General features: G+C 36.0%; 4 protein-coding genes and 1 pseudogene across 7 annotated transcripts; 3 read left to right on the top strand and 2 right to left on the bottom strand.

Moving 5' to 3' along the window:
- Positions 1 to 3,126: 3,126 nt before the first annotated feature.
- Positions 3,127 to 10,351, top strand: LOC128028842 (short transient receptor potential channel 2-like). Its single transcript, XM_052616170.1, has 13 exons — positions 3,127 to 3,141; positions 4,115 to 4,807; positions 5,112 to 5,315; positions 6,160 to 6,324; positions 6,439 to 6,613; positions 6,768 to 6,968; positions 7,554 to 7,716; positions 7,806 to 7,898; positions 7,981 to 8,173; positions 8,352 to 8,479; positions 8,605 to 8,674; positions 8,757 to 8,889; positions 10,002 to 10,351. The coding sequence occupies exons 1-13, from the start codon at positions 3,127 to 3,129 to the stop codon at positions 10,349 to 10,351; spliced, it is 2,583 nt and encodes an 860-aa protein (XP_052472130.1).
- A 5,193-nt stretch (positions 10,352 to 15,544) lies between these two features.
- Positions 15,545 to 18,829, bottom strand: LOC128028841 (protein sel-1 homolog 3-like; annotated as a pseudogene).
- Positions 18,830 to 19,940: 1,111 nt separating this feature from the next.
- On the bottom strand, positions 19,941 to 54,693 carry LOC128029009 (stromal interaction molecule 1). Of its 4 annotated transcripts, none has more exons than XM_052616445.1 (14): positions 54,423 to 54,693; positions 52,816 to 52,946; positions 45,447 to 45,577; positions 42,004 to 42,118; positions 38,975 to 39,086; positions 37,737 to 37,852; positions 32,866 to 33,043; positions 28,180 to 28,357; positions 26,787 to 26,954; positions 26,412 to 26,512; positions 26,052 to 26,281; positions 25,177 to 25,257; positions 24,008 to 24,392; positions 19,941 to 22,400 (listed from the first exon to the last, which is right to left on the bottom strand). In XM_052616445.1, exons 2-14 carry the CDS (start codon positions 52,934 to 52,936, stop codon positions 21,884 to 21,886), a joined length of 2,433 nt encoding a protein of 810 aa, XP_052472405.1. In that variant the 5' UTR covers positions 52,937 to 52,946; positions 54,423 to 54,693; the 3' UTR covers positions 19,941 to 21,883. The 4 variants fall into 4 exon arrangements, with proteins under 4 accessions (XP_052472405.1, XP_052472407.1, XP_052472406.1 ...); XM_052616447.1 differs by having other exon boundaries at positions 24,329 to 24,392; positions 54,423 to 54,690; XM_052616446.1 differs by lacking the exon at positions 25,177 to 25,257 and having other exon boundaries at positions 54,423 to 54,692.
- Positions 54,694 to 56,593: 1,900 nt separating this feature from the next.
- LOC128028588 (rho-related GTP-binding protein RhoG) lies at positions 56,594 to 59,608 on the top strand. The gene is made up of 2 exons (XM_052615852.1): positions 56,594 to 56,719; positions 58,916 to 59,608. Exon 2 carries the CDS (start codon positions 58,943 to 58,945, stop codon positions 59,516 to 59,518), a length of 576 nt encoding a protein of 191 aa, XP_052471812.1. The 5' UTR covers positions 56,594 to 56,719; positions 58,916 to 58,942; the 3' UTR covers positions 59,519 to 59,608.
- Positions 59,609 to 63,932: 4,324 nt separating this feature from the next.
- chrna10a (cholinergic receptor, nicotinic, alpha 10a) lies at positions 63,933 to 70,232 on the top strand. The gene is made up of 5 exons (XM_052617262.1): positions 63,933 to 63,993; positions 65,251 to 65,396; positions 65,623 to 65,777; positions 67,206 to 67,738; positions 68,711 to 70,232. The coding sequence occupies exons 1-5, from the start codon at positions 63,933 to 63,935 to the stop codon at positions 69,403 to 69,405; spliced, it is 1,590 nt and encodes a 529-aa protein (XP_052473222.1). The 3' UTR covers positions 69,406 to 70,232.
- Positions 70,233 to 72,089: the final 1,857 nt, after the last annotated feature.

The following is a 72,089-nucleotide window of genomic DNA, read 5'->3' as shown; positions in this document are numbered from 1 at the left end:
AAGAGAGTAAAAGAGGAGGAGAGAGATTGTTTTGATAATGCAGATTGTCATAAGAGAGCTGCATTCCTGGTAATCCAATAGAAGTGAAGTAAAAGCTTCTGTCATTTCAACAGACTAAATGAAAGCAATCTGATTAGGTGGCCCTGCATCTGCACAGCTTCCTTCAGACTCATTGTTTCGGATTTGTACCGGCCTGTCTCACTCTCAAATTAACTTGCCTTTAAATGTATTTAATGTTTGGCTTGAAAACTTACACAAGTCCAACTTCGAGCAGCCTGGTGAAGGAGAGCCATGCAATTGATACAGCAATTTCATGGGTTTGCTGCAGCAACATCAAGGTCATGGGTTTGATTCCCTGGGAACACAAAAAGTCATCAAATCTATACCTAGAATGTGTATACCTAGAACATACATACAAAACGGCTCAAAAGTTTGAGGTCAGTCATTTCTTTTATTTTTTCATATTTTCAAAAGAGCATTTTATGCTGAGCAAGGCTCAAGGTATTGAAAAATACAGTAAAAAACAGTATTATTGTTCAATATTATTACAGTTTAACCCTCTAGGCCTCTTAGGTCAAAACAGACCGAACAAAATATGAATTAAGATTTTATTGTGCCATTGGAATAGGATGACACTGGGTGACTTTTGCCATAATAGCTATGTGAACACACAAAACAATGTTAGACATGGATATGATAAAGGGTTGGAAAATCAAAAAGTAACACTTGGTACCTTCGCTCAGGTACCACTAAGGTACCAAGTGTGACCCAAAAACAAAGAGGCTCACAGGGTTAACCACATCAACTCTGGAGACCGACCGGTGGGTCCAATATTGCATATGCCTAATTCTCAAAAAAAAAAAATCAAATAACAGCTGAAGTGGTTAACATACCCGACAATCTTTTGTAACATTATAAATGTCTTTATACTGCACTTTTTGATTAATTTAATGTATCCTTACTAAATAAAAGTGTAAATTGCTTTTTAAAAAATATGGTTTTGGGTACTTTGCTAGTGTCAATATTTAGAATCAAAACTCATATGAAGTGCATGAGAAGGTATAATATACTAAAACACTGGGTAAAATATACTGTACCAGATATACCAAATAACATTCCACCACATTATTCTACAGTTCTCCACTTTCCCTTTCCTCAAGCTGCAAAGTTAATCAGAAACTAAGCAATTATCCCCAATTGAACAACAACAAAACTCCTTAATCAATCTCACAGACCATGAAAAAGTAAAAGTCATGGTTTCCACGTCTCATATCCTATACGCATATGTCATCATTACCTTCCAAGTAAGACTGATGGTAGAGCAAAGCAAGTAAATGTAAATCAATTAATTACAGCAGCAATTGCATTAAACCACTGTATCCTAAAAAGAAAACCATTGGAATAACTCTTAAAAAAAAAAAGTGGAAAGCAGTCCTATAAATCCTGTTTACTCATAGCGTTCAAACTAATATGATCGAAAGTAATAATTTGCGGATTACGGCAAGTGCATGTTTTTGATATTATCAGCAGATTTAAACATCAAGTGGATTGTCCAGCCGTCAGAGGCTGATGAATGACCACTCATTAGAATTGCAAAGGCGTAGCGGGCCGGCGCTGTCAGCTGCTACAGCGGACAGAGTTTGACAGGGCCACCAGACTCCATCGGGGTAATTAATTTGCCACATTCTAAAGGATGTAGGGTGTACTTCTCGAAATTAGGCCGGTAAAAGAAGTGGCTAAGGGTCATGATCAATTGATTATCATGACGACTGAGATGGAGGCAACATGGCTGCTTAATGATTAATGCTTTTGTTTGTGTGGTTTCAGAGAAACCTTTCCCATGCTAATCAAGTCCAGATAAGTTTCAGCTTCAACCAAGTTTGACAAGCTACAAGCAATGCCAACACATTTACTGTGGAAGCAGAGAATATGCTGTCTTTTACCATATATTGGAATATAGTAAATAGAACATTTCATGGTGCAGATTGTTTTTTAAGCATGACAAGAATCATTAAAGGAATTGTTCATTCCAAAATAAAGATTTGCTCAAAATTAACTCACCTCCAGGCCATTCCAGATGTAGATGAGTTTGTACATTGGAACAGATTTGGAAAAAATACTGGCTCACCAATGGAACCTCTCCCTGCAGTGAATGGGTGCCGTCAGGATGATAGCCCAAACATCTGATAAAAACATCACAATAATCCACAAGCAATTCACATGACTTGATCAATTTCTTGTGAAATGAAAAGCTGAACGCTTGTAAGAAACAAATAATTTAGGCATTTGAACTTTAAAAAAATTGCTTCTGGCCAAAACACCAGTCTATAATTCACAATAATGTTTACTCCAGTGAAAAACTTGTTGTTCTGTCACATCAAAATTTGTGACAACAACACATTTGTTTAAAAATATTTGCCTTATTCAGAAGAGATTAAAACAATATTATGGATAGAATACTTGTATTTGGCTGGAAGGTACAGATTAAAACAGTTAAAAACATCTTATTGATGGATTTGTTTCTTACAAATATGCAGCTGTTCAATTTACAAGACATTAATTGATGGACTGGAGTCATGTGAATTACTTTTAGATAACTGTATGTTTTTCTCAGCTGTTTAAACTCTCATTCTTATGGCACCCATTCACCCATTGGTGAGCAAGTGATGTTTTAATAAATTTCTCCACATCTGATACAGTGAACAAACAATCTCATCTCGGATGGCCTGAGGGTGAGTAAATTTTTGGCAAAATGTTCATTTTTCTATAGATTTAACGTTATTAATGTAGCTTAAAATAGCTTAGCAAGCATCAAAAGTTGTATTCTACAAGCAGAAATTAAATTGTAATTATCCAAATGAAATGCAACAGTACTGTGTGCTAATGAGTGTTCTCCTCAGGGAGCATCTCTGTTATTGGTGCTGAGTGGGTGGTACAGGCTAATTCCCAGAGCAAGATGAGACATCAGTAGACAAAAACAAATTCACTAAACAGGTCTAGGAGGTGACAACCAGATTGTTCCTTTCTGGATTCATCTCTCAAGCTGACATGAGAAAGCTGCTCGCTATTTTGGTCTGACGTCTTTCTCAAAAGAAGTTTACTAATTCGGGGTGCTCCACTAAGAACATGGAAAACCTTACGGTGAGTTTCAGATTTTTTGATTTTGAAAGCAAGGCATTAAACGCAATAAGCTTCAAAAGAACTGGGTATCTTTAGGCACAACTCAAAGCGGAGAGTCTAAAAGGCCAATACCTGTGGTAAAAATTATGGTAACTGATGGAATTGAGTGTGTTATTGCCGTTATAAAACCACAGCAATATGGTAAAAGATTGCACTATAAGTAAGTTTAAGTTAATGATTGGCAACCAACATAAAAGCTTACACATTAATCGGATGTGACTTTGAATAGAATCAGAAATTTAGAGTTGGAAATATGCGGTTTAGAAATATTATTATCCAACCGGTGAATTTTGTTGATAATTTACTTCATTTAGGTATATTTACATGACTGTTCAAAATGTGAGGTTGGTATGATATATATATATATATGTTTTTGAAAGAATTGTCTCATGCTCACCAAGTTTACATTTATTTGCCCCAAAATATAATTTACTCACATTAATATTGTGAAATGTTATAACAATTAAAATTTTTTGTAAATAATTTAATATTTTAAATAATGTTATATTTTTCTTCATATATTATTCTTATATGCCAATTTGGTGCTTAATAAGCATTTATTGATATCTATGTTAAAAACAATTTAACTTTATTTCGGGATTTATTATTTATATATATATATATATATATATATATATATATATATATATATATATATATATATATATATATATATATATATATAATGTATTTACTTTCACTTTTGAAGAATTTTAATGCATTTTTGCGGAATAAAAGTATTAATTTCTTAAAAAAACAAACAAAAAAAAAACTTTTGAACAGCAGTGTAATTGTAAAAAAAAAAAGTGTCACCAATGTCAATAAGATGGGAGAAATAAATGTAAATATCCAATATTGCACCAGAATATTTTTCTGGTTTGCTTCTTGAAGTTATTTCATCCTCTAATCTTCTGTGTACTGTCTCTGCGAGCAGCCAGACAACTGGCGTGAGATCGTGAACAAAAAGCTTCACTTTCCACCGGAGCTGATCCCTGCCATCCAAGAGGGCAACACAGCCTGGGTGGACAGTCTCCTCTCCCTTGGTGATGGGATCATCCGTCAGCTTGATGAGTCTGAGGATCGGTTATGGAGGGAAGCACTGAACCTCTCCATCCGACTGGGCAGCGAAGACATCATGACCTCCCTTCTGCTGGGTGTCAAGTTTGACTTCCGTCAGATCCATGAGGCTCTGCTGGTGGCCGTTGACACCAACCAGCCCAAATACGTCAAACATCTCCTGGACCGCCTGGATCAGGAGAAAGGCAACAAGATGGACGTTCGTTCTTTCAGCATGGCCATTTTCGACCACTCCATTGACGATTCTCAATTCGCGCCAGGAGTGACGCCACTAACGTTGGCCTGTCAGAAGGACCTGTATGAGATAGTAACTATGCTGACTCAGAGAGGCCATGATATTCCTCTGCCTCACACCATCTCATGCACATGCCTGGAGTGCCGTAACGCCAGGCAATACGACTTGCTCAAGTTCTCCCTTTCCCGTATTAATACATACAGAGGCATTGCCAGCCGTGCATATCTGTCCATAACCTCAGAAGATGCCATGATCAGGGCTTTCCACCTCAGCCGAGAACTGCGCAAACTCTCTAAGAAAGAACCAGAGTTCAAGGTGAGCTCAGAAAAAAATCATTTATTTATAGAAAACATCACAAATAACAAAAATGTATTTAAAAAAAGGATGTACTAGAGTAAATTGTCTGTTCTGTTTTCCCATAAACTATTAAGAATATGAAGTGCTGGTTAGTAACAAATTACATGTAATCTGGATTACATGATCAGATTCCCAAAACTTTAAGAGTGTTTTTGTATTGTCAGTATACTTATAATACATTATCTTCATAGTTATCAGTGATATGTTTTATATGTAAACACATTTAATAACTGATTTTTATCATCACTTTCTTGATGTTTAGCCTCAGTACCTGGCGTTGGAACAAGTGTGTCAGGAGTTCGCGGTGGAGCTGCTGGGAATGTGCCGGAACCAGAGCGAGGTCTCCACCATCCTCAGTAGCGCTGAGGATGACAGCGAGGATGAAGGACTTAATGAACAGACGTTTGAGGAAGGTATCCCCAACCTTGCTCGTCTTCGACTGGCGGTCAACTACAATCAAAAACAGGTACATCATCTTGGTTTAATAGTAGCAAATGATAAATGTGTTAAAACAATATCACTATCTATATTAAGTATTTTCCAGAAAAAATTGTAAATAAAAAAGTATCAATATTAAAGGTATAGTTCATCCAAAAATGTATAACAGTTATATTAAAAGATGTCCTAGCTCTTCCAAGCTTTACAATGGCTGTGAATGGGTGTTATTTTTCAATGGTCCAAAAGAAATCCAACAAAGCACATCCATCCATCATAAAAGTGTCCCACATGGCTCCAGGGGGTGAATAAAGGCTTCTTTAAGTGAATATTAATATTTAAAACTTTATAAACAGTGGAGTTCAGTTCAGTCAAAATAAAAACACTAAAATGCTTGTTAATTTGAGATTTTTATTTTTATTATCATTTTCTTTAACAGTTATTATTTATATAGTTTAAGTTTTAGTAATTTGGTTGAGGTTTTGTTATTTTTTTTTATTGAAATTTTTTTTTAATACTTAGTTTTTATTCTTTTTTATTTCAGCTTTAGTTTCAGTACATCAAGTATGTGAGAATAACTATATATAACAAAATGTTTAAGTAAGTTTTACATTTAATTGAATTTAATTTCAGTTAATGTTTATTTTATTAAACTTTTTATAATTTTGCCTAACTATAACAACCCTGGTTGAGGTAACACACCGTGTAAACTTCCACTGCCCACACAGACTGATGGATTTGAGGAGAAGCACAGGGCATTTGTTCATCATCTTTCAAAAGCACAGAGTCGTTTGACCCCTGCGCTCATGCCGTATGGGACGGCTGATTGATTGACAGTTGGCTGAGAGGCCTGACTGTTTGTTTTCCTCGTCTAGTTCGTGACTCATCCCATCTGCCAGCAAGTGCTCTCCTCCATTTGGTGCGGTAGCCTGTCCGGCTGGAGGGGAAGTCGAACTGCTTGGAAACTGCTGGTGTCTTTGGGGATCTTCATTGGCATGCCATTTCTCTGCCTGGTTTACTGGATCGCCCCTAAGTCCAAGGTATATTTGAGTGATAACAGATAAATAACATCATAATGCACTTTAGCAAATACAGGTGTAAAACATTTCAAATATTTATTAATTTATATGGCAAACCCTACTTTGTTCCGCCAGCTGGGTAAACTGCTGAAGGTCCCTGTGATTAAGTTCCTGTTACACTCGGCATCATACATGTGGTTCCTCATCACCCTCTTGACAGAGTCAATTTTCATGGAGATGTACCGAAGTGATTTTGCCTCCCGAAAGCAGAACATTCTCCATAGCTCTCTCCACATGGTATGGGTTGCGGGTAGGTGACGCTGCCAAATAAAAAATCCATAGGAAAACCACTTAATAGTCATTTAAATCTCTGAGCCTAGCCATTCATTCTTTGATTTATTTAGAGAAAGAGAGCGAGAATAAATGTAATTATCATTGAGTTTTTAATCTTTCTGCATTGACAGGTTTCTTCTGGTTTGAGTGTAAGGAAGTTTGGATCGAGGGTTTGAAGAGTTACTTCCTGGATGTATGGAACATTGTGGATATGATGGTTCTGAGCATGTATCTGGCGTCCTTCACCCTGCGCATCCTCATCATGCTCAAGGGATATTTCCTATGTCAGGACTCCAGCACTCAAGAACTGTGTGACTATTTCACCAATACAGGTGACATCTCACATATAGGCTGTATTTTCATCTTTTAACTCGCCATCCATATATTATCCTAAGTTACAGTACTATTTAGCAGTAATAATAACAATAAAATATTCATATACATAATGATATAATAATATTTTTCCTGCATCAACCCTTTTTAAAATATGATTCTAATTATACATTGAATGATAATAATAAACTATTATTAATAATAAAAAATAATGTTATTTTAACTGTAATTTTTGTAAATGAAATTATTTATAAAAATATAGATGACATTCTTATTAAAAAATAAAAATTATATATATATATATATATGTATATATATATATATATATATATATATATATATATATATATATATATATATATATATATATATATATATATATATATATACACATACACACATACACGTATTGTATTATTATTAATAAAATAAAATAAAAATGCAATTAATTAATATGATATAGAGGGCATTTGAAATGTAATTGTATTTTTGATCACATAGTAGTACTAGTAGCTGCAGTAATATTATTAGTATTTACTAGTAGTAAAATCACTATTGTATAATTGTATCATGTTACTGAATAGTGCGAGAGAACTGGAACCAGGAGGATCCTCAGTTGATAGCAGAGACTCTGTTCGCCGTGACCAGCATGCTGAGTTTCACACGTCTTGCCTATATTCTGCCGGCCCATGAATCCCTGGGAACCCTGCAGATATCCATGGGAAGAATGATCGATGATATGATGAGGTCAGATCTTGCTGTTTGATCTCTGCGACTGGTCGTCCAGGAGAACCCCATTAAAAAAATGTTCATCAAATGTTTTACTTTCATTACAGATTCATGTTCATCCTTATGATTATTGGAACAGCATTTTTGTGCGGAATAAACAACATATACGTCCCATATGTTGCTTCTCCACATCTTGGCAGGTGATTAATAACTGGTTTACATTGGTTTGAAATCGCCCAGGAGATGCAATTTTAATCTGTTTGTCCATTGTGTTCATTTTAGATTGAATGATACATTTAACTTCCTCTTCTGGACCATGTTTGGAATGGCAAACCAGGAATACGTAGACATGCCTGATTACGCTCTGGCGGAGTTTGTGGGGAGGATCTTTTATGGAATATTCACACTGCTCATCGTCATAGTGCTACTCAACATGCTTATTGCCATGATCTCCAATTCGTTTCAAAGGATCGAGGTGTGAAGCTTCAAAGATCATTAAAGAAGATTTAATATCTCAACATTGTAAATAATAGAATATTAGAGAACATTTGTGGACCAGTGTGATGTTATTTTTTCCTTCGTGAGCATAAGAGTCCGTGCACTTTCAAAAATATTACATTTTTAAATACATAAAAACTGTTTCTTCCTCTCAGGATGACGCAGATGTGGAGTGGAAGTTTGCTCGTTCTAAGCTCTACCTCAGTTACTTCAGGGAGGGTCTCACTATGCCAGTTCCCTTTAATATCATCCCATCTCCAAAGGCTCTCTTCTATACCTTGAGGTAAGATAACCTGACAAGCAATACTAGGAACTACCAAACCTCCATTATCTCTTATGCAAGACTATATGAACTGATGATCATATATCACCAGATGTAACCTTCCTGTTCCTCCCTGTTCTGTGTAGAAGGATCTGCCAAAAGATCTGCTGTTGCTGTAACAAGAAAGCTCCAGAATATCCTCCCATCACATCTTTGGTGAGGGGTTTCTATCTGTAGATCCTCCATAATTCTTGGTTCATTTTGGCTGATGAGGTGTTTCTCACATTTTTTGTTTTAGTCTAGCAATGCCCTGAATAGCAGCGGAGGTCAAGGTGAGGGCAGAGTGCCATACCGCCTGCAGGTGACCAAAGCTCTAGTGCACCGCTACATCGAAGCTGCACTCAGAGAGTTTGAAGAGAGCAAGCGTAAAGGTAGGTCATCAAGAAATGATCCAAAAAGCATGCAGTATATATATATATATATATATATATATATATATATATATAAGCATGCAGTATATCATTTATAAAGCCATTATAGTGACACATTTGTAGTTAAACATTATGTTGAACTACGTACCTAAAAATGAGCTGTTCAGGATGCCGTAGATATGTGCTGGTATCCACAAGGTTGTAGGTTCAGGATCAATCCCCAGAAAAGTTAATCCTTTTAGAAAGACACTTCACCATAAGCTTCTCCAGAGGGATTTTCCTTTTAATTAAACAATAAAATATGTTGACTGCAAATGAAAAAGTGTATGAAAAAATGAATACTTGCTTGTTTTAAGACACTTTCTTATGAGCATTTTGGGATCAGCTTCAGTGCTTGGAATGGCATACTATCATAATCTTTAATATACTCGTTATTCTGCCTACTGTTTAAAGTAATATGTGTAACAATAAGGATTTTGTACAGTAAATGTAAACACCTCAAATAGCAGTATACTACATCGTCACATGATTTCAATATATGCAGCACAGTAAGTGACATGCATTTTCACTGCCATTCAAAAGTCGGGGTTAGATTATTATTTTTAAGAAATTATTTTATTCACAATAAATTGATTAGAAGTGACAAAAATCTCTATTTAACATTATAAATTTCTTTATGATTCCAAATGCTGCCATTTTGTTTACATTATAGTTAATGGATTCAAATGCATTATGAAGTGCATTAACCCATTTCAAATAACAATCCATAGCTTTTCATTACAAAAATAAAACACATTTTTATATATGACAGAAAAGAGCTAATTTAAACAGTAAATTTCACAATTTGACTTTTTACTGTATTTTTATCAAATAAATAGATATAAAAATATACGAACCACAAACCTTTGAAAGTCAGTGTATCTTAGAAATAATAAAAAATAGCATCTTTAATCCAATTTTGTGTAAAAATGTCTCAAAATGTCCAGTCTTAGCAAATAACGAGAGAATTCTGATAATTATTATTAATTTTTTTTTATCCAGTATGTATGATAGTATGCTGTCAGAAAATTGCCAATGTTTTTGTTGCTAACTGCTGGTGTTGTGATGTTCAGATGTTGGGAACAGAATCACTGAGCTGAATACAGTTGTCGGCCGACTGCACTCCGACATGCAGGAGTTCCACCAGAAGCTGCAGTGGCGCCGCAAAAGCGAACCGGACCAAGCCAACATCCTGGGCAAATACATCATGGGCGCGAGGAACAATTTCCGTGACTTTGATAGAAATGAGGCTAAGGGGTACGAAAACACAGGTCTGCCTATCAGTATGCATCCTGCTGAGGAGGAGGAGGATGAGGAGGAGGAAGGAGAGATCAAAGCAGGAGGGATCGCCTCAGAGGAGAGGGAGGAGCCCGTCCCAGGAGAAGAAACTTCTTTTGAGACTGCTAGCACTCCTGATGTGTGAGAAACATACACTGCAGTGTCGCAGTGCACAGAACATTCCCTGAAAAATACCTAGTCACAAGCTTCTAGATGCATTCATAGCACTTTAAATCACTGATAAATACATTTTGACATACTGTAGTTGTTTAATATGTGATTTGTATCATAACTAATATCTAAATTACGATGTCTCATACAAAAATTTATATCCATTAATTTTTTTTACATGATACCTTAAACGTATTTGCCCATTGCCCTGTTTAATTTTCACAATGAATGTGAAAGATAATAACCTTAAATGAAAATGACCACACATACACAAAAATTATATAATATTATATATATATATATATATATATATATATATATATATATATATATATATATATATTTTTTTTTTTTTTTTTTTACAAAATGACATAAAAATTAAGAAAGCACATGATATTTTTGATAAAGTACATCGCTGTGTTATATTATTAACAAGGAAAGGGGAAAGGAAAATGAAAAGAAAAAAGAAACGGATAGCATATTTTGTGTTTTTTTTTTTTTAAACAAGTCTAATATTTTGAAAAATTCTTACAAATATAAATGTTTTTAATATGAATATATTTTAAAAATGTAATTTATTTCTGAATTTAAACGTTTTAGCAGCCATTTCTCCTGTATTCAGTGTCACATGATCAGTGCTTTAAGTGGCCCAAAAGAGGTGCAGGTACTCTATTATAGCCAAAAAAAAAAAAAAAACAAAAAAAAAATATTTTCTGTTTTTATTTGTTTTGTTTTTGTTTTTGATGATTCCCCTCATCCCCTGAGGTAACAACAACTATATGAAGGGGTTTTATATACAGCAGTCAACAGGCGACCTTAATAATAAATAATTTTATTAGTTTGTGGATTTGCTTGAGCTAGAAAGAACTACTGAACATAAATAAAATGTGCAAAAGGATTTTGAATAACTCCCGAAATGACTCAAATGATTCGTGAACCCGCTACGAACTCTCGAATTGATTCAAATGATTTGCGCTCCCCAAACTGACTCAAATGATTCGCGATCCCGTTCCGAACTCCCAAACTGACTCAAATGATTCGCGAACCCGCTCCGAACTCTCGAATTGAATCAAATGATCCGCGAAGCCGCTCCGAACTCCCGAACTGATTCAAATGATTTGCGATTCCCAAATTGACTCAAATGATTCGCGATCCCGCTCCGAACTCCCAAACTGACTCAAATGATTCGCGAACCCGCTACGAACTCCCGAACTGACTCAAATGATTCGCGAACCCGCTACGAACTCCCGACCTGACTCAAATGATTCACGAACCCGCTCCGATTCCTCGAACTGATTCAAATGATCCGCGAAGCCGCTCCGAACTCCCGAACTGATTCAAATGATTTGCGATCTCCAAACTGACTCAAATGATTCGCGATCCCGCTCCGAACTCCCAAACTGACTCAAACGATTCGCGATCCCCAAATTGACTCAAATGATTCGCGAACCCGCTACTAACTCCCGAACTGACTCAAATGATTCGAGAACCCGCTACGAACTCCCGAACTGACTCAAATGATTCGCGATCCCGCTTCGAACTCCCAAACTGGTTCAAATGATTCACGCTCCATACTCCGAACCTGGAAGAAGCTCTGAAAAGCGGCAGCGCAGGCAAATGATTAAAACCTCTATTAAAACAGATGTCCAAATGAACTTACCAGTAGCCTACGCTAAAATCCCGTTCTGGGCGCACAGAGAGGTGGCAGTACGCTCAAGAGCTATATTTGGAAGTGGCGGTACTGAGTACTGGTGTACCGGCCCATTTAAAGCACTGCACTGCAAATCATTCTAATATACAGAAATCATATCAAATATGAATAGAATCAAATCAAATAGAACAGCTTTATTTGAAATATAAATATTTTGTAAATGTCTTTACTGTCAGTTTTAATCATATACATTCACTAAATAATTCATATTAAATATTAATTTCAAAATCGAACTGATCCTACACTTTTTAACAAACTATTCTTCAAAACAACTATTAACTATTAGATATATTAAATAAACTAATATCTTACCCAAACATAATGTTTGAAAAGTCACATCACATCAAATGTCCGATACAAATCCAATATAATATTAAATGTAAAAAAAAAAAAAAAAAAAAAAAAAAAAAAAAGAATAAAAAAAAAGATCTAATATATTTTTAAAAACCTCTGGAAAAGTTAATTATAACTACTGTGCAAAAAATATATAATAATAATAATGAAGTTAACATTTAGTTATGGATTAAAAACATATTTGAAAGGCTATCTTTTCACTTACTTTGACTTAGACTTGTAAGCCCTATTTTGTAGCAAAAGTGCCAAATATCTCACACTCCTCTGGTGCCTTTTAAAGTCATAAACATCATCTAAGTTCAGCAATTATATATAAAAGCCAGCCAGGGAGAAAGACCGCTCAGAGGCAATTTAACGGTGATTGAGGACATTAAAACATGTTTCTTTAGCTATTACATTGATTGAACGGTGGGCAGAGTCTAACATATTCCCTGAACAATTTAGAAAAACTATTTAATAAAATATCTTTACATGAGGTATATTGTAAGTTAGAATGCATAAATCATGACGAGGCACCAGAATGGAGGTTTCACAGAAAACATCACATTATTTGAATGTAAACGCAGTAAGATTCCTGTCCCCTGATGATTGGACACTTGACACTGTGGTGCACTCCCTCTCTCTGAGGACTAGTCTGCTTTTGGTGTTGTTTTAATTAAGCGTGAGCAACGGTGTGTGTTCCCGGGGCCCCGGTGTGGCCCTGGGCACATCACAGCCTGCTTCACACCTGCTGTTTGCATCAGTCTGCAAAGAAGCCTGGAGAGTCCTTGCACTTTTTCATTAGACACAGACAGAGTGGCCCCGCTGGGACACCATACCTCCAAGAGAGGGAAAAAATGAGTTTGTCTTCTTGAGACACAAGAAGTAGTACAGCCAGAACTCTCAGAAGAAATTACACGTCAGAAACAAGAACAAGAAAGATCAAAAGGAATTATAATTAAAATATTAATTTATTCAGAAGAACTTTTTTTTTTTTTTTTTTTTTAAATGCTGATGATTTAGGTGACAAAAATTTAAGAGAAAGGTATCTTAAAATGTTATATTTTTAAATGTACTTGTAGAAAAAGGATCAAAATTAATTCACATTATGCCCACTAGAAATGCTATGGTAGTCAGAGACTTCCATCAACTGATTTGTTACCAACGTTCTTCAAAATACCTTCTTTTATGTTCACTAGGAGAACTCATACAGGTGTGGAACAACTTGAAGGTGAATCAATGACAGGATTTTGGGTGAACTATCCCTTCCACCTGAATATAAACTGAATGCATATTGCTTTAATTAAACATAATTGTGTAGTTAAATGTTAGACTGTGCCTTTATTACAACACAGTTTCAAGTTATACTGCATTTTGTATCTCTCTATAGTACAAAAATGAGGGTTAAAACATTATTTCTATTAAAAACAGTAAACAAAGGCTTAACGTGGAGGAAAACCATATGCAATAATGGGACTTGTTTAAAAATAATTAAGTTACTGTATTTTCCGCACTATAAGGTGCACTCAAAAGCCTTTAATTTTCAAAAAAAACGACAGTGTGCCTTATAATCCGTTGATAAAATGATATAAAATGTTGACATTCCCTTTAGCACAGCTTCATCTAGTGGATGCATAACGCAAACCCAGTCAAACGTTTGACTGCAGTATCTTCTATTCCAATGTATGCGCCTTATAATCCGGTGCACCCTATATATGAAAACAGTTTTAAAATAGGCCATTCATTGAAGGTGCGCCTTATAATCCGGTGTGCCTTATAGTGCGGAAAATACGGTATGTAGTAGTTAAAGTTGTGTGGTATATTTCTCTAGGATTCCTCCCCTTGGGTCTGGCTGGAAGCAGATGTTTGGTGGAGTGGTGTTGTGTTGTCCTCCATTTAATTAGTCCGAATTCAAAAGACTTCTGCCGAAACTGTGGCAATGAGCTACAGGAACACGAAAATCATCTACTTGTAAAAATGAGTCCCTCATCATTAGACAGTCTCAGAGACAAATCATTATTATGTTAACACAGTAACCAAAGGGGCTTCCCCCAGAGATGCTCATGCAATTATACACTATTAAACAAATGTAACAACAAGGAGTTCATTTAGGCTGTTCTTCTTTTCTTTTTTTGTTGTTGACTGACTTGCTTGGTTACAGTATGTTTTCGGTCCAGACATCCAAAAGTCAATATTTTGGCTTTAATTACAAAAATTTACTGACCTTTATGGCAGTATCCTGGTGTAGTTGTAAAGATTGCAGGTGTGTGCTGAACAGTGCCAATGTACAGAGAAGGTAGGCTTCAGTGCTATTAGTCTCTCAACATCTACGGAAAATGTGGAGAAAAAGGGCCATATTGTAATATGCTGTTAGGACAGTACAACGGAGTCTTCTGTAGTGGATAATGGCAGTCTGAATGTTTCATGATTGTGGTGTTGTCTTACCTTTGGTAAAGGGTGCTGAGAAGCGTCTGTCTGTCTGTAAAGTGAAGGTGGAGCAAACTGAGCTCAGAAAGCACACTGAACGGCAGAGACTCTCTGTTTAGGACAAGGCCAAGATTATACCAACCAACAATTATACCAACAATTCATTGAAAAAACAATAACAAACCAAACAAAACAACTCTTAAATAATAATAATAATAATAATAATAATAATAATAATAATAATAATAATAATAATAATAATAATAAAAGACAATAAATGAAAATCCTATTAGAACAAATACAAATTGGGCATTAAAACAAATGAATAAATAAACAAATTTTGGCTGTTAAAATAAAATATTGCTTGTAGAAAAATCCCAAATCAAACAGAAATACTTGTTAGAACAAATAAAAACAAACAAACAGCTTGTTAAAAGAAACATTTTTTTTTAGAGCAAACAAAACGGAACTTCTTGGAACAGATTATCAACATGCATAGTTTTTAAAAAGAAACAAATATCACTTGTCAGAAAAACAACAAACAAACAAAAAATAACAAAGACATAAACAATACTTCTTAGAACAAATACAGCCTCTTAAAATAATTTATAATATAATATTATTAATAAATAAACAAATAAACAAACATGCCTTTTCGAACAAACAAATTATTTTATTTTATTTTTTTCCCACAAATAATGACTTGAGATTAATAATTGATTAAATAATCACAATTGCTGATCATTCAAGGTTAAACTTCAGTCCGTTTGCTGTCACTGGTACCTGTGGTTTGTTCGAGTGCTGCTCGCTTGTACATCTCTGCTGCATCAGAAACCTCTTTTCTGCCCAAAGCCCGTTCACCATAGAACCGATCTCCCATTCTGATCAAAGCTGAGAGGAAACATATCCATCACCACATGCAGAGACTCCAGCTTAAGCAGCAGGGAGCTTGAGAAAGAGCACACATGTACTGACGCAGGACACTGAGTCCAACCTCAGGTGTCCTTCACCACGAGCATTTCAGTTCACAATAAAGATATACAGTATGACTGCCACCGTATCCCACACTAAATTACATTCATTTTATATTCTACTGCAGCAGATGTAGCAGATGCAGATAAAAATACAATTAATAACTCTTCCCACTAAATTCATTAAAATATAGACTTACATTTTATATTTGTTATAACTTTTTTTAAGGGATAAACAAAATACATTTTTACTGTCATTTTAATTCATTTTTTATTCTTAGATTTGTTCAAATTACCATAAGGAGCCTGATCTTGAGCCTGTATCGACATGTTATAATATCTTAACAGGCACAAGAGTCACCAGCGCTGGATCCAAAGAGTCCTGCAGTATAAAGATAGAAAATATCTATCAAAGACATCGAGTGAACATGCTTATCTGAATCTAAAGCAAGAGTTTAGAAGAGACTCACTGAGTTGAGTTCACACAGGTATGCCACATTAAACTGAGCAGCTACAAATCCACTCTCTGCAGCACTCAGACAATAAACCAAAGACATAATACTGCAACAATGAGAGAGAGAGAGAGAGAGAGAGGACGAAATAAACAATAGAAAGTGGCCTTTGCAACATCCTTTTACAATGTAAATGAAATCTAAAAGGACATTTATGTTGTAATTTAATAATGTGAGAATTATACATTAATATAACTCTGTGGCCACTCAAACAGTCTCCTTTGAAATCGGCATTCAGTCCGTTTCTCAAGACGATTCCCAGATATCCATTCTGTTCAGATGCCCATTTAACCCAACTAAAGTTCAAAGACCAAAAAAAAAAAAAAAAAAAACATATATTCCCAAAACATCCAATAACAAAATGTCAGTAAGAAACAGCTTTGAGCCACAGAAGATTGAATCGTCTACTCTAGGGGATTATGGGTAGCAGAGGCATCATGCCCATTTACATTAAGTGAACACGTGCATAGTGTTTTCAGCCAATTATAAGTTGCGCAATGCTTGTGAAGGGTTAATAAAGCTTGGTTTTATATCTAAATGTACAAATATATATAATATTAATTATATATATTATGTTGAGTTACATACAGAACAGCCTCTGCCGGGCGTCTGGCAATTTGGCTGGAAAACCCATGAATCCAAATATAACCCAATTCAATGCCACCATTTAAGTGTCCTCTCTGGGCTAATAGTATTAAATGCCCTAAACTATTGAACAAGCAAAGTCATAGTTAAATAAACTCTTTATTAGGTTAATAAGAGTTAACAGCACATAAGCATGTTGAGCAGAGTGTTTACCTGGTCGGCAGGTTGTCCAGGATAGAGGCCCGGAGAGTAGAAAAACTCCCAGATTCATGGCAGCTTCAGGGTGATCTTTGGCATCAGCTTCTTCCCACAGACCTTCTTGTAATCGTTCTCATACTGCTCGTAGTACCAGCCCAGAGCAGTGACCAATGGACCCCTGCAGGATGTAAAAATCACTTACAGGTCGTGGATTATGTGGAAAACATGTTGTAAAAAATTTGTTGTAAGAGGCATACGCTCTTTTGTGTCAGCCGCGCAACAAGGATACATTTTCTGGCTGACATAGAAAAGGGTACGCCACTTGAGTTCAGCTCATATTCTCCAAAATAGCACTTCAGGGATGCGGAGAGACACAAAGGAGACAAATTGTTGGATAAAGTCATTATTTTTGTTTTCTTCACATACAAAAAGTATTCTCATCACTTCATAACATAACGGTTGAACCACTGATGGCAGATGAACTACTGTATTCAGGTGATGTCTTTTATACTTTTCTGGACCTTGACAGTGTATTTTACTTGGCAGTGACAGTAACAAGCCTCCCGGTTTTCATCCAAAAAATCTTAAATTCTGTTCCGAAGACGAACAAAGCTTTTATGGGTTTGGAACGACATGGGGGTAAGTGATTAATGACAACATTTCCATTTTGGGGTGGAGTAACCCTTTAAAGCCAAAATAATTCAAGATATGACGAAATTAACAAAAATAAACAATAAACAATCATAAACACACTGAGGACTGAACTGGAGGTTTTCAATCTCTGAAAATCCCCAAATATGTCCATCCACATATGAGAAATCTAGTCATAAAAATGTAAAAGGCAACTTTATTTGTAAATACATTTATTATATAAAACAAAAATATTTTTAAAATATTTAGTTCCAATTATGTTAAATAATTATTTTTATTGTTTACTTTTTAAAATATATATAATTTTTTTTTTATTTGTTTAATCTTATTTATATCTTCCCTTAAAAAAAAGTTCAACAAAACCCTCAGCACAATTTCCAGCCTTTAAACACAGTTTTAAAACCCCTGGTTTTAAACAAATATTTATGCAACACTTGCTAGATGTACTTGATCAATTGCTTTCTCCGGGAATTTCACAGCTCTCTGAACATCTTTTGGAACTCCTTGGCCCTGTTAATACAAGATAATATGATCTTTAATTAATGAGTTTGAGCTCCTCGAACCTCCATTGACTTCAAATGCTTTGCAAGACTGCCCTCTGCTGGCCGAAACAGATATTCTTTACCATGGCACAATGAAACCTCAGATAGCATTATTATTTTCAGTGATATTCTCAAGCAAATCTGTGTCCCATTTGGCACAAAGCTGGTGTTGTTTAAAGGGTCGACGAGTAAAAGTCGAGGGGAACTGTCACACTGGTTCCTGGAAACCTGTCCAGTCCAATTAGACTCCGGTCCGATCTAACCACTCAATAGACCCAATCAGGTCGGTACACAAGTCAGTCAGGAAAACTCACGGTCACCACTCGAGATCTGGAATGTCCCGGCTCGCAGGTCCAGTACTTGTGGAAAACTGAGGTAGATCCAGTATTGAAAGAAACCAGAACCTGAATGTGCACGACTGAATTTAACTGTACTTAACGCGTAAAGGGTGCATCAAGGACCGTTGCAGCGCAGGTTTTCATGTGATCAAATGACAAAGCAGGTACCCGAGCACGCAAACATGCCCGAAATGACACCCTGTTTGAGCTGCAGGTCTAAGTGTTTAAGCAAACAGGACGGAGGACTTCCACCCTCTAAAGCATATATTGCAAAGCTCATAAATCTTTACTCTCAGGTTATGCGCTGTATAAGATACTGGACAACTGTAATTAGCACTGGAATGTACAAGTGAGGCTTCAAGTCCATGTGTAATATTAATAAACACCCAATGCATTTTTAAATTATGCTATAACTGTGCCCAGTACAGATATGCCAATGAATGTTGTGAATTTCAGAATTAGCTCCATTTCAAATAATTAGCCACACCCACAGGAAGTTTAACTGGAATAACAGCACAGCACGTGACATTGAGGGGAATTCAGTAGGAAACAGCATTCTGGGTAATAAAGTAAAACAGTAAACACGTTCCCCTATCCGTATAAGTACATAAATAATGTACATATTTACATACAGTACAGACCAAAAGTTTGGACACACCTTCTCATTCAAAGAGTTTTCTTTATTTTCATGACTATGAAATTTGTAGATTCACACTGAAGGCATCAAAAGTATGAATTAACACATGTGGAATTATATATGTAACAAAAAGTTTATATAAGTAACAACTGAAAATATGTCATATTCTAGGTTCTTCAAAGTAGCCACCTTTTGCTTTGATTACTGCTTTGCACACTCTTGGCATTCTCTTGATGAGCTTCAAGAGGTAGTCACCTGAAATGGTCTTCCAACAGTCTTGAAGGAGTTCCCCGAGAGATGCTTAGCACTTGTTGGCACTTTTGCCTTCACTCTGCGGTCCAGCTCACCCCTAAACCATCTCGATTGGGTTCAGGTCCGGTGACTGTGGAGGCCAGGTCATCTGGCGCAGCACCCCATCACTCTCCTTCTTGCTCAAATAGCCCTTGATGCCTTCAGTGTGACTCTACAATTTTCATAGTCATCAAAATAAAGAAAACTCTTTGAATGAGAAGGTGTGTCCAAACTTTTGGTCTGTAACTGTATGTGACATTGCAAACAGATCTGTTTGGCTGTCAACCAGATAAATAGATATTTAGAAGTTTGGGGGTCTACAGTATATATCAACATGGAAAACTATATGGAATAATGAAAATCTCAGTCATTTTAAAACCAATTTTATTGCTTCATGCAGGAGTGCCATAAAATTATAAGACTACAAATTTGAACATTACAGAAGATGCAAAATTCTATTTTTTTTTTTTACTTTGTGTCTCCACCTCTCTGTACAGTATAGGCATAAATAGCTCAAACTGAGAACTGAACTGGAATATCTAAATGGGGAACAGTCTAAAACATTTCCCATCTCTCCCGTCCATGTTTGAGAACATGCATTAACACTGTGAAGTGCAGTTCAACTGGACCAGACTGACGCGCGCACACGGACATACTCACAGACAAAAGAGCTTCTTCGTGCAAAAGAGGCACAGATGAAACTAATACATCTGCACAGTTGTATGCCTGTTAAAGACTGATTGGTTTACATACATTTGGATGTGGTATGTACCCTCTTTCACAAAAGAAATGATAGAAGAAACAGGTGATGATTCATGCAGCGCTGCTTTGGTTTGCCTGTGGATAAAAACTATAAAAATGCCTAGTGACATCCCTCACCAAGTTTAATGATTCTTGACATCCTATATTTTCAAAAAAAAATGTGCTTGTCATTTTCAGTGATCTGGGTTAAAAAACATGCATCTTAGTGAACATCATGTTAACCCACAAGAAGAGCAGAGACTGTTCTCCACTTCCTCTGAAAATGCACAGTGGTAAAATCCATCTACCCGAAAATCTGACCATTTAAAGGCAAGTCACTCCATTATAACAGTAATTGCATGTGGCTTGGCACCAGAAATCAAGTATTCAACTTTGTGGGTCAAAGAAATATGAACAAATTCAGCAAAAAAAAAAAAAAAAAAAAAGGACTATTTTACCTCTATAGATAACCTAATTAAGATAAGATCATATCTAAGATCAGTGGTCTGATAAAACAGAAATATAACCTTCGGGAAATGTATAACATTTTCTGGCTTTAGTTTGGCACTTTAAATAAAAAGATGGAAAGATCTGCTAAAACTGTAATTACTCCTTGTAATTTGAGCCAATTAAGGTATCCATTCACCATACATTTTCTTTATATTCTTTTTTTAAAGACATATTGTCTTTGGTACTTGGATTTTGGATGATGTCTTTAGAAACAGTCAGCAAACAGGGCATAGTTAAGAGTAAATGCTCAAAAAAACAAATGTGAATGTTCATAAAGCTCCTTGTATTTTCTAAATGATTTGGAACGATCGGCAATGATCAGTTAATTCTAATCGCGTAATTCTTCAACATACTAGAAATCCCTGAAGCCTTACAGATACGTTCAGTGTCTTGGTTTGTGTAAAGGTTTTAGTGTGTATTCCAGCGTATACTAATTATCTTTACAAAACCGACACATCAACATTCAGAAATAGTGCAACATATTTTAGGGGAGTTTCACACTGATAGTTCAGCCCTTTTACAGTTACTCTGACCATTGACAAACACTTATCAAAGAGTACCATTTAACACTAAGCTGACAATTCATTTTAACTTGAAAGACAAAGGAGTGTGCTGATAGAAATGAGAGAACCAGGCTGTTTCGTGTTTTAAGCAAAGGGGAACAAGAACCAGGCAAACATCTAGGAGCATTCAAAGTTCAATCAAACAAAGGCGAAGACATGCAAACTGATACGGATTATACAAGGAAAGAAAAGTCCATCAGAGGGGAGATTCCTTTGAAAGTCTGGCACGGTCTCCTGCTGAATAAATAATGCATTACATTCTCAAAAAAAATAGTCCATCCCATTCCCACTGATGTGTCATTCCCACCCTCCCCCAAAATCATGCTTGTTCCTAAGTGTTCCTCTGAAAAAGCAAACATTTCTATAAAGACCTCGGAAACGTGTCTGGTGGTGCCGTAACTTCTGACCAGAAAAAAAATAAAAATCAAAACATGTATATTAAGAACACGACAAAAAGGACTGTAAGAGAAAAACAAAACGGCTGTCCACAGTTGTCTTATTTCTTCTGTTTTTTAAAGATCTTGAAGGTAGGTCTCTTGCGACTGGCAACAGAGTCAGTGTCTTCACATATGGAGACACTGTCCTCCTCTAGGGGGCTTTTTTTCGAGGAGATCTGTGGTATGCGGTTTCCAGCCTTCTCCCCAGTCAGTCCAGTGGGGGACGGGGTATCGGATTCAGTGGAGTTTGGGCTTAAGGAGCGTGAGGATTCCGACATAGACATCGCTGCTTGTGAGACTTGGATCTCGCTCATACTGACGGATTTCTCTATGCCATATACCTTCTTCATTAATATGGGACTTTCAGAAACTCCTTCAGGAGATGCACCCCCATCAGGAACTCTGTTGCCTCCGTTATGGGTTTGGGAGTGAGCTCCCTCTTCAGAGCATGAATGGGGGCCATGCAGAAGTGAAGTGGGCTTCACAGGGAAGCCTTTGGAACTGTAGGATAGGCGTAGCTGCTCGCCAGTCTGGGATATACACAAGGAGGAATCAGAGTCTGAGCGATTCAAGTCCCTGTGAATGAAAATAGTGAAATTAACAAAAAAAATTAGTGAGATATTAGACTAATCATAAACAGTCGAGACATCTTGCTGGTTATATGTAATGGCACTTTTCCACTGCATAGTACTGCTCGGCTCGGCACGGCTTGACTCTGTTAGCGTTTCGACTGAAGTTCAGTATCAATTTATAGTGGGCAGGATTAGAAATGTTGTTAAAGTTGCATTGCCTCTACAGCCATGATTCCTGAAAATGTTTATTCATTCCGTGTCATCCCATCAAGCTCTCGCTCAATCCGCTCCTCGGCTATCAACAAGAGGGACATCTGTACTTCCTCAACAAACCACAAAACAGCCATTATTTTGTTGTTTAAAAAAGGTGCACTCATTCTTTTTAATCTAGCGTGTCACGTGTCAGCGTGATCTGCAGGGTTTACATGTCACATTTTGGTAATGGTATGGCTTGCTTGTAACCTCAGACGAGGTGGTACTGAAAAAAGTACTGTACACAGTGGAAAGCCCCCCACCCCCAAAGCGAGCCGTGCCATGCCGTGCAGTGGGAAAGCACAATAAGATAACACTGCATTTACTGCTACCCAAGCCCCTTAGGATGAAGCCCGCAATAATGGCAACATTTCCAACCTGAAAGTGGTCTAAACTGAAGCACAGCATGCCAAGGCTTAACTACCCAGCACTAGAAAAGTACTGCTCCTGCTTTCAAGCAAATGTATGCATGTTGGACCTAAACTCTACAAGAAGGTAGCCATCCAGCAACAGGATTTGGACAGCCCAGACAGGGTTGTGGCTAGAAGGGATACAGCTAAGGCTGGAATGATGCAAAATATCACCATAAAATAACAAATTAAATTTGCAACCTATCACACTGTTTTACTAACATCTACACCTACCAAATAAAGTTATTATTTTCGTTCAGCATGACAAAAAATTGTTGCAATATTGATGAGTGCATCCCCAGTAAGCCCTTGTGCCCATAGCTTTATCCCTTTAGCCCAAACCCTGACATGGAGAAACCAAACATTAAGGGTGTCCAGTCCTGCTTCTGGAAGGCCACTTTCCTGCAGAATTTAGCACCAATCCCAAATAAGCACACGTGAACAAGCTAATCAATATCTTCAACACTTTTAGAAACTTCCAGGCAAGTGCACAAAGGTAAGTTCAAGCTAACTAAGACTCTTCAAGTCCAAATCCAGACCCAGTTTAACTCAAGTTGAAACTTATGTCTGCAGGACCCTGGCCCTCCAGGACTGGAGTGGAAGAGCCCTGAGCTACACTCTGCAGAATGTGACCCACCCCTGCACAACATGATCAATCAGGCATGCAGGTGTGAGAATTAGTTCAAAGCAGGGAACAAACATTGCAAGAACACATTAACCAACAAGATGGAATGTTGCAGGAAGTTAAAATGGCCCAACCAAGTTAAAAGCCGCATTGTCATGAACTGTAGTGAGTATAGACAATTACAACAACAAACCCCACGTAAGTAGTGGTTCACTAGAAAGTGTGAAATGTGTAGTAAAAGAGGCCTGTTAAATGTTTTGGACCAAGTCCCAGGATCATGCCAAGTGAAAAGCACAAATCAAGCACAACAGAATGAAGTGATACCCATAGCTGTCGCAATGGCGGGAGCGCTCTGGGCTTGCATCATAGGGGAGGTCTGGGATGGTGTCCATAGGCTGGAAATGTGAAGAGTGATAGTGGGATGCATGAGGGGCAGTAGTGATAGAAGAGCAGTGGGGAGCGTGGGATGAGACAGCCGAGAAGATAGCAGGATGAGACACTGCTGAGGAAAGAGGAGGCAGTCCCAGAAAGTCAAAGTGCCCAAAAGATTGGCTGCGTGCCTGGCGTATCGCTGTCCTAGACCTGGACGAGTACAAGCTACCCTCCCCTTCCTGACCACCAAGTGAGAGACAACTCTCTACCAACCTCTGCGAACCCAGGGCCAGCTGCGGGTCAATGTGCCGTTGCCGGAGTGACATCATACTGGGAGCTGTTGGGGCACAAAACAATAAGGTCACTTATTGAAATGACTCTAATGACTCAAAGCATGCAGACACTGTAATAACATTGGGTGATGGGTGGCAAGCTGGAAAAGGTGAAACAAGAAGGTGTTAAGGCGGAAAAATGTACAGTCTGAGTGGCTTTTTTCAAAAATAGACACAATAATGAAGTTGTGGTCAAGTTTGGACCCTAACCATCCCTTTAATGCATTCCTTCATTATTGCATTTCCTGTTTCTATCCATCAGGAATTGATTGGATCGTGCAAAACAAAAGGGACTGGTGATGTCAGTTTATACGGAAATATATATATATATATATATATATATATATATATATATAGGTGATTGCTATATTTTGATTAAATATCTTTATACTTCTACTTTATACTTAACTCTAATTGTTTATGACTAGACCAAGAATGTGTGCTACGGAAGTAAAACGTGTCTATTTTACTTTTCAGACTCAAAGATTAAGATGCACAAAATGTAAAACAGTATCATGTAAAGATCAAATTGCAAGTCTGAACTTAGTGATATGTTATAAACAGATTAGAAAACAAAAGCTAAGAGAGGTCATGCATTTGAGAGTAAACCATTTCACGGCTGTGGACAAGAACAAGATTGAGGTGTGTAGACAGTGTTTCTTTCGGTCCAGTTTCTCTTTGTAGTAGCTAGGGTTATGAGCAGCATTTCGCTTTAAAGAAGAGAGGTACAGGAAAACAAGAGGAAGTAAGAGGAGTGGCTGGGGTGAAGGGCATGGTAGTTTAGCCCACCAGAGTACTTCCAAAATGACTGGCAATCCGAATTCAATGACCAGAGATCACTTGCTCGGCGGCCCATTAGCCACGCTGCATCTGGAGGGGGTAAGGGCAAGGGTAGGGGTGCAACTGTTAATAACAGTACTACTAACACAAGAACATTTTGGGAGTGATTTGCTCAATCAGTTAAAATACTTAAAGGATTTGTATAAATCCTTGAGCAAACAAGTTCTAATATGAAAAAAGCTATGAAAATTAACTATTTGTTAAAACAGCAAAAAATATATATTGTGCAAAAAGACAGATAAGCAATACAAATGTCAAGATTAATACATTTTGCACAGTAAACACCAATTTTATTTTATGTTTTGTACCTGGGAAAACAACTATTTTCTTTGAGCTTGTTTGATAACATTATTTCACACATTACAGTTATTACAATCCACAACAACAACTTCAGACTTCGACTTAAGACCTCTAATCTTAACTTGCACGTGGACCGGTTTGTTCTGGCCTACTCCGTTACCCTCCATCATATATAATATGATAAACTAAAAAAAATAAACAAGTGTGCATAGTTGCTTTATCAAAATCATATGACAGCAATGTGTGGTGCAGATCTTGAAGTACTCCACTCTGTGTAATACAGATCTGTAGATGGGGAAAAAATTCTCCTGCAGAAAGCATATTATAAGATTTGTTTTTTTGCAAACATGCTTGGTGCACACAACCATTTCTGACAGAGCTTGCACACAGACAGACAACAAAAATCAATTCAATCTAAATAGCTCAAAACTAGGGATATTTAGATTTGGTCCAAAGACCACAAGGTCTTTGCTGGCCTTTGGCTGAAAGGGGCTTATCCCCATCACTGTCCAGCAAGTCCTTACATTGGAGCGTTCCTGGTGCCACTATGTCCTCGTCCATGTCATCCATGTCTTCAGACATGAAGTGCTGGGGTGTGCCGCGGCCGCCCATGAAGCTGGGGTCCAGGTTGAGAGAAGAGGCCAGAGAAGGCAGGCCTGGGTTATTGACCAGCGAGAAGCCTGTTAAGATCTCAATCTGCTGCCAACGATGGAGTCTCTCTCTCAGAGCTGCGGTTACCTCACCCAGAGCTTGCCTTGACAGAAAGACATTAAAGGCAATATGTGTTAAAAAGTAAAAAAAAAAATTTTTTTACATTTTATTATTATGTCGTTTTATTTTTAAATTAGCATTCAGAAATATTGAGAAATGTTACTGTGACTTACTTGGCTGTAAGTATTTTGTGATCCACGTCATCCAGTGAAGAACTATGTGCCACATGGAACGTACCAAATAAAGTATTTCTCTTCTTCTTAATCTTTTCTGCCTAAAAAAAGGGTGTATTTTTTTTTTATTATTATATTAGAGTATTATTATATAGAGTTTAGAATCCTAGTCAAACCTTACATTACAAAAAAGTATTAAAATATACACTTATTTGGCTATTATCATTAATAGCATTCTATTATCATCTTAGACCTAGTAAAGTTTCATCATCTAGGGTTGTCCTACAACAAAGCTGCAGTGTAATTAATAAATCTAAATGTGTTTACCATTGTTCCATCTCAGCTAAATGAATGACTGTGGCAGATGCTGCTTACCCCCTCTTTGGCCACCTGCAGCTGTCTCTCTGCGTTCTGTTTTTTGATGTTGTAGTACTGCACCTCCACCTCATGAGTGAGCTGCAGCCATTTCTGCAGGGCATTAGGAGGCGACCAGCTACTGCGAGACTCCAGCTCCTTCTCTGCCTTCCTCAAGGCCATTCGCACCTGCAGGGAGCGCCAGAGACACATCAGATCAGAGAACAAAGCAAAGCAGGTCATCAAGCAAACCTCACAAGGCTGCTTTCAGATGGGAGCATTTTTTCATCAATTCAGAAATCACTCTTATCAGCTCATTTATGTTTAAGTAATTTTAGTACTTCAAGTTAAACTAAACAATACTGAGAACTATTGTCTTGGAAGTTAGCTTAAGTTGTATTTTTTTTTATTTAATTAAAAAAATTGTTTTAAATGGTTTTAGTTTAGTTAACAATAACCTTGCCACACAGCACCCTACGAAATTGGTAAATGCTGCAAAATAACAACCCAAACACTTGGATACTGAAATTGCAACATAGTATTTAACCTTTTAACTTCTATTTATCACATTCTTTGCATATGCGATTAGAACAATTAGCTAATTTACATGACTCACGAATGAATCAGTTGGCAAGCTAATGAGAATAAATGGCATAAATTTCACCACCTGAAACATTTTGCTACGACAAGATGCAAAATAATTAGTCACAGATAAGCTTTACACCCCAACCTAACCTTACTAGGAAAAACACAATCAACTCCTCCATTATAGCAGTAAATAACAGATCTCATCCAATAAGAGCCTAGGGGAGTGGGCTGAGGGTTCGGAGAGCCGAAAGGTCCCTTTCCTTATAGAACAGTGCTAATGAGCTTCAAACCCACAGAGATTTGTACCGCCCTCTGACCCAGAATACCCACTTAGCACCGGGGTTTTAATAGACCAACATGAAAACAAACAATTCATCCAATAACATGCAGAGATGCCACAAATACAGGTTGAATAATATACATAATATACATATACAGTCACAGAAGGAACCACTTGCTGTCCTTGACACACTGGAGCTTGTTACAATTCTGTGATCAGCTTCTGCAAAGATTTTTCACCAGATCTGAAGTATTAAACTGCCCGTTATGCAACAGCACTGCGGTAACTGCTGAGTAAAGTAGGCCACAGTGTGGTGGTACACTAGATACTGCACTGGGAAGATACTCAAACTTCATTAGTACAGGAAATCATTTTGTTGACAACCTTTCAGATCATCTTGCAAGCATTTCCACCCACTTCCTGACCAGATCAAAAATAATGGGCGGTATTGCAGAACCAGCTAATTTAAGTTCTACAAACTTAGAACATGTATATCTAAGTCTAACCACACTTGAACTTCTTGCTTATTTATTAGGGGACTTTTACCTGGTCCAACTCCTCCTCTGCATATTTCTGTCGGCTCAGCTCGTTCTCAGTTCCCTCTCGGAGCCCCTTCAGTCTCTGCGCTTCTTGTTTGGCAGCATTGATCTCATCCCTCAGCTTCTGCTCCAGGTTTACCTTCTCCACCTCCACTGAACGGTGTTCCTCCTGAGCTATCTGCAGTCTGCGAGAAGGCAAAAAAAAACACACAGTATAAGTCGCAGATCACTAGTGTTATATTCTGCAAGTACAAAATGTTTAAGAAATGAATTTTGTTTGACCGCAGTGCAAAAGTCAAGAAAAGACTATTATTCAAAACCAGTAGACTGTGAACAAACTTCTGCATGTGTGATTTCACTGGCATCAGTTATTGGAGCGGATCTAAGCTCTATGATGTCTCACTGGTTATGAGCCACCAAGATTGTGTTTAGCACAGCTCAGCAAACCGATAGTTGTGCAGCAAGACCAATAGATAAGATGCAAGGATAAAGATGCTAAAACAAAATATTACTAATGACAGGAAACTAAAGCATGCTTGATAAAAAATTATGTCAGACAAAAACCACAGATTAGCATTCAGAAGTTAAATCTCGGCAGCTCCTTAAACCCAGCTGTGCTCTTTTTAGATTCAGGTCCAGCAAGATGCTTAAGGTTCAAAGTTAGAGTTTTGTTTTAAACAGAAACAAAGTTTGTGATTTTGAAAAACTACCCATAAAAATACACACTCAAAAACAGGTCATGCCTGCTCATCATATAAATCCATTGTTAATAGCACATTAGTTAATTAGCACCAATTTCACATGACGTTTTCACACACAATTCCATCACCTTCAGCCAAAAACTACACTCATAGGAAACTCTGGTTGCAAAACTAGGGTGTGGCTTTAAAAAGAAAAGAAGAAAAAATAGATGAGGTCATATCGAGCACAAAAGAGGAGCAGAAACAACACTGACAACTCTAGGCTTCCCTGAGCTACGACAGGATTAACCATTTTTCCTGGCGACAGAGAGAGGAACAGCAGAGCCCCTGATTTACTCAGTCGAGTCTATATAAGACCTCAGATCAATCTTCACTTCAAGGAAAAGGCTTTATCTGTCTGAGGGCTTCTCTTGAGGCATTTCCAATAACAAACGTTTAGGGGACACTGGACTGCCTCAGAAGACACGATATCAATCACTGCAGGATTCTTAGTAGCATAATTCTTCAAATTGAAAATTTTTTTTTCAAATGAAGCTTAAACCAGATTGACTTGAGCTTTTTCAGCAGTATATATCACATGTCAGGTCTGTTTTATGTTAAAAATCTGATTCTCCATGGAGAAAATGATGGTTAATTTGGAATTGGACTGAATGGATACAATTGCTGTATGTCTCATGCAGTGTCAATAATATCCAGAAGATGGCAGACCGAAGGCTTCAGAGGCCTGATGGAAAAACAAACAGGTGGATGGGGGGAGAAGTGGTCATTCAGTGAAGGACTAGTGTAAGGTGATCTGAACTTCCAGCCAAGACTGAAAATCTACAGCACTCAATCCTGACCTCTGCCATTCACCATCCTCCAAATCAAGAAATCATATCTCAGTGTTACAAGTCAACAACAAATATCTAGAAAGACAAGTCGTCTCATTTACACTCTTAAAACTCTTTATGAAAGAATTACTATCAGGGAGCTAAAATTTGAATCGTTTAATTCAATTCCTAGTTTTTCCATATTCAAACAAAACATTCTGCCTGACCTGCCATCTTTGCTTGAACTTGAACGACGATTGTTTGTTTTACTCTCACATTCAAATAAAACATTCTTACATGCTGGTGAAAGTACAGTTCTGAAAACAAAAGACACTACAAACAAAAGAGTAGATGATGCATGAACATAGCTTTTCAATTAAGTAATTCTTAATTAAACTCTTTGCAATGGTTTTTAGAAATATTTGAAAGAAGTTTTGAAAGCTAAAGTGAAATGAAATTCATTTATTTATAAAATTATATATTATAAAAAAGTTAAATAAAAATACACACAAATCTGAAAAAATTACAATTTTGTAAATGTTTTTGAAGTCTATAACGCTCACCAAGACTTTATTTGAGCAAACCATTCTTTTAAATGGTAATAATTTCACAATATTGCTGTTTTGACAAATGCAGCCTTGGTCACTTCTTTCAGGAACATAAAAACAATATCTAATAATTTTACTGGTAGTGTATGCATGTATAATTTATTACATAAAACAGTAGCAGTAGTAGTAGCAGTATAAATACTAATGTCCTGCTCTCAAATGAAATGGAATGTGTACAATTTTAAACTTGTGAATTCTTTGAACTTTGACTGGTAATGTAATCATCTAAACATCTACCAATACCACTGCAACAAACCAGAATGACCTAGCAACCCAATAGTGGCACACTAAAGCAACTGGATAGCAATGCCACCCACCCACAACACCCTACCTCACACGCATAATTCTACTTCTAATCATACTGAATTGTAAATTGCAATGCAGAATGAGCAGTTTACATCACGCCTCGATTCTGACTCAGAGTGAATGGACAGAGATCAGGCATGTGGTAATTTGGAAGCATTCGAGAAGAGGTTTGTCTGGTGTGAAATGCATCAACACACCTACACAGGAAACTACTAGAAAGACTGACTCAACTGCTTTGATAAGCCTTCACAATTGATCTCAAATGGAGAAATAAATGCATAAATTCCAACAGCCACTGCAGCTTGTTTTAAGAGCAAAACGACACTGTTTCATCTCGAAATGTTCCTAAAACAAGCCTACATTAAAATAAATTTACTTTTAGGAAAGGACAGCCCACAAAGACCTGCGTTCATGCATGACATAACTGCCCGAGAGTTTAACCTCCCTCTGGGGCGACCGAAGCACTGTAGGCCACTCACCCACCAAACCCCAGAGACGTGACCCGGTGACACGGCCGGTTTGTCAGAACATAACATGCTGGACGTTCTCCACTGTAACAAACACACTATTGATAGTTCCCACTGCCCCGTCTTCTTCACACACACTCTCACACTTCATTCACATGTTAAAGGGATACAAGAACTCTTCCTGACACACACACTCCTGTGCCTTTCTCTCAAAAGGTGACAGACTATGAGTCTGCATGAGGACTTCTACAGGAAGCTAGTGGATGACAGTTGATATTGCGGGATCAGAGCATCATCTGCATTCTCACTTTCCTTAGGATTTTTAGCATATGTGTAATGGTTTTCAAACACTGCTGAACTATTGAACACTTGCTGGTAAATATTCTCAGTGAGCTATGGGTCATTCTCTGAACTGGTGCCTTTTCTAGTTTGAGAACATACAGTTTGCATAGTTGTAAACCGTCAATTAGACAAAGAAAGTGAATATTATATTTCATAATGTCATATTAAGATAAATTGTATATTTGTATGTTGGTGCCTTCAAAAACAGTAACGAGGTTAACAGGCTTAGTTTAATGTGACATTACAAGCACCACAAGGTACTATTTTATCAAATATGCAGTTTTCAAGCAGGATTTAAACTTTCGCCTGGCAAGCCTCCGCTGACTGCGTGGGCAACTACCCAAAAGGATGAGGCTTTTATACTTGTCGCGTTCGCCGTTGTTCTATTATTTGAAACGACAGGGGGCAACATGGAGTAATTGTCCTCTAAAACAGCTGGGAATCACCGGTGAAAAGTCATTAGCCGGTACAAGTCTTGTGATGAAGGAGTTGATGAATTAATAATTTCTTCAAATAAAAAGCCTTGGACAAACTACTGTATGCAAAAAATTATTTTCCATCAAAAAGCACCTGATGGAGTTTAAACTTCACGTTAAACTGTTACTTCTTCATACTGGCACACAAAATGAGTTTGCGCGCACTGAAAATTAACTTGCGACAACAACCCAATGACGTCATATTACACAAGCGAACTTGCGGACGCGTTGAGTATAAATCAGCCTTACGTCTTTCAAATTAAGATGAATAGAATTACAGAAAGAACGCCAGCTAGAATTATATAATGATAAAACAATAGAATGACATATAGGGATGACAGATAGGACAATATATAGAACAGTAGATAGAATAGTAGAATGATGGATGGAATGATAGATAAAACGACAAATAGAACGACAGATAGACAGAACGATAGACAGACAGACAGATAGTTAGACAGATACTCATTTTCTAGCCATCCCTCTTTCTTTTTGAACAGATGTTCTCTACAGCAGTTTACTCCCATGAGGCTTCATATCCTGTTCCCTTAGAAAGGAATCTTAAAATAAATAAAAAAAGACACTTAAAAAAAGGCTAAAAAAAAAACACTTAATGAGCTCCTGTGCGCAAGTCATATGTCAGTAGTTTAACTCACTATAAACAGGAGTACAAGGCTCACCTGGAGGTCAAGGTTATTCCATAACCTTGTCTTTTTGAATATCAAAACAAGCTCTGCAAGTTTTCAAAAACTACCTAACTAACTAACTTCCTGTGACTTAAAACTGTGGTTAATATAGCATCAGACACATTTCATTGGACGAAGACGCCTGCCTAACACATGTTCGTGGTGCAAAAAAAACAATTTAAAAACAGTGCAAAAAAAAAAAAGCCTTGCATCAGTGCCAAGTGCGTCAAGAGTCACTACAGTTTCTCACACTCGTTCAAGAATCTAAAAATAAAGACAGAGCAGAACAGGTTCTCACTTCTGCTGTAGGTCATGAAGGCTCTGCTCTGCCCGCTGGAGGCTCTCCAGGTCTATCATCATCTTCTTCATGTGGTCTTTAGAGTGCCGGTTTTGGATGTACGCAAACCAGCAGCCTCCCAGTCCGATGACTATTGATACTACCAGCATGAAGTCCTTCAGATGGTTATGTCTGTTCACTGTGAGAGACAGAAACCAGCATATACTTTAAACAAGTATTCATTTAGCAAACCCAAGGACTAACATGGGGTCAAGTGCTGTTCTTAAGGACACAAATGAACTCATAATTTGCAACATTTCTAATAAGACCCTTCCAGTAAAATACTTTTCTTTACATTAGTCTTTACTCTAGGACCCCGGTTCCCAATCCCAGTCCTTGTGCTTAAATTGAACCACTTTTGAATAATACTTCAGTACTGAATGAAATAAAGACACAGACAAAGACAATAGCTTTCACATCAGGAATGTGTCGATGATGCTTTAATATGCTGCATACAGTATGTAGGAAGCTCAAAAGGTTTTGGAATAGATCCCATGACCGGTTTAAGAGTGCAAAGCTGAGGTGTATGTGTAGGTTGTAGTAGTAGAATTCAATCTGCATTCTGAACAATGAGGTAGAACATCGAAATTCAGTTTGCAGATTGATACACGCAAAACATTGGCATTCTCACCGAGCTGTCCAAATGCTTCTCACAAAAGCTGTTTATTGCAATTTTCTTGTAAGCATTGTGCTGGTACACAGAGTAACTGCAGTGCTTTCATCTCCTAAATGTTAAAGCGTTCATTTACATTTACTGTAGGGATACATGGTGCTTCTGCAGTTACAGTCCTGCAATACTTGCCACTGCTGTGCCATTGGGCAAGACAGTTAACCTAACAACAGCCCCAGGGACAGCACACAGTCCTGACCATGGATGACTCAATCTCTTACTCTGTCTGTACATAACTATGATTCAATATAAATGTTTGCATTGAGAGATGGAAAATAACACTCTGCTCAACTCCTCATCCTCTAGGGAGCACGACCAGTTGTCCGTCTCACACAGAAAATAGTAGGTCTGCATCAGCTTGATAGCTTTAATAACCAAAACCTAACATACTAAAATACTCCGGTCCAAAATGATTTTTACTGTTTATGGAAAAAGACTCACCAAGACTGCATATTTAATCAAAAATACAGTAAAATCTGTAATATTGTGACATATTATTACAATTTAAAATTTCTGCTTTCGATATTAATATATTTTGAAATGTAATTGATTTCTGTAATGCAAAGCTATGATTTTTCAGAATTTATTCTAATATGCTGATTTGCTGCTCAAGACAAATGTCTTATTTTCAGTGTTGAAAACAGTTGTGCTGCTTAATATTGTTGTTAAAACCTTTATAAACCACCATATAAAGATACAATTTAAAAAAGGAATACTTTTATTAAGTGAGGTGGCATTAAAATTCATCCAAAAATGGCAAAGTTCTTCAAAACTGACAGCATAAAGTTACAAAAGACTGCCAAATTAAATCAATGCTTTCTATTCGTCAAAATATCCAGAAAAGAAATGCATCACAGTTTCCACAAAATTTTTAAAAAGCAAAAACTGTACAACACTTATAATAAGAACCATTAATAATTGAGCATCAGTAATAACTGATAATAACTTAATAGCAACTCAACATATTTAGAACGGTTTCTGAAGGCTCATGTGACACTGAAGATTGGAGTAATGATGCTCAAAACTCTGTTTTGTATCACAGAAATAAATGCAACTATTAAAACATAATCATTGTTACTGTTTTTACTGTATTTCTGCTTTAAAAAAGTGCAGTTTTTGGTAAGCATAAGAGACTTATTTCAAATACATGAAAAAAAAAAAAAAAGACCAGTAGTGAGAGTTCCAGGAAATGCTAAGGACGGCCAAACTTAAACCGCATGACCCAGACGAGAACCACAGCTCAATGAACCTGGGACATCTGGACTAACAGCTGCAGCACCACGGCTCTAACATTAAAAACAAATCTCACAACCAGAAGGTTGTGATGGGACAATCTGTTTAAATTATACAAATGGTGTTGTTATACGTTGTAGTCCTTTATAGCCTGTCAACCGTGTCAGCGAATTAACAAAAACAAGGGGTAATGGAGTCATGCTTCTGATGGAAGTATTGTCCCGAGGTACCAGGGCAGCTGGAATCTGTGCCTGGAGATCAGCAGGGTGGTGTCGAGCCGTCACATACAGGCTGCACCATCTCCCTGGTTTCCTGGAGGTGGACCTCTTCACGGTCAACATGCACAATGAGATCTGCCACATGCAGACCCTCTGTCTGTGACTCCCTGTTCAGACCTTTGATAGGACGGTCTTGATGACGGATGGATATTTTGTTCTAAATGGAACCACAATAGGGAATGTCAAATGCAAATGCTTAAATTAAGGATGCTGGATCTGAAGGGGCTTTTGTAGCATTTTGGTTTTCTAGTTAAGGTTAGTACAACAATAATTTGGCAATTTTCCATCCTTGATCTAATAGAGAGAGAAAAGTCTTTAATAAATCTTGGCGAGAAAAAAAAGTCTGTTGCAATGGTCAACTGATATCAATCTGTTAAAACTATACAGTGCTGTTCAAAGGTTTGGGGTTGGTTTGATTTATGTAATGTTTCTGAAAGAAATCTCTTTTGTTCAGTAAAACTTTGAAAATGATCATTTAAATAAGTGGATTTCTATTTAAATATATTTTAAAATGTATTTTTTTTCTGCTATGGCAAAGCTGAATTTTTTTGTAGTTATTACTTTAAGTCTTCAGTGTCATGTGATCTCAGAAATCATTCTAATAAACTGATTTTAATGTTATCATTAATGTTGAAATCGGTTGTTTTTGGAAACAATGATACGTTTTTAAGATTCTTTCAAAAGAATAGCATTTACTTAAAATAAATATTACCTCACCTTATAAACCTTTATATAATCTTTATTGTCATTTTCAGTTAAATTAAGACATCCTTGCTGAATAAAAGTATAATTTTCTTTCATAAAATACCTGACCCCAACATTAAATGATTTGTTAATTTTTTTGCAGTCAAAATAACTATATGCACATCTCTTGTTAACTCTGACAATTTCTGTCATTATTACTGGGAATATTGAAATTCTTATTTTAATAGTGTGGCTAATAAATGTCATATATTAAAATGTATAATATTGTGTCTATTTAATAATAATAAAAAAAGGTTTTAATAAATCTAATCACAATATTAGAAGTCACATTATGAAAAACAAATTGGCAAAAAAAGAAAGAAAAGAAAATTAATATCAACCAATAGACAAGAAATCATGCATCTGTAGTTATTGAAGATAATTTATATTTTTCCCGCTGAATTTCATAGCTTTCATAGAGCTATTAATTCAAAATAAATATTAATAAACAAATGGTAGAAATGTCACATGGCTAATAAAAACAATCGCTTTGGCTAGATCTGAAACAGCGTTCTGAGCATTAATAAAATGTCAGACACTCATTCTAACACTAAAACAACTTGGTTCTTGCTCGTAGCAAAAGGCATATTTTGCACATAGTTATGTCAGCCCCGGTGTATTCTGGGGTATAGCATAAATCAAATCACATCGCAGTGTTACTGTCCAATCTGTGACGTGCAATCGAGATGATAGATGGTCAGCAAACAGAAAGAGCAAATAGTGCATGGCACAGACTGATCCCATTTCCGGCTCAAGGCAGATTCTTTAGATAACACTCCCAGGAATGTAACAGACTGTGTAAGAATGTGCTCCTGGGAACAAGCTTTTTTGTAAACACATAAGGCATTGATGAAACAAAAGAAAGTGAATTTATCAAATTTGCTCTCTCTTTTACAAATACCTCTAAACCTGCCGAACCAGTAAAGCAGCATTCTGGGAGGATAGAAACGATGGGCCATGTCCTAAGACGTGTGTTCAGAATACAGAGTGATAGTCTACACCCTCCCTATCCAACCCCATCGCCCTACAGCAGATGACTATGAGCCTCACAAGACCTGTGGATGCTGACTGACCACCGTAGAAAAATAAATGGAAGAAGATTACATTGATCAATATGGCAGAATATGGCAATGGGTTCTGGACTTTTTTTTTTTTTTTTTTTTTTTTTTAAATCAACAGTTGTATTTAGCATTAAATTAACCAAGAGTTAAGACATTCTAAAAAAAATATTTTAAACAAATGGTGTTCTTTTACACCTTTCTAATTACCAAGGAATACTGATGAAAATCTAACACTGTTTCCCCAAAAATATTAAGCAGCACAACTGTTTTCAACACTGAAAATAAGAGATTTTTTTTTTTTTTTCTTGAGCAACAAATCAGCATATTAGAATGATTTCTGAAGAATCATGCGATACTGAACACTGGAGTAATGATGCTGAAAATTCACTATAGGAATAAACTACATTTTAAAATATATTTCATTATTTGAAATAGTAATACTTTTCACAATATTACTGTTTTTCAAATAAATGCAGGCTTCTTTTATAAACATAAAAAAAATATACTTAACAGTTGGCTGTTTTTCAGATGCTAATCCTAAATCCAAAGTAAAACCATGTTTGCATTTTTACAGCTCCTCCCATATATAGATCAGCAATTGCTGGCAATTCACTACAAGTAGTCTAAAGCCCAAGTAGATAAGCTGGTTCTTCTGAGCTTATTTGCAAGTTTAACTGGTCTGTCTACCATCTGATGTGATAGACACCTCAGCAGCTGGCTCGCGTTTGAATATGTTTAAAGTTAAAGACAGATTACAACAGAAACAGAAACGATCACACCTAAGCAGACGAGTTGAATGTTCTGGTTTGATTTATGATGGTCTACCAGAGGGGAAATTTCACTCACTCATAGGAGCTCCGAACAGAACCGTATCCAGAGCCTTGAGCTGTAGTTTCTGAAAGTGACTCCGGTCCAGAATCTTCAGGACGGTCTGTGTCAGAGTGACGTTCTTCACTGCCAATCTAAAAACAAGAACAATACATAAATACAAAAGTGCAGCAGATGCATTCGGAATAAGATGTCAGACTTACTGAGGCAAATAGAAAAATTAGTTTCAAAGGTAAAGAAGAAATATTTGACCATAATAAATAGGTTTTAAATGCATAAATGATGCTCACAGCGGTCGAGATTTGAGTGTCAAGTAATTCTCGTCTCACTAAAAGTGGAATAAATGCTCGGTTAGGATGAGTGTCAAGTGTTTCCCATCACACTCGGACCAAACTAATTTAACCAGCAAGTCAGAAGTTAAGAGCACAGTCTCAAATGTATTTAAATGTCCTGCTCTTTTTTTTCCAGTTTTAAAATGCTGTGTTTAATTTCTGCACTACTAGTACCACCAAATGGCACAGATGACCATTTTTGATAAGAATAAACCAATGTCCAAAATCCCAGTAGTCTGTGCAAATTAAACTACCATTCAATACTACCATTCAAAAGTTAAGGGTCACTAAGGTTTTTTCTTTTTTTTTTTTTTTTTTAAGGAAATTAATACTTTTAATAAGCAAGGATACCTTAAATTGTATAAATTTCATAGCAAAGACATCTGCAATCAAATACATATTTCTATTTCAAATGCTTTTCTGAATTTTCTATTAATCAAATAACAAAAAAAAAAGTTTCCACAGAAATATAAAGCAGCACAACGGTTTTCAAAATTGTTAAGAAATATTTATTGAGCAAATTAGCATATTAGAATGATTTCTAAAGGATCATGTGACTCATTACTTCTGCAAACTCAGATTTGCCATCACAGAAATAAACACAATTTTAAAGTATATTAACATAAAAAAATTGTTTTAAATGGAGTAATATTTCACATTATTACTGCTTTTATTGTATTTTCATTGTGCATAAAATATTTTTTAACAGTAGTGTGTATGTACGTGTGTAGGCACATACATTATATATACATATAATGCAATATATACATAATGAAATATTATAATTATAAAAAATATACATATACCGGTATATACATATACATTACATAATATAATAATAATTTCACACAGCAGCAGCTTTAAAGATTGAAGATTGTTTAAAGATTATAAAGCTTCTTGATAATTATTGCTGTTAAAACTCACCGAGGCATGGATGTACCATTGAAATTCAACTTCCGGAAGGCATCTGCATATTGTGGCAGCTCCAGGTAGTCAATAAGCCAATCCACAACCTCATCCACTGTCCAGTTGTACACTGGACAACAGAAACACAAAGCTAAAATTAGGCCAAATTCAGAAACATTGCAATGCATCAGAATGCCATGTAATACAACGTGTGACCAAAAGTGGGTGGATTGATTGACTTCAAATGAGTCTCCTAATGGAGTTTTTAAATTTAGTAAGAATCGTGACGGATTTAAAAAAAAACAGATCGTTACATGATTCAGAGGTCTGCAGGGAATAGAGCATGTGACTATAAGAGTGTCAATATCTGATTTTGAAGAAGCTTCTTTTTCATGTAAAATTCATCATCTTAATTGATAAATGATCCTATTTATACGGTTTTCTGTTTATTTCTGGCCTTTAAATTAATGTTTTATAGTCAATATTAGCCTGCTGAGATCTTTGGTAGAAACCAAATCTTGACGAGGAAAGAGGAAACTGCAGGGGATTAGAGAGGTATTAAAAGCTAATAATTCAATAAAAAAAAAAAAAAAAAAAAAAAACTTTTTTTTTTAAATAATAAAAAAAAAAAAAGAAAATATGAAGATATGGAATATTTGAAATTATGACTTTTTGGGACATGGCTGAAATTGACTGGGTTATCTGCAGTGTCACATTCGGACAATGAAACAAAAGAAAATTTGTAAAAAAAATAATAATAATTTGCCAGAGGCTAAGATTCATCGCAATAAATCAGCTGTCAATGGCAATTTCACACCAAGCGATCAAAACTGCCCATGATATTTGAATGTAAAGGGAAAAAGACATAAAAATAAAGCATACACAGCAGAGGGACAGCTGGCATAACCATCCAGTTATATCACATGTTAATGGAGAATAAATATTAAACTGGCATAAATAACATAGATAATCACTGTCACACCACACTTGGAAAAAAGACACTGCCAGCTCTCAATGAAAACACTGTAAGAGTATCTATCTCTCTAATGTCTCGCCTGACCCTAGTATAAAACTGTGCCCAGTGTGTGTGTGTGTGTGGACAGATTGGCTTTCATAGCCTTGGCTCTACAGCTGTGGTTTGAGAAAGAGCTGCAATGCAGGATAAACCAGACCAGAGAGAGGCACTGAGGGAATGTCTAAACACTAGACAGGCAGTGTGGAGGGTTTATTATCAGATCCAAGAATAGTTGCCAAAATGTCCAGCATACAACCAGAACACATGCATGATGCAATCATGCAATCCCATAAAACAATGCACTTGAATGCATCTGAATGATGTGCAAATAGTAAGTGTGACTGTTCAGTCATTAATTATAAGAGAAGTTTTAACCTACATTTTCAAAACATACATACATTTAGCAATACATTGAAACTAAGTGCAACCATTAAACAGGATAACAGATTTATCTTCTAAAAGTCAAAACAACTAAATAACATATTTAATATATGAATAGGCCAAAAACCTGCACTGCACTACTGTACAAAAGTTTGGAGTTGGAAGGATTTTATTGATTTTAAAATGTACTTTTGTTTTCTTTGATGAATAGGGAGTGCAAAAGAACAGCATTTAAAGTAAAAATCATTGTAACATTACAAATGTCTTTCCTGTCACTTTTGATCAATTAAAAGTAATTGCTGAAGTAAAATATTAACCACCAAATAAATATATAAACAAATAAATCTTAGTTCGTTGGGAAAAAACTTCCTGAGACAATTGTTCTGTTTAATTTCGGAGGAAACACGGTTTAAGTAACATTTTATTGCACTAAATTATCACTGCATAAATTATACAGGGATAATAAATGACGCAATATGTTTATTGCTTCCAATGTAGACAATAAAGAAAATAAATACATTTCTAACTGACAAGTTGGTTGCTGAATAACTAGTATTTTATGTTAACCTGCACAGTTTTGTTCATGATTTGAGATTGAGGTCATGCCAGCCACCGTTGTTGAGATCAGCTTCTTAACTTAACGACAAAATAAATGGAGAGAGTTTTATTTTTGGTTTTGAAACTTGACAGGCCAATTTGTTATGTTGTCTTATCTTTACACTAATATATGGTTATTTAATAATACAGCACTGTTTCTTTCTCTTTCAGGAACTAACCTGTGACATTTCGGTCCACAATCACTGCATTGTGCAGCAGTACATTCACTGCAGCAAGCAGCACACCCTGTTATTCCCTTTAGCTTTAGTTTTACCAATGCCTCATTCACATTTATAGGCAGGACGCATGTGTTGAGTGTTCTGGAGCGGATCTCGAGTTTATCTGGATTTGGAGGAGGTGTTGAAAACCACAGAAAAGTGGCTCCCTAAGTGTTCACACTCCTGCTGTTAAGAGGCCCATTTAAGTTAACACTTAACACAACACATGACCAAAATAAAATTACCATGTCCAAGCATTATGATTGTACCATGTTACAATTGTTGTAATATTTTAATGTAAAATAAAAAGTAAATATAATTATATAAATATAATTATTAATAACAATAATAATAAACATTGTATTGAAATTTGTTGTACTGTGAAGTAAAATACAAATTATGACAATAATAATTTAATTATATGACATTGATTCACCGTTATATTAGCATGGCCAAGTAACTTAAAAGAAAACCTTGTTTTTTATTATAATAAATGTCCAGAAATACCATGGTAAAATCATGTGGTATCACAGAATGAATCTGGGATACATTTTAATTAATTATCAATTTTTTCCACATCATTTTTCAAGCTGTACAGTTTAAGGCACATTATGCAAAAAAAAAAAAAAAAACTACTTAATGTAAAAAAAATAGCAAAATCTGACTTTGATGTTTTCAGGTCAGCAAAAAACATCTAAGAATATGAGTATGCATTAGCAAAGGTCAACCGCTGAGTTGTTTTTCAATGAAAGGTACAACATAATCCACTGCATGTGAGAAAAGCATGACCAGCAGCTTTCTGTGTTTATGGGTCATTATGAAAGAGTTGCGCTGACCTTTTGAACTCTTCCAGGCATTCCACAGGTCCTCCACGCTTATGAGCTGGTCGTCACCGTGGAAAGTGTTGTGCTTGGCTTTGGGGTCATGGTAGTTGAGGTCCTCTCTTAAAAACTGTTGGATAACAGGGAACAAAATGAAATCTATTCCAATAGGCATCTCAGGTATTGTATTACCAGTGAATTCAGAAGAAAGTGAAAAAGTGAAATGTGTTTTTTTTTTTTTCATATACGTTTCCTTTATAAAGAGCTTGAGAGCAGATATTTATTTTTATAATTCCTTCATAAAGACCCTGCACAAAATTAAGCAGACACTTAATGCAGCCTTTAAAAATTACTATAGTGGTACCAAGGTACAGTGATGACATCAGAGGACAATAAAAAAAAAAAAAAAAAAATCAAAACCATATATAAAAAATATATATATATCATTACAAAAATAAACTAAAATACATAAAACAATATTATACTAATAAAGTACAAAATCAATAAAATAAAAAATAATAAAATAAAGTAAAAAAAAAAAACTTATTAAAATACCACAAAACTAAATCTTAATAATATAACAAATAAATAGGATAGTTTTGCTAATGGATAACAGAAGCCTTTACAGTCTTAACAGACACTATGTAGAGACTTAAGATTTTAACCCCGCTATGACAAGCAATACTACATTTTGTTAGTCGCTTGTTTTCCAATCCGATAGTCCCACCCACACCAAAAACTTACTGGAGCAAAAACTACAGTTGGTTTGACTATTATGAGCAAACGACCAAAACGTAATTCAATGACTATAAACTGTTTACTCTAGGGAACATTTAATACCCACTGGGCATAACCTATCTTACATGTAGACGGCATGATGTTTAAGACATTCTGGGTCTATTACCGCCACTGGGTTTTGGAACAAATATAGAGCAAAGACTCTGTTTGCTCAGACACAGCAGATGGCAAAACTGATCAGACAACATAACGCAACAGAAGGTTAGAGTGCAGTTCACAGAATATTTAATAGGGTGAAGAGCTTCAAACTGTGGTTAAACTGCAACCACTGTGGGACATTTGTCATAAATGTGAAAATATTTATACATCTGACAAACCACACCTGCTTTCGTGTTTGGCTTATGACTGACATATCAAAACATATAGACATGCTTGGCTTTTTCCCACAGTTGCTTTTTTCACTGGAAATGCCGTCACCAAGGCATAAAAAAAAAGAAAATTAGTCATGGTTTTCAGATACAGGCCAAGACAAGTGTTGAGCAAGATGAACAAGACTCCTGTGTGGAAACTGACACTAAATGTAGCACAACCGTTTCTATCAGTTACATTTTGTGATTGTAAACTGCACTACATGCCTTCAAATCCTCATTTTGAGATTTTGAAACCAAGCCTCTCACAAGAATATCAGGATGCTTGCAAATCTATGGTTGCCATTCCGTCAGATTTGTCTTGATGCTGCTTCGAGAAGGCTGAAGGCAGCAGGACAGCACGCCTACACAACATATCGCACGACTGAAGGACGCCAGGGAGAGGCAGGCCCTGTGAACGCTTCCAAAACGACACCCAAAGAACATCATGACCAGCTTTTCTTGGGCAAACAGCCACCGGTTCAAAAGCAGCATCAGAGATTTTGAATACCATTCATAATAGAGAGATGGTACAGAAGACATATGTGTGTGTTTACGGCTTAGAAACATATTGCTGAAAGAATGAACAGCCCTAGTTTGGCGGGACTTTCATTGCAGTTTTGAGTGGGCTAATGTTAGCTAGTGGGTTATTTCATATTTGGTAGCAGCTAGGCTAACTTCATGTGGGTGAAAGAGAAAAACAGATTGCAGTAAAATGAAACCATGCAGGTTCACTGAAAAACATTAAAAACTTATAAGACTAATCACAGCTTCATGCAGCCCTAGCAGATTACTTGCATAAAACACATAAATAGCAGTGTGTCTTTGTAAGAAAACATTTAAATAGTTTTATTATCAAGGCTCTGTAGTTTTTACTGTAGGGGACAAAACATATTGCAATACAAAAATGATGCTTGAGAGATGAGCAAATAAACATTAATTAAAATCCTGGTGTATCATATTTTATACTTAAATTTGAATTATTTTTGATATTTGAGAAAACAAAACAAGTAAGCACAAACTGCTTCATTATAAAAAGGAATTTCACAAACTAAACAAAGTAGGAACTATCAATCAGAAGGCAAAAGGCCAAAATTCTAAAGCCGGGAACCTCCAAAACAACATAAGATGCAATGCAACACCTAAAGATGTCCGCTTGAAAGTCCACGGCTGTAACAATGTTACTTGAAAGAAAACGACATAAAACGCAAACATGCTGAGAAGGTTATCCATCTTATTTTTCAATGTGAAAACAAGCTATTTTCTGTAAATCTCTAAGACGCCTAATTCATTGTCCAGTTGAGATAAATGACTTGAAAGATATCAAATGTACGTAAACAGTAAAATGTACAATATAAACTAGTGTGATTATGACTTTGATCATAAATTCAAATAAAATTATCAAATACTAATTTGTAAAACCTCAAATAACAGCTGATACTGGAAGCCTTCCACATACAAGTTAAACATAGCTGCACACATACATTAAAAATAAACGGATGTGCCGATAAAAACATTACTTCTACTAAAAACTACTTCATTAAAACATCTGGATAAACTAATTGGCAGGCTGATTTTTGGATAATTAGTATCATAAGTATCTTGACTTATTCTTACTCCTGACAAGTAGTGAAACCAATGCCTCTGGAGCTCACAGACATCGAAGATATGACTAGTGATAACTGCTCAGAAAGACGTCATTTCACAAGACTAATCTGCATGCCATATCCTTGAGCGGTTGAATGCTGCTGACAGATGCATTATCTAATAACCAGTTGGGCAAAAGTCTTTAAGATGATTCATGAAGGTCAAAAACACGACAAATTACATGCACAAGCATAGATTATGACTAGTAATGTCTCTGTCTTTTATTCTTTTGTAATCAGTGGATTTATTAAATGACAGGTCAGGCTGATCCTAGATGAGAACACTTTCTGCAAGACTTTGTGATTTTTTAAAAAACAAAAAAATCTCTGAGCTAGCTGTATTGGTTCATGAATTTCTGCAGAAAAAAAAAAAATTCTTCCAAAACCATGGCAGTCAATGATGTCCTCCATAGGGTAAATGAACAGATAGCTTGTAAAATTAATAACAAACCTAATATCACGAGCAGCAACAAGCATCCGAATACCTATTAGCCTGCTGCGGTTTACTCATTCACCATCATGCTGAGTTGAACGTTAATGCTATGAGAAAAATTAATCAGTTGCTTAATCACACTGAGAGTGAGGTTAGAAGAGAACAAAGGTCAATCAACTGCCTAATTAACCCAAAGGACTTCTAAAGAAGCAGATTCAGAAGTAATTCACTGACCCCATCGGTTTCCAAAACATCCACATTCCCATTGGCATCGTCGTCCATTTGCTTGTGAATGCTGCGGATGGCCTCAAAACTGAGAATGGCGTTCTCATCCTGGCAGAGCAGCTCGTCAATGCGGCAAAGCTCTGAAGAAAAGACACAGACACAGTTAGTGAGATACCAAAACAAACCAAGATGCAAATAATTATTATAATTTATGTTCACATTATATAATTTAAAGACAGCAAATAAATTGCACAACAACTGCTACAATGAACTTTATATTTTAAATAATATATGGAAAATGTAAAATTAATCAAAATACTACATTACTTTTTTAACAGTTCTGTAAAATAATATATTAGATAAAAATGCTGCTGACACATGCATAGTAGAATGTTTTCGCATTAAAAAAAATTCTATACCGCTTCTAAAACTTAGTGGCCAAACACTGCACAACTTGATGCAGATCATAAAAAAACAAAAAAAACAAATATGGGTACTTATGTACTAGTCTTGGTGATTTATTGGTAAAACATTATTAACATTATTATTAGGACTAGATCCATCCTTGTATCAAACATTCACTTTTTACAAATACTTATGAATAAAAATAATTATTTCATATAATTTAAGTAAGTTTCACACAACTACACTGGTCAAGTCAAGTTATGGAGGTAGAGATGCAAAAGGCAATTCATGATATTTAAGTACTCATTTTACAGATGCTTTTATCACTTACGTTATGTTTCATATCACAAGTCCAAATTGGGATCAAGTGCCTTGCTTAATATCACAATGATGAAAGATCCTTGTGAGTTTCAAACCTGCAGTCTTTCGGTTACCAGCCAAGATCTTTACCATTATACCATCCTGACCTACAGTATTGAAGCTTTATTGGTTTGTAATTGCGAACTAATGCATTAAACAGGACAACATCAAACAATAAAAGAGCACCTATTTGAAAATAAAGGTGAGATAAATACCCAATATGGCCAGTTGCCTTAGCAATAGTCAACTTAATTGTCAGGGGCCACAAAGCACTCTAACAATGAGAACACTGAGTGCCAATGAAGACTTAAAATGATAGCACCGGATCCGATTTCAGAATTCAGAAGTGCTTCTAAACAGACTTCTCATAAATCCCACTGTGTCCGTGGAGGTTTCCAGCTCAAACTAAAAATAGATCCGGCTGTGGTATTAACTAAAACTAGCAAACAACTATTTTTAGGCCCCAAATCTGCACAGCTGTTGTGTTACCACATTCAAGTTTCTGAGGGCCAGGAAAGCTCGGATTTGTGCCGAGCGAACCTGGAGTAGCTTGGGAGTGGGAACTTTATCAGCTCAGAGCGTGTGGTACAAGAGAGACTGATGTAGGCTGGGATGTATCCGGTCATGTTTGTGTATATCAGAGTGATATAACACAAAGGAAGCAGTCCAAGAGGTCCATGAGCTGCAGAAATAAACCTTGGCATCTGTCTTTCCATAACAAGACATGTAGAAACTCAAGAGGAGACGTCTCTTAAAGCTCTCCAAAAAAAGAGACAGAAGTCTATCTAAGCCTTTCAAAGTCACCCTGAAGGCATGGTAGATGATTGGGAACCAGGTTGGGGGCTGGTAAATGGACATGAAGAGAAGAGAAGAGAAGCATATCTGGTTTCTGAAATGTATCTCTTACCAAGTAGAATGAACTACAACCATTATATTAGATCTTATATTAGTATCTTCTTGAATACTAGGCTGCATTCAAAACAAAATGAGCAAACCTGAAGAAACTGAGCAATATCTATTTGTTGCTCAAATACTTGTCTCGGGCGATGTAATCACAAGTGATCAGAAAAGATAGATTGCTGCTTTACACCCGTGAGTAACATGCTAGTCTCCTGCCTAGTGACCTCTCCTGTGACATCCTGTGATTGGATTTCAAGAGGAGGGTCTCTTTTGGGACTCTGTTTTGTCACTGTTACTGCATGCTGATATAGCAAATAAGTCCACTTCCAAAAAAAGAAATAATAATAAAAATTGGGTAACATTGTTTTTCCCCAAATAAATAATTTTAGAGTCTGCACAAACTACATTTCTGAAGTTTGTTTTTGAAAGTAGTTGCTCACCAAGGCTTGGTAAAATGTAAAATACCTCTCTCTATTGTAATATTTTAAAATGTGATCAATTCATATGATGCAAAGCTGAATTTTCAGCATCATTACTCCAGTCTTCAGTGTCAGTGTCTTCAGTTCAGAAGCATTTCAATGTTGTATGATACTTTTTTCAGTGATTAAAAAGTTTAAGAGAACAGCATTTATTTAAAACTGAAATTTGGATTATTTAATGCATCATTGTAGAATAAAAAGTGTTAATTTCTTCCAATAAACTTGTGAATGGTAGTGTATATACAAAATATGTAAATAAATATATTAAAAATAATAATAATTATTATTACATTTATATATTACTTTAATCCAAGCATAAATTAAATATTTAAACCAGATTGCATCAAAACAACATATAAAGAAATCTGTTATATCAAGTTATACTACCCTAGTACAGATCTGCAATGCTACAAAAGCTTGATTGCATTTCGTTATGATTTATTCAGAAAGACATTCTTTGAACAATACACATTTCGCAAAATTGGCACATTAAGACACGTTGCATAACCCGTCACTTCTCTTTTTCAGGTCGGGTGAGCAACAGTCTGGAGAAAACTCTGCTAGTTAGTTCAACATTTATAGTTAACTACCGAAATAACAGCAAAGAAACTCTATCGACCCCTGAGAATAGTGACAAAAATGATTAAGAATTGGACGGCACACTCGCAACACATATGCATACTTGCAAAGAGTATCTTTTTAGCTTTTGGATACCGGCTGTTGTCCCATATAAAGTGTTTATATAACCTAAAAATGCCTAAGATCATAAGCACTGGTCAAAGCCAAGAACACAGCCTTTGTAAGAAACATGATTCTCTGCATCTAATCAGAGTTCAGTGAATACAGTTATGGAATGCTAAAGTCCTCATACAACAATTATAATAGTCAAGACAAAGTAAATCATCAAATATAAACTTGATATAACAGATTTCATCTAGAAAGAAAGAGGACAACAAGCCACTAGTTATTTTCTGTCAATCTGCTGTTATATAACAGCCAGGACTCAGGAGATGAGGGGCCGGCTGCATTTTTGGGGAGGCTGAAAACTAGCTCACCAACTGTTGGACATTGTCTTCTCCAACAGGACTGGAACAAAAGCAGGCCAGTGGTATGAGTTTTATACTGTCTGTAGCCTGACCATCAGCCTCAGGAGACGCTGAGCTCCATCGGTGCGGTTCTCAGACCTGACACGCACAGCAAGTCCCAAAGATCCTCTCTGCTGAAGCTTGAAAGAGTTTTTGGTCACGGAGAGGCTGATGTAGTCAAGAAATATGTAATAAAATGGGATAAGAGTTGAAATTTTAGGACATACAGTACTGTTCAAAAGTTTGAGGTCTGTAAGACTTTTTGAAAAAAGTCTCTTATGGTCATCAAGACTGCATTTTTTAAATAAAGAATATGGTAATATTCTTTATGATTCTTCGTGGAATATGGTCATGAAACATTACTACAATGCAAAATTAAGAAACTGTTTTCTATTTGAATTTATTTTAAAATATAATTTATTCCTGTGAAGGCAGCCATTACTCTAGTCTTTATCCTTCAGAAATCATTCAAATATGCTGATTTGGTATTTGCTTTTATTTCAGTATCATAGAGTTACAATTCTAGTTTTTTAACGTTTTAATAATTTTTATGTGTTTGTCTATTTTTTTTGTTTTTTATTCATTTTTATGTTTATTTCTAGTTATTGTTTACATCACCATAAACTAAATGAAAATGAGAAATATTGTAAAGTTTATTTTATATTAACTAACCAATATTGTTTTATGGTTTTAGTAAACTATAAGAGTCCTGGTGCTCAAGAAATATTCTTACTATTATCAACGTTGAAAGAAGTTGTGCTCTTTTTTTGGAAACCGTGATACATCTTCTCACGATTTTGCTTTTCAGGATTTTGATGACTTGCAATAATTTTAAAATTTAAATTGATTTTAACATTATAAAATGTCTTTACTTTTAATCAATTTGATGTGTTCTTATTGAATATAGGGACACTATCATAGAGGTGTTGGAAGATTAACAATAATTCATAAACCATTTTCTTGTCGTTTTGGAATGAGTTTGCTCATGCTTAGAATGGGGAAAAAAAACGGAAACCCCAAACTTCCTTGAACGCTTGGGACTGAATTCGATAAAGGCCAAAGTTGCCACATTTCCCATGTGCCTGTTAGTCTAAGTGCTGGGAAAGCCAGGAAGACTCCATTATCTAAGACTAATTTCTGTGTCTTAATACTCATCTCTTATGCTGTCTTCATAAGTGACTTGGCATGTTATTTTTTTTTAAAGTGAAGTGAGATGTGGCCACGTTTGGTGACCCATACTCAGAATTTGTGCTCTGCATTTAACCCATCCAAGAGCACACATGCACACCATGAACACACACATTGTGCCTAATGCCAAGAATAAAATATCTTAAATACAGAAATATAAGCATTGTAATATACCCATAATATGAGTCTAAACTCACAGCTACTGAAATTGAAAGCAACAAGCTCAAGCTGCTCATAAAAGATATAACATACTAGTAGAATACTGTGTACAGCATGATAATTTGCTTGGCAAACTTCTTACTCTTAGAAAATATTTACATGAACCAGGTTCAGATGCAAAATAACAAACTATGGTGTGTTACTTCCACAGTCAGAGAGAAAACAATGTAATGTTTAGATTCAGAATAGCATGCTAACATGATACTTTATCTTTGCAGCATATATGTGTGTGTATAAAGTATGCAAATTCTCCACATGCACAAGATACCCAGTTTATCTGCTACATTTACTAAAACGTAGTATAAACTTCAGTTCCAGTGTTATGAATGTGGTGGAAGTAATAAAAGATGCAATTTTCAATGTACTATAGTATGCTTAACGTACGCTACTTGTCTCGTAAACAAATATGCATTAAAGATGCAAAAAATAACCATGCGTTACTACTACAAATACAAAGCATAACATACTATTGTTGGAATAGTAGACCTGGATCTTTTTGTAAAGTTACAGGTGACACTCTACAGGTCAGTTCAGTTTTAAGTTAGTGTGAAATATGGTGGACTCACATACAGTAAAGCTCATTCAACCAGTAGCCGGATGGTGTTTTATCACTAAATGACTGGGCTCTATTCCAGTTTAAGAAAAGCTCTGAAATACAGTCTGGACTTTAGGCAGTTTTCCCAAGGGGCTCTTAAGTCATTACACTGCAATCAAGATCAGACGGTTTGATTCACTAACATAACACAGAAATGCAAGACCACCAGAAGGCCATAGCTATTCATTGTAAAAGACAACTTTTTTTTCTTTAAGTTGAACTGCACAAGAGCTATTGAGGCACGACGTGATTGATGACAAACAAATATAACTTTAACATCACCCAGGTTCACATGTAATAGTACTATGTAAACAGCAAATGCATTAAGAAAATTGTTCACTCAACATTTACGTTGTTCTCCATAAATACGTTATTGAAGGAAGCAAATGAGATTAAAAGTAAAACCCAAAATTCATCATACTGGTTACAAACCAATAATGCACTTCCAGGGTTCCCACATTATCTGAACAATGACATGGAAAAACAAAGTGAAAGTGACGTGTCGCCAAGTATGGTCTGTGCTCTGTATTTAACCCATCCAAGTGTGCACACACACACACACAGCAGGGAGTGGTGAACAAACACACACACACACACACACACAGAGCAGAGGGCAACCATTTTTGCCAAAGTGTTATTTATAATAATACATTTATATGTTTATAAATTACATTAAACTATATGTACTTTTTCAATTTGTGTGTATATGTATGTATATTAGGGGTTGCACAGACTAAACGACTTCAATGCTCTGCCATGAAATTTTAAGCCTGACGTCGACTAATCGTTGGTCCTATAGATGGCGCAAAAGGATAATCAATATTTGAAGGACTTCCACATTTACACACCATTTCGTAACAGTTAAAATGACAAATAAATGTATACACCATTGTGTTATTTTTTTTTTTTGTGCGTTAATCGCCGTTTTCATCTAATGCGCTGCTGCACTGTTATGCACAGACATAGGCTACAGACAGTAGCTCGTACGTCATGCGAAGATCGCGCGAGCACGGAAAAATTTAGTGCAGAAATGTACGGTCAACACTGTTCTGTGATTTCTCAACAAATAGCTTAGAAACCGAAAATTCCAAAAGCATATATTTCTTAATAACTAAATCCCACAGTGTCACTACTGCTAGAGAGACGCCGGCATGTAGAAATAATTCACACACACAATCGCTCTCACTAATGCATTCATATGAATGTAATCTTTACTCTGCTACTTTATCTGTATCCGATTTAGAATGAGCAAAAATCTGTGAGAAATAAAACGACTCAAAGGAATAGGAACTGATAAAAATGAGCCGTTATAGGAGCAATAGCCATGTGGCCAGCGCTGTGTCATATGCCATAGCTGTGCACAAGGGGTTTGTCACAGCTCCAGACTTATTTGTTCATTAATGATGTCATCAGAGACTAGTCGACTTTGACTCGACTTTCACCACATAAAAGTCGACAAAAAAAAAAATCAGAAGTCGTTCAGCCCCTAATGTGTGTGTGTGTGTGTATATATATCATTTTAGAATACTATTTATACATGTTTTGTTCTCTATTATTTTTTTGTTTTTTTTGTTCTTAGAGTAACTTTAAACAAAAAGGTCACATTATAGCATAATTTTCTAAGACTTTTTTTTTTTTAGATGACTTTTAAAATAAACTTCTTTCCAAAATCTGAACGGATTCAAATTACAACAGAAAATCTGAATTAAAGCAGAGAAAGTTTCCCTCCCACCCCCACTTTTGACTGGAACTGGTTTGTTTCGTAGAGCAAGCATCCGGGCAAGAAGCAACAGATCCCAATCATCACTTATATGTAAACTTGTATGAACCCTAAGGACAAGCCACCCTTTATATGGGCCTAAGACATATTTCAGAAGCAATTGTACTCGCTATGATGCTCTAGGCACCTTTATTTGACATGCTGCCACAAGTTAGGACAGCGCTTAACAGAGATTGCATTCCCTTACTATTCTCAGCTAGGCCACATTTAGACCCCCATACAATTTCTAAATAAGACTACAGCATTGGAACAGAGGGTTGCAAAGAACAGAGCACTCTAAAGTACATTCTGTTTGTTGTTGTCAACTATGATGACACAGCTACTATTTATCCAATGGAAAATAATAATTCAGACAGTTCAAACTCACCTGAGACACCGTTGTCCAATGGTAAGGGGTCTGGGCTTACGAGATTGGATTTGACAGAACGACATTCCAAGAAGAAGCATACACATACAATCCAGAAAGGCACCAATCTACTGAGCTCCATAGTGGGACAGCTGGTTTGGGATACGAGAGAGAAAGATCATATGAGCAAACCAACAATCCAACCATGTCAAGTCATGTATTAAAAGTAATACCGAGATGATATAGGGAACAACGCAGACAACTGAAACACAATCTGAATAAGCCTATACTTCCTCACTATATAGTAGCTGAAAAATAGAAGCATGTCCAAATTTCATTCATACCAACCATATTCAATAAATCTATACAGAACAAACTTCTTTAACAATCGCAAAGTAAGTTTCATTCAAACCCATTACTTTTGCATGCAGCTTTAATGTAATTAATTACTTCAGACACTTATTCTGCACATGCTCAGTAGAGTTCTCTTTTTGCTTAAATGTAAAGGTAATAGATAAAAGTCCCTATTTTGAAGTATTTGTGTTCTTTGATGCTCTATAGTTTCCTTCTTCTGTATAAAGTTATGGTGCCTCTGGACTTAAAGTTTTCTATTTTAACTCATATTGAATTATTAATACATATTAATACATATTGAAAGTATTTAAAAGTACTATTATATTGTAAAAAATTTATAATGTAGGCACCACTTACACTTTTGCAATAAATGCATCATTTCTAACAGGTAAAAATAAAAGAATTAGAACAATATAAAAGGTAAACCCCATTCAGTAAGTAGAGTGTAAAAAGTGTTAAATAAATGTTAAAGTAATTAAGATACCTGGAATTAACTTCCTGTAATTGACCTGAAAATTATTACCATTACTTTTTTATTTTTTATTAATGTATTAATACATTTTTTTGATTATGCATTAAAATTATATTTTAAAAAGTACCCTTCTGTAAATTCAAATTTCACAAAGATTACTTTTATCAAAAGTAGCACAAATGTTTTTATTTGTTGTCAATTTGACCCCCAGTAAAAGATTGCTGAAAAACAGGTTTTTATGTGTAAAAATACCAAACAAGAATTGTTACACAAATGTTATTTCCACAACAAAACGAATGCAACTTTTTCTTTTCCACGGTTGACCTGTGAAGAATGTTATCAAGTTACTCCCCTACTCACCTGTCAACTAATTAACATTTTTAAATCGAAACTACGTAACGTTAGTGTAACTATACTTACCATCTGAAAGGTTTACAGTCTTAAAGGTTTAGCTGTACTATATGAAGGGCACAGACTTTGCACATTAATAATCTTAATAATTAACACATTAACCTACGTAGCATATCTCCAGATATGGCTAAGGAGCAGATCATAACTAGTAAGAGTTCCTTCACTCACATTTGCTTAACAAAATCTGTCATAAAGAGCTGATTCATAATCAACAACACTGTATTATATTTGTATTAATGCGGTTGAATGCGCAGCTGGCTTTGTAGCGACAAAAAGGCCAATGGTTCCCACCTTTCCCACTTTCTAAACACCCAAATCCATCTCTAAACAGATGTGTTATGTAAAACACGGAGAAACTAAGTGTTAAACGGTTTCAAATGAGCTGCGTTACCTCGAGTCCTCGCGCAGTCCGTCTCAGTGTTCGAGGTTCGTCTTCAGCTGCTCTCTCCTTCCGTCAGACTCCACGGAGGCATTGTACTGAAACACTCCAAAAACACACGAGCAAGCACTTCTGTGCGGTTTCCCGTACCGCTGATGAGAGAATACGGCAGGTGGACGTTAGTTCTCGGTCAGGGACGGAAGCAAAGGAGGCCGAACAAGCTGCGCTTCCTCCTCGACTCACGCCGGGCTGGCAGTCTGCGGCGTGACGCATGCGCAGTCACGCACTCCCTGCTATCTACACCATGCCGAAGCATATCAAACGGTCTCCGTTACAACAAACACACACGCTGCTTGTTATTTAATGGTGTCGACTTTCAATAGACTGACTTGGTTATAAGTAATGATGTTTTCTATAATGTTTATGAGTGATTATTTATTTAGTGTGTGTATTATGTTTACCACAATTAAAGTTGTTTGAAATTATTTAATTTGGCATCACTGTTTATAATGCATAATATAATTACATAATATAACATTTAATGTTAGGCAACTGTTATTTTTATTTATTTATTTATTTGCCTGTACTTTGTATTCCCTTATAGTATTATACTTTGTATTAATATAATTTTAAAAAATGCATATATGCTATAATGTATTTTTTTTTTTTTTGATTTAATTAATGATGTTGTAGTTAACAGATATCTCCTGACCCAACTGTGAACTTCACGAAAACTTTTTTTTTTCAATTTTAGTTTTTCATTAATTCAGTATTTAGTTTGTTTATTATTTACCACACTGAAAGCTGTTTTATGACAATAATATTCATAATATAATTATATTATATTACATTTATTTTAATAATTATAAGACTATTTTCTATTTATTTTTATCAAATATTTGCACGTTGTACTTTATATTCCCTTACATTATTATAATTTTTATTCATATAAATTATTTTTCTTTATTTATGCACTTTTATCCAAAGCAACTTAAATTATATTCAAAGTATACATTTTATCAGTTCATGCATTCCTTAGGAATGGCCCTTTGATTGGTGCTAAAAAAAAATAATAATAATGCATTCACTGTCTTGTTGGACACTCACATCTGTTGTGATGCTATTTTCCTAATACTTTAGTTTTTTCCTACTCAACCCTTTATGTGAAGGGATTGCAGAGTGTGCTTGTGTCTGTGAAAAGATTACAGTGCCTCCGAGTGGCTTCTTGATGACACTGAAAATGTCACTAACTGATGTTAACATTTACAGTTTCAGTTCGAGGCACCCATACAAACATGCAGCTTTCTTCTTTATGAGATGTTGATGGACTGGATTTTTGTGAATTATTGTGGATTATTGTGATGTTTTTATCAACAGTTTGGACTAATTGGTGTGCACCTGCCAAACCTTCAGGACTTGTATAACTTCAGAGTGAAGAAACGGGCAGACAACTTCATCACAGACCCCTCTCACCCCGGCCACAACCAGTTTGCACTTCTCCCCTCTGGCAGATGCTACAGATCTCTGTGCACTAGAACATCCAGGCATAAACACAGACCCCCTCCCCATGCCATCTCCATCTTTAACAGCAAAAATAGAAATGATTACCTTTTTCCAGTAATTAATTTTCTTTTAAGTATTATGTAAATACATATGCATTTTTTATTTACACAAACTGTACAGTAAAAAAATGCACAAATCTGTACCAGATACCCACTGCTCTGGGTGTGTGTTAATGGTGTGTTCACTTCTCACTGTGCCCTTGGATGGGTTAAATGCAGAGCACCAATTCCAAGTATGGACTACTATACTTGGCAAATGTCACGACTTTCACTTTCACTTTCACTTGAGATGTTTACCACATTATTATTATTATTATTATTATTATTATTATAAGTCTTACTTATTATTCTTTCTTCTCTCATGTCATGTATGTACCAAGAGCTAAAGAAACAAAACAAATTCCTTGTATGTTTGCACACACTTGGCGAATAAAGCTAATTCTGATTCTTATTCATTCTGACGGCACCCATTTACTGCAGAGGATCCACTGGTGAGAATGTGAATGATTGGATGACCTGAGAGTGAGTACATTTTCAGAAAAAGTATATTCATTTTAGGCTGTTAACTTATGGCCTATATCATCTATGAACATCTCCACCAGCTTTTGCCTTTTTGTGTCACTGACTTCCTCTCAGCGCACTAGGCTGTGCTCACTTCCTCCTTCAGTCTTCTGTGTTACTGTATTTAGGGAGTTTTATTCATACCACTATTGACAATTTCCTGGACGCTCTTTTGTATCATGCACGGTGAGTTTATCTCTTATTTGCATTAGATTCTTTGTCCCAAACTCTCTATCCTATTAGTTTTTATTCTAGGCCAGATTTAATTCGCATCTCTGGTTTGATCATTTGTACTGATAAGAATGCATTGATGTCATTAGAGCAGTTACATCCTTTTTTTTAAATATTTTTTTCTGCTATAGTCGAATGGAGCTCTGTTGTGTTTTATATATCTGACCAAATAATAATAAGTTACTATGTAATGGTATTTTAGATTTTATATCTATTAAATATAATAAAGAAAGAAAACCTTCTCTTTTCTACTAAAACATATAATGTGAGTTACAGTTTGTGAAGTCTACATAGTGTTGGTAGCATTTGGATATAAAAGAACTAAGACAATTTTGTATTTATTAGATAATAATTGGAAAAATATTCAAGATCAAAGGGTTTGATGGAGAATAGCATCATCTGAAATATGTGAGATGCACATACATTGATTTAATGACTCTTGTAGAGTCTGATTCACATTGTAGTTTACTTGGACAGCCCAGAGACAGAAATATACTGTTTGTAAAATAACTAACCAATGTGTCATTCAGCAAAAATCCTTTTGAATATCTATGTGCTATAAAAAAATATATAACACACAAAAAACATATATATATATATATATATATATATATATACATATAATTTTTTTTTTTTTTTTTTTACATATACCTAGTAATTATAAAGCATGCATTCATAATACTGTACTCTGCATTGTACTCCTTTTGAGTGGAGCTTAAGATGTTTTTACGCAGTCATACAATAAGTGAATGGACTGTTTGTGGTTCTTGCCCTCTAAAAGAATAAGCTGTACAGCTCCAAGTTCTAGTTTCTTTGAAAAAAAGGAACTGTCTTTTTGTCAGCAAAGTCATGTCAGACTCCTAAAGCTATAAATACTTTACTGATTTCACATTTCAAACTCAGATCTGCATAACTAGAGTACATGTTCGTACTTTATCGTACATATTAGGCCTTCAACAGATAGATCAACACATAAAACGAGTCGACAGCCTCTTCATTTGAGTTTTCTAAGATGATGAGAATGGACATCATGTGTTATAATAAATATTGCAAAATTATTACATTATTGCATTGTTTCAGAAGATGTTAACAGACACCCAAGTGAGATGAATTACTTCCCTACCAGCTCTATGCAACTGTTCTTCTCAGAAAGATATAAATAAAGGTCACTGACAACACTCATGTTTTGTGGTCAATAAGGGTGGTCATATTTATCTTAAATGCACATGATAATCTCACAGAAACATGATTTACTCATCCATGATGGAGTTCTACCATGAATATGTTAATTTATTTTAATCAGTATTGGAATGACTGTTTTTGACTAATATTAATCTGCAGTATTTGGCACATAATTTCAAAAAGATAACTGTTTAAAATAACTGTTTTTTTTTTAATTATTTTAATACATTTTTAAATGTAATTCAAAGCTGAGTTTTCAATATCATCCAGTATTCAATACCACATCATCCTTCAGAAATCATTCTAGTATGCTAGTTTGCTGCTCAAGAAACGATACTTATTATTACCGATGTTGAAAAAAAAGTTGTCCTGCTTCATATTTTTGTAGAAAATGTGATACACTACCATTCAAAAGATATTAAAAAGATAAGAAATGTACACGTTTATTGAGCAACAACACATTCAATTGATCAAGTGACAAAAGACTTTATAATATATATATATATATATATATATACATACATACATAAATTTCTATTTGTATTCAACAAATATTAAGCAGCAAAAGCTGCTTTCAGTACTGATAAAGATAAGATAAATTATTAATAATTGAACACCAATAAAAACGTATAATATTTGAGTAGCAGATCAGCATATTACAATGATCTGATGGATCATGTGACACTAAAGACTGGAGTAATGATGTTGAAAATGAAGCTTTGCATCACAGGAATTACATTTTAAAATATATTAAAATAAAAAGTCTTTTAAACTGTAATATTTTGCAGTATTACTGTTTCACTGTATTTTTGATCAAAGAAATGCAGCCTTGGTGAACAAAAACCTAATTATTCAATAATTCAATAATTAATTAATACTTTTAAAGTGTATCTAGATTTTTTTTCTGATAAATATCTCATGTACTACATGCAAGTCATAGTCTACATTTGGTCCTTGTGTGTCTTTCAGTTATTGAAAGTTGAAGGGAGAACAACAATGCAGAACGTCAAGTGTGTTGTAGTTGGAGATGGTGCCGTTGGGAAGACCTGCCTCCTGATTTCCTTCACCACCAATGCCTTTCCTAAAGAATACATCCCCACTGTTTTTGACAACTACAGCTCACAGCTCACTGTAGACTCTAAAATAGTCAGTCTGAACCTGTGGGACACCGCGGGACAGGAGGAGTACGACCGTCTACGAACTCTCTCCTACCCACAGACCAATGTCTTCATCATCTGCTTCTGCATCACCAATCCCTCGTCCTATGAGAATGTCAAGCTAAAGTGGTACCCCGAGGTGTCAGAACACTGTCCTAATGTGCCCATCCTGCTGGTGGGGACTAAAAAGGATCTGCGAGATGATCCAGAGGTGCTGCAGAAGCTCAAAGAGAAGAACCTCTCTGTGGTGTCCCAGCAGCAGGGGGTGGCGCTGGCCCGACAAATCCAGGCCAGCAAGTACATGGAGTGTTCAGCGCTCAACCAGGACGGGGTGAAGGAAGTGTTTACAGAAGCTGTTCACGTTTTCCTCAACCCCAAATCCCGAGCCCCCAAGAAATCATGCGTGCTACTATAAATGGGACAGGATCTGAACATATGTATTTTTGTATGGGGTATTTGTTTTATCACATGTACAAATAAATGAAAATCTTTTAAATAAAATTGTAAAAGTTACAAATGTTTTTTACATTATATAACAAAATATCATACCAAGTGGTATTTATTTTAAAGAGAAATTAAATATATTAAATATTTGAAAGAATATTAATATAAATAATGCTAGGTTTCAAATAATAAAAAATAGAAATAACCTGTAAATATTCCAAATAATTATTGATTGGTGTGATTTGGCCAAACCTAAAGGGGAGCTATTATGTTTTTTCAACTTTTCAACTTTAGTTAGTCTGTAATGTTGCTGTTTGAGCATAAACAAGATCTGCAAAGTTAAAAAGCTCAAATTCCAATTCAAAAGGAGATATTGTATTTAAACGTATTTGGTTGAGCTGCACTAGAGAAGGCAGTGAGTGTTATCACAATTTCGGAGACGTTTTAGCTTTCCCAAGACAGACAAAATTAGAGTGGTTACAATCATCAAGGTTTAAATTGTGCTTAAATTGATTTGATCTTGACGCAAATTTACAACTGAAGCTCGCAGCAGGCGACGGTAAGGGGCATGACATTTCCTGACCAGGCACCGAGTACTGCCAATCACAACACACACTGTCCCAGCTAACCAATCACAACACACACTAGCCCAGCTAACCAATCACAACACACACTGGCCCAGCTAACCAATCACAACAAACACTGTCCCAATTAACCAATCACAACACGCACTGTCCCAGCTAACCAATCACAACACGCACTGGCCCAGCTAACCAATCCCAACACGCACTGTCCCAGCTAACCAATCACAACACACACTGTCCCAGCTAACCAATCACAACACACAGTGGCCCAGCTAACCTATCTCAACACACACTGGCACAGCTAACCAATCACAACACACACTGGCCCAGCTAACCAATCACAACACACACTGGCCCAGCTAACCTATCACAACACACAGTGGCCCAGCTAACCTTTCACAACACACAGTGGCCCAGCAAACCCATCACAACACACAGTGGCCCAGCTAACCCATCACCACACACACTGGCCCAGCTAACCAATCACAACACACAGTGGCCCAGCTAACCCATCACCACACACACTAGCCCAGCTAACTTATCACAACACACAGTGGCCCAGCTAACCAATCACAACACACAGTGGCCCAGCTAACCAATCACAACACACACTGGCCCAGCTAACCTATCACCACACACACTAGCCCAGCTAACTTATCAAAACACACAATACTTTGCCATGGCACTCTATAGGTAGAGTAAATGCCAAAATTAAACGTTATATAATGTTGTTATTGTTGTTTTTGTTTTGCAAGATTGTTAAATGGGAGATTTAGTTTGGTATTCTGAGTTTTTGTTATGTTTGTGACAAGTTAAGCAGGTATCATATATGTTAAATGTTAATAAATAGGCTTACACATTAAACTATTGGTATGCTAATCAAAGCAATGTGTTACTTAGCATGTTAGCATTTAAGGAATAAGTTAGCTATAATTAGCTATAATTAAATTTCCACTACTAAAATATTTACAGTAAGTTAAGATTCCATGATTATTTTTTGTTGTATAATCAAAATATGAGTTTACAGTAGTTTACACAATTATTTAAAGGAAAGAGCAGCTAGCATGTTAGTGTGAGTTCAAAATAACAATATGACAGATTATCTTATGTTATGTTTACGATTAATGTGAAGAGCACAGTGAAAAATATTTTCAAAGTTGTTACTAAAATAAAGATCATTGGGGTCATTTTTCGAGAAAATACTATTTCAGTTTTTCTATTTGAACATTTTTACTTGAAAATGTGTTACTTGCATTTTCTTTGTAATTCTAAATGAATTGTGAATTATCTAGCAATTTTAAGATCTGGTCCTGAGAAAAGCTCTAGAATATTTTTTTTTAATTTTATATTAATGAAAATGGCAGAAGACCGTAACTCAGGGGAGAAGAACTGTTTAATAAAGTCTTCATTTTGTTTTCATTGCTCAAAAAAGTATCTTCTCGTAGCTTCGCAAAATTGAAGTTGAGCCATTGATGTCACATTGACTGTTTTACAGATTGTCTGGGAACATTTCAGTTGTGTTGCTGTCTATGGGAGGGTCAGAGAGCTCTCAGATTTAATCAAAAATATCTTAATTTGTGTTCCGAAGATGAACGAAGGTCTTACAGGTTTTGAATGACATGACGGTTTCATTTTGGGGTGAACTAACCCTTTAAGTTTCAAATCACTAGCTGAGTCCTATTTTTGAATGCTCCCAATTATTTAATTGTGTTTTTCTTTGTTACTCAAAGGTAAATATAGCCAACAAATGTAAGCAAAACTGTCACTGATTCAAACTACAGAACATTTGACTTTGAGTTTAATTCATGATATTTTCAAATATTCTGCAGGTATAAAGCATGATAGATTCTGACTCTGCATGTAAAGCAAAGCCTGTTTTCAATTTGATGTTCATTGGCATATTTAACCTCGCTGCAGCAATCAGTATTAAACTTCACGTATTCTTGAACACAAGAAAGAGATTCTGTGCCACTTCTGTGTGAATCAGTTCACACAACCACTGCCACAGTATATGTATAAAATGCTTTTTAAACTTTTTACTTTTCTGCGCATGTTTATAAAAAGGAGGAACCATTTATGAAAATCTGTGCTTTGCCCACTTACCTCACTATTACAAAACATGAAACTTATTAGTTTCAAGTTCATTTTTTGGGGGGGAGATGAATTTGTGGCTGCTTATGAAGCAATTTTCATGCGTCCATGTACTTTCTTTTGTGTTGACTTTCGAGACTCTTGCTAGTGAGAGTGGCAGAAATGAGAAACATTCACTTCCCTCCTCAAAATCCTCTGCAATTTCTGGCACAGTTTGCAGCAGTCTTGGTATTTGTTGTATGTCTGGAGACACAAGAGAACAGAACAATAGAATTAGTCACTTTTAGCTGGGAAAATACTAAATTTATATAAAATGAATCTCAGGATTGTGAATAAAAAAAATAAAAAAAAACTCTAGCCTTAAGAAAAGCTCTGGAAAAGACTATTACTTGGACGAGATCTGATCTGATCTCACAGAGTTACATGGTGTTGCATGGGCCTCAGTGTGATTTGAAAGTAAAATGAAGTAGACTAACATGAGACTGCTGCAGTTTTATGATCAGGCAAACACTGCTGTTCATTCACTTAAATCCAGACCACAAGCCAGAGAATTTGACAGTGAAATCAGTGTTATGGCCTCTGGCAAACACAAAACAACACGCTTGTCTTTGTTTGGACCTCTCTGGCTTTCATTATGTTTTAACATTCTCTTTCCCATTCATTAAATTATATAAATACGATCTACAATTTGCAAGTCTATGTACAAATACAACAGTTTATTTGATCATGTAAATATTTTTTTTTCTTCTCGCATACTGATCACATGATAATGAGATCATGTAAAAATATATATTTTTTCCTTTTCTAATATAATGATCACATGATAATGAGATAATCTTCAGTCTGATGTGGTAAGATACATATATTATGACTCTACAGTTAAATGATGTGCTAATACTGCCAGCCTGTGGTCAAAGATTGAAAGCACCTAAACTTGCTAAACATGATAGGGACCTGCTGGTTTTATACAGGCCTTTCCCTTACAGTATTTGAAATCCAATTTTTTTTTTTTATTAGTGAACTGTTGTGAGGTTAGCTAATGTTTATCAAATATGACAACTGCATTAAATATATTATTAATCTATTCCCAGGTCTAATTATTTATTTGTAATATAATGACACTATTGTCTTCCTTAGAGCATTTTGACAGCAAAAATATTAGTAATAATTAAGTAATTTCATAGTAAAATTTTGCAATACTTGTGAACCTGCTTTTAAACTAAATTTAGCATCTGCTAATTGAATAAATGTAAAATATAAATGTAAACTATTTGTATTTTTATATTATCGTGTTATATAACACAGCTATATAAAGATTAATAAAAAGCATTGATGGACGGACATAGTATTACTAGTCAAATTTATTTTTGATCATTATTATTTATTTACTAAATAATGAACTATTTAACATTTATGAACTGCCTGTTTATGGATAAATAATATTAATACTAATAAATACATGTGAATGTCAATGGCAGCAAAAACATATATAATATATAATACGATGTCAAATAGAGTGAGGCACAGAGGCTGGATTACACACGTGCTCTCTTTGGAGGATTAAACTGTTTCGTGTCTCTGTGTATTATTGACTTTTTTCATACAGCAGCTGTCATCTGGAGTTGAAAGACTAGATCTTCAATGAATCGAACATCTATTCACTTGTCATTTATTGCCCAATTGCAGAGCTTCAGTAAACCGAACTGTGAGATGCCTGCCAAGAATGTGCAATTTTTTGCCTTTTTTACCTTCTGCTTGCTGTTTGTGCCAGGTAATGCTTTCTTCTTTCTTACATATCAGTGTGCCACTGGGCTGTTGTTAGTTTCTGACCACAATTGATTGATTTTTAAACCGTAATAGGTCTTAAACCTTCTTTACATTCTGAGCAAATTCATTTTAAACATTCTATTATGACGAACTGTAAAAAGTGACATTGAAGTGAAAGTGCATTATTTGCCATTTACTTTATGCAATGATTTCCATCTATATATCTATTTCTGTATCTTGACATCACATTGTCAGTCTAATATGATAATCCTTTCTGTAAATCTCTTTTAAAGCTTCACTGACATGACAGAGCAGTAGCAAACATCTGGCAAAGTCTGGACCTGTGTCTATATCACTCAAAGGCTTTCAGATAGTTTTTAGTACCTATTTAATATTAATTATCCTCTTTTCCTCTGCACTGGTGTACCATCTAATCCTGTATAGTAAGACACCATGTTCTGTGCTACTGGGGCATGTTGTCACAAAGTGTCAGTGTGTTTCAACTGTATCTGTTTTCTTTTACCTGGACAATAACAGTGGGAATATTCGATACTGGTATACTGACCAGCTGCTTAATGGTAGATATACTCAATCTCTTGTGTTGTATAGCCTCAGATGGGTAATCTAGCAGGAAATCTCATCCCTCCACTCTTCCCGATTAAGCCATCTGTCATGTGGACATGTGTTATCCATCACACAAGAACTGGCATGTGGCCCTGATTGACAGGCGGCTCTGATCTATTGCTGTCCAGTAATAGAGAAACATTAAAACTCAAATATATAATAAAACTGAAAAGTTATGATTTGGTTTACCATAGAATGAATCTTTTCTTGTATTTGCGCTGTTAAACGAATAAATTCAAAAAATCACATTTACACCACTTTGTAAAGTTTTATTTATTTATTTTTATTTTTATAAGTCTTATGTTGATCAAGGCTGCATTTATTCGACAAAAATACAGTTAAATCATTAATATTGTGAAAAATATTTCTAAAACATATTTGAATACAAATTGAAAATAATTTATTCCTGTGATGTGACGCTGTTTTCAGCATCAATACTTTTACATTTTTGTTTTATTTATTCATTGCATTGATAAATAAAATTTCCAAAAGTATTTATTTGAAATAGAAAACCTTTTAAAAATGATAATATTTAATGTCCCTTTCAATAAATTGACATCCTTGCTGAATAAAAGTATTTATCCATTATTAATTAAAATATACAAACAAAACAGTTCTTTCTTTCTTTTTTTCCCAGTTTGCTGGGGGGCCAATGGGATCTATGCCCAGAAACTGCTCAATGATTTATTTAGAAACTACACAAGTGCGCTGAGGCCAGTGGAAGACACAGAAGACATCCTGAACGTCACACTACAGATCACACTCTCCCAAATCATTGACATGGTAATCTGCCACAGGATACACAGAACCACAGCCTACCAGAAAATGAGTTCGAATAAGGACACTAGAGAAAATGTAGTCATTTTGTTGGATAACAAACACAGATAAATGTGCAAGCATCACAAATACTGTGATATAAATCATATAAGGAGTTTTATATAATTTTTACAGTATGGTTGGATAAAAAAGGTCATATAAATTGCTGAGACTGTGTACCCTTCTATTACAGGACGAACGTAACCAGATTCTGACAGCTTATTTATGGATACGGCAAGTCTGGATTGACAAGTATCTCACCTGGAATAAGGCGAACTATGACGGGCTTGATACCATCCGTATACCTGGTAGTTATGTATGGAGACCTGATATAGTCCTATATAACAGGTCAGATTGGTATTCAGATGGCCATTTTTGTTTGCTCTTTCTTTTCCCCCACATGGAGGCACAAACTCAACACTTAATTAACGCATTTATGATTAAACATATGCTCCTGTAGCTCCTTAAAGGCTCTAAGTAATACTGTTAGGCGATGCATTTATTTCAAGTTGAAATAAAATAAAATAAAATAATAAAACATCAAATGGAGCGATATTTAAGTAACAACCACACTATCTTTTGAATAAATTTGTCCATGTTAATCTTTTATTGTGGCATCTATTTCAATTAAATTCTCCTGAACGACATATAAGAATGAAGTTTTTGTCATGTCAGTTTTGTACTGTATACCCTCCACATAGATAGTGTAAACCCAGCAAAGGAATAGTCAGTAATTACTCATTACAGATTCTATTTCAACCACTTTCTTTGCCACTTTGGGGGAATGTAATGACTCTACAGTGGCTATAATTACAAAACAAAACTCCTGTTGAAATTACAGTGCTGTCAACCGAGTCGCGAACAGGCTCCGAAGTGCCGATCTGAATCAACCGAGTCGCGAACAGGCTCCGAAGTGCCGATCTGAATCAACCGAGTCGCGAACAGGCTCCGAAGTGCCGATCTGAATCAACCGAGTCGCGAACAGGCTCCGAAGTGCCGATCTGAATCAACCGAGTCGCGAACAGGCTCCGAAGTCCCGATCTGAATCAACCGAGTCGCGAACAGGCTCCGAAGTGCCGATCTGAATCAACCGAGTCGCGAACATGCTCCGAAGTCCCGATCTGAATCAACCGAGTCGCGAACAGGCTCCGAAGTGCCGATCTGAATCAACCGAGTCGCGAACAGGCTGCGAAGTGCCGATCTGAATCAACCGAGTCGCGAACAGGCTACGAAGTCCCAATGTGAATCAACCGAGTCGCGAACAGGCTCCGAAGTGCCGATCTGAATCAACCGAGTCGCGAACATGCTCCGAAGTGCCGATCTGAATCATCTGAGTCGCGAACAGGCTCCGAAGTGCCGATCTGAATCAACCGAGTCGCGAACAGGCTCCGAAGTAACGATCTGAATCAACCGAGTTGTGAAAAAAAAACCTCTAAAAAACAATAGCCCAAGTTTAGTAAAAAAAAATTTTTATTGAGACTATAAAAAATAATTCTGCATCTATTTTTAGGTGGCACACCCGTGGCTATGCCACTGATATGAAGAGTGGAAAATATTGACAAAAATAATGTACAAAATCATGTAGCCTATCATGTATTTCTATTCTGCTTTTTTTAATTTGTTTGTTATTTGAGTTTTTAATCTTTTTCCTACTTTGATTGATTAGATTAATCTTACTAAGCTAAAAAAAAATTCTAGGGTTGTTGACTTTTATGCACACAGTAAATTGACTGTAACTACTCTGCCGTTTACTATAGAATAATCTATGTCTTGCAGTGCTGATGATCACTTCACCAGCACTATGGACACCAACGTCGTGATCCGTCATGATGGCCAGATCATGTGGGATGCTCCAGCCATCACTAAAAGCTCCTGTAAAGTTGATGTCTCGTTCTTCCCCTTTGACGCCCAGCAGTGTCGTCTGACCTACGGCTCATGGACCTACAACGGCAACCAGCTTGACATTCTGAACGCCATGGAGAGCGCAGATCTCGCAGACTTGGTGGACAACGTGGAGTGGGAGGTGCTGGGAATGCCGGCCGAGAGGAATGTAATTCTGTACGGCTGCTGTGCAGACCCTTATCCGGACGTGACCTACACTCTGAAACTGAAGAGAAGGGCTTCGTTTTATGTGTTCAACTTGATCATTCCCTGTGTGATGATCTCTTTCTTGGCTCCGCTGGGCTTCTATCTACCTGCAGACTCTGGAGAGAAGGTGTCACTGGGGGTCACTGTGATGTTAGCACTCACCGTGTTTCAGCTGTTGGTAGCTGAGATCATGCCTCCCTCAGAGAATGTTCCTCTTATAGGTGAATCATAACTGCTGAAAAACATTTAGATACTGTATGATTAAAGTTTGCATATATAAAAAGCTTTAATGTAAAGTCAGCCTTAAGTCATGAACTATATATACAGCAAATAGTGAGCACATGCAATTCAAATATCAGCCTGGACATTTAAGCACTTTACTTTAGCTAAATATTAAGTTTTGTGTCACTTATGTGTCTCTTATGTATCCTAAATCGAAATCGCCCCTACACCCTCATTCACTATTTCAATTAGGCTGTAATACAGGTCACTTGAAGGAGTGAATGAAAACAAGTGAGTGATGAAACAAGTATACTGGAAAGCACAGTTTGTGCTTGCAGTTCAATAAGTATTTGAACTGGCAAACTAGCTGCTCCAGCAGTAAGATAAAAAAAGAAAAAAAGATTTTATACTAGGATTGTATTGTGCTGTATGCTTTGGAGAAGCACTCTGTGAAATTAATGGATGGATGATCTAGCTGTTGGTGCCATCTTCTGGTGAGACACCAATTGACTCTCACAGTGCATTATGGGTATTCTCTAGCCTTTGAGCATACAGGGGGCGATTACAGACAAAGGACAGGTTTTTTTTAGCGAATCAAGTTCACACAGCTCAACCAGTGAAGTCTGATTCTCTAACAAATGACTAGGTCGGTTATTTTCAGTAAATTAAAATCATACAGCTTACATAGTGCAGCTATCTGTGTGAATACTGATTAGTTATTCACATGACAAAGTGTAAAGGTGCACGTTATGTCAGTTGCATTTTATAAATATTAAATGCATAACCACATTAAGCAAGGTACCAAACCCCTAGTATGGAGTTTGGAAATCCATGAGTACTGAATACCATACTTAGCCAAATGTCGCTTTTTAAATTTTCATTTTGATCTAGTCAAACTAATATAATCTTGTATGGGCAATATCACTGAGACAAAAAGTTCCTAAACTTTCTCTTATGTACTTTCTCTACAGGAAAATATTACATAGCCACAATGACCATGATCACTGCATCCACTGCCCTCACCATCTTTATTATGAACATACATCACTGCGGCCCTGAGGCCAAACCTGTCCCAGAATGGGCCAAGAAATTCATCCTGCAGTATCTGGCCAGGATTTGCTTTGTCTACGAAGTCGGTGAGAACTGCATGACCTCACAGCCAGAGAGACCAGACCCCCAACCACCAAAAGCCCCTGAATCCAACTGCAACATGAACGGCCAAGCTGGGAAAGATGACTTTGTGTTCAAATTTGAGGATGCCATGTCTCCAAAGCTCCCAGGTGACACAGAAGACGCATCTCAGATCATGAGTCCGGCATGCTCACTGGGAAAACAACCCACCTGTCAGTATGGTGTGTGGAAGGAGGGAGTGTTCATGAGTATGGACTGCGGTGATGGAGCAGCAGAGGCGGGAAAAGCCACAGGAAGAGGAGAGGATGAATACAGAGATCATGATGGCGGGCTCAAAGTGCAGTGCAAGTGTGAGCAGCAACATCTCATGAGGAATATTGAATATGTCGCAAACTGTTACCGCGATCAGAGAGCCACAGCGAGAAGAACCGGAGAGTGGAAAAAGGTCGCCAAGGTTCTGGACCGATTCTTCATGTGGCTGTTTTTCATTATGGTTTTCTTCATGAGCCTACTTATAATGGGGAAAGCCATATGAGAAGAAATAAAGACATAAATGAAAGGCTATAACTGATCATATAAAAGATGCCATACAACCAGTTGGCCATTATCAAAAAAAAAAGATTACAGATTATTTAGCAAAAGCAATCATCTAGATACATTTCCCCACTTACAGTAAAATAACTGGAAAAAAAACATAGACAAAGTATATGTATTTGACTTTAAATGATTTTATTATGTGAGAAAAGAAGAGACTATGGAGTGACATGAAAGGGCAATATCCAAAATAATTGAGCATATAATACAGCGATTGACCAATTAGAATCAACCAACCATTCCAAAGATTGATGAAAATAGTTATTCATTGTTAGTTCATGCTAATTCACAGTGCTAACTAATGTTAACAAGCACAACTTTTGATTTGAATGATTTTTTTAAATTAATCTATTTATTATTTATTTTTTTTATTTTTTTGCTGTATTTAGAAATAAATAATTTTTAGTAAATGTATGCTATTATAAACTAAGCAAATCCAGTCCTCTCCACTGATCAAAATGCCTGAAACAGAAGCATTAAAACACTGATCACAGACATTGTGGTGCTTTGTAGTTTGTCATATTTTTTCACCATGTCTCCCGGAGCTTAATCTTCTTTTTATCCTTTGCTCTGACAGCTGAACTATGTCATTACACAAGCAGTGTGGATCTCTTTTCTGTCTGTGCACATCAACATAGATCCTCCCTTTCAAGAGTTAATAAAGTAAAGAAGAGCATCTTACTTACAACAATTTATTTATTTATTTTAATTTCTTTAATCTTTTTGATGACTAATGATACATTTGTATCAAATAATAGTTTTTTTTTTTTTTTTGCAGACATATGCTGTTCATTTCCATATAACTGCATGTACAACAATAAACCATTTGTGCATAAAATGAGGAAGTTCTCCAACAGAGGCAGGAAGCATCTTGCACATCTGTGAGCTCCTTCTGCAGTTCTAAAATTAAAACTTACGAGAACACTGAATGGTTTGACTTAAAGCGGTAAGGTCAAATATAAGAACTTGTTTGAAAGAGAGAAATGAATCATTTGATTTTAAGGAACTCCTTGATTTTAAGGAGCTTCTTCTTTTTCTTTTTTTATTATGTTAGTTTTTGATTATTCAGAAATTTTTAAATATTATATTTTAGTCACTGCCTCTTCATAGATCCATAAACTTATTTGTGCCATTCCTGGATGATTTTTTCTTGTTCAGATGTTCTTTTTTCAAATAAACAGTGTGAATTACTTCAAAGTCTTTAAATTTCATCCTTTTTGTGTTTTAGGGGATGTTAGCAGGACTAAAGTATATTTTATTCCACTCGGGTGTACAGTATATTAACCATGCACACGAGAAGTTGTGTAGAACACAGAAATGTATTGGTTTTCATTTGATAAATATGAGTAATATATTAGGTTAATAAGGTATAATATTAAGAATGAATGTGTGCGTATTGTGAATTCATTAAATAAACATGGTTACTTGACATTCCTGGAAGCCTTTTAGTAAAATGAAGATTTCCAAATGCATTACTTTACAATAAATTGTAGTTAATTATCAGTTTTTTTTTTTATTCACTTTAATCCCTTTAAATTGTTTAATATAAAGGACAATTACATTTCATTTGATGCCCATGACCAGTATCATGTGATGAGTGGGCAGAGTTTTCACCTGTCCCAGTAACCACACTAGTGATAGAAATGTAGAAGTTTATTTTAAAGTGCAAAGAATTAAATGTACAAAATGTGTGACTAAAGCATTTTTACAACACTATATTGTATGTCCGTCCCATTAGTTAATCAAAAGTTTTATGCAGTTGAACCAAATACAGGAAATATGTCTGTGACGCAGTTACATCTCTCGTCCTTCACTGTCGTAAGTCCTCTTTTATCCTTCTGGATCTCCTCCATGGGACTCGAGACCAGTGAGTGGAGCAGGTGTCGCTCATTTCCAATCACTCCACCGGCCTCGCTCCATTCCAGGCAGACGAGGCGAGAGAAAAGGAGACTGAAGGATGAGGAGCGACAGAGACGAGAGATGGGAGAGAGGAGAAAAATATATATATTTATTGTTCCGGTTCCAAGACACACTGCCACTCAGCCCCCCACCAGCTGGGTGAACACTTTCCTTGGTGCCTGGCGGTGGCGGTGGTTTGTTTTTGTGCAGATTTGTGGATAAAAGTAATCAAAGACAGGCCTAAATGCAATGTGGTAATCTAATCATAAAACACTTTATAAATGATTTACGTTTGTTTTTAGGGCTGACCATTTGTGACTGGATTATGAAATGCATGTTAAGCTGAGTTCATACTGCAAGATTTTGGCCCCAATTTTGGCTCGCCGACAGGTTTTGAGAAATTGCTGACAAATGCCCGAAATCACAAGGAAATCGGTGTTCATTCACGCGAGTGACAATCACACAATGTGAATGAGCTAAGACGCTATCTGGAGAATCGCCGACGATTCGCCGACGCCCGTGAGATATTTAGCATGCTAAATGTCTGGACCTGTCAGCGATTCAAAATACATCCGTGTGAAAAGTGTTCTGACTGAAAACTACTTCGGCAATGACCGATAGCCAATGAGAGAACAAGATACAGAGTAGCGGGGTGTTTGAGGAGGAGTTATAGACCACAATATCAGCAACCATGGCTCACATCTCCCCAACCATTCCCTCCTCCTT

This window comes from Carassius gibelio, chromosome A15, assembly GCF_023724105.1.
Source record: "Carassius gibelio isolate Cgi1373 ecotype wild population from Czech Republic chromosome A15, carGib1.2-hapl.c, whole genome shotgun sequence".
NCBI classification, from domain to species: Eukaryota; Metazoa; Chordata; class Actinopteri; order Cypriniformes; family Cyprinidae; genus Carassius; species Carassius gibelio.
Note: the sequence above shows the minus strand (reverse complement) of the source record. Positions and strands in the feature narration are given on the sequence as shown.

Coding starts and splice junctions, on each gene's coding strand:
- LOC128028842 (XM_052616170.1), top strand. Junction 7,717..7,805: donor ATGATCGATGATATGATGAG/GTCAGATCTTGC, acceptor CTTTCATTACAG/ATTCATGTTCATCCTTATGA. Junction 8,890..10,001: donor TGAAGAGAGCAAGCGTAAAG/GTAGGTCATCAA, acceptor TGTGATGTTCAG/ATGTTGGGAACAGAATCACT.
- LOC128028588 (XM_052615852.1), top strand. CDS start 58,943: ATGCAGAACGTCAAGTGTGTTGTAGTTGGAGATGGTGCCGTTGGGAAG.
- LOC128029009 (XM_052616445.1), bottom strand. CDS start 52,936: ATGGAGCTCAGTAGATTGGTGCCTTTCTGGATTGTATGTGTATGCTTC. Junction 39,087..42,003: donor TGCCTGGAAGAGTTCAAAAG/GTCAGCGCAACT, acceptor TCTGTTGTCCAG/TGTACAACTGGACAGTGGAT. Junction 26,282..26,411: donor CACAAAATACTTACAGCCAA/GTAAGTCACAGT, acceptor CTTTCTGTCAAG/GCAAGCTCTGGGTGAGGTAA.
- chrna10a (XM_052617262.1), top strand. CDS start 63,933: ATGCCTGCCAAGAATGTGCAATTTTTTGCCTTTTTTACCTTCTGCTTG. Junction 65,397..65,622: donor TCTCCCAAATCATTGACATG/GTAATCTGCCAC, acceptor CTTCTATTACAG/GACGAACGTAACCAGATTCT. Junction 67,739..68,710: donor AGAGAATGTTCCTCTTATAG/GTGAATCATAAC, acceptor CTTTCTCTACAG/GAAAATATTACATAGCCACA.